The sequence below is a fragment of the Equus asinus genome, chromosome 7, assembly GCF_041296235.1.
Source record: "Equus asinus isolate D_3611 breed Donkey chromosome 7, EquAss-T2T_v2, whole genome shotgun sequence".
Classification (NCBI taxonomy): domain Eukaryota; kingdom Metazoa; phylum Chordata; class Mammalia; order Perissodactyla; family Equidae; genus Equus; species Equus asinus.
In genome coordinates, this window is record NC_091796.1 from 97,479,651 (window position 1) to 97,534,143 (window position 54,493).

The window sequence follows — 54,493 nt, forward strand, 5'->3', positions numbered from 1 at the left end:
AAAACCTGAGGTAGCAGTTTCTTTATGAATTATAGTAGCATGGAAGTAAAATTAATTCATCTGTTTTTCTGCCAGAAAACAGAAATACATTCCTGTATAAAGGTATTTAATGCTAGAATGAAGTGCTGTAATTTTTGAGGGATCACATTTTTCAGGCTGTATTGTGAGTTATTCTTTCAGAAATGAAGAAAATGCATCCCTTTCATCATTCCTGTGGAAAGTGTCTATTGAATCTACATAGGAAGTATATCTACCCATCTACATCTAACCACTATCTATGTTCTTGTGCTGACAGCTGTGCAAAGAGAACCCCATAAATCGGGGCCTGTTTTCTGGGAACTCACAATCCGGGAAATATACCAAAATGTCAAAGTTTAAAAGTATGAGATTTAATAAAGTAAACATCAACCCAATAGATGAGTGGTCTGAGAATCCATAGCTCACGGCTAGGTCCAGCGTTAAAGGCAGTGGTCTGTACTTCAATGTGACCTATGACCAAAAGAGCAGGAGAGTCAAGGAGTTGGAGGCGCTGCAGCCGGGCATGAATAGACCAGGGAAGCTGAATTAAATAGAATTTTAGGAGTTGTTGAAATGACTCAAGATAGGGTAATTCTATGAACCGAAAATACCCCATTCATATTACTAACCTGAGGCTCAGAGGTACAAAGGACAGGACAGAGGTCTGGAGTCCTCCATTTATATTCACAAAGAGGGAATTTTATGGCCCAGAGTCAAACTCTTGACTTTATAAGGGTCTCAGCTAAAAGATTTTCCTAGTCTGTATACTGTGTGCACATCACTCAGTCTTTCCTTCCTTCATCCAGTAACATTGTGGAGATCCATCTGTGGGCTAGGTAGCACGCTAGATACTGGGGATACAAAGATGAAAAGGATATAACCCCTTCCTTTAAGGAAGGAAGTGTCAGGGGGACACTTCTGAATGTTAAAAGATGAATGAGTTCGTCAGCAGACAAGGCAGGAAGAAGAGCATTCAGAGGCGCATGACAGGTTAAGGCAGGCTTTTAGGGCACGGCCTGACTGGGTCAGGGACATACAAGGAATGTAGTGCCCAAGATGGAACCCTAGCGAATGCCAGCACTGAAGGAGGAAAGAAGGGAGCTGTCAGAAGATAGAAAGGTCAGAAATGGTAAAGCACATGATGTTACAGAAGCCAACAGAAAGTTGTCAAGACAGTGGATAGTAGCAAATGCTGCCTAAGTGTTGAGTAATGTAAGGATGGAAAAGGGTCCATTGAATTTGCAGGTAGGATGTGACCTATACCAGGGTAGTTTCTTTGGAATGGTGGGAATAGAAAGAAGTTAAACAAAAACCCATTTAGCATGATGTTGAAGAAATCACTATGACCTATGAGTCCACGGAAGAACTCGCCTAGGAGAGCAAAAAGGTCAAGGAAAGTTGTCTCTCCAACCAGAGCTATTTTAAGGACTAAGATATCTGATTCCAGTAGCTAAGACATTTATCCATCTGAAGAGAGGCTCTCTAGAGTTTCCTTCTAGAATTATCATTTTAAAGAGCCAAGATGAAGCATTAAGGCCAAAGAGAGAAAAATCAAACTGATTTAGCATTGGGTATCACAACATACCGATTGCCCAATTTCCTCATGTTGTCTCAGTGTCCCAGTATGACACACAGTAATCCATCATATAAAATTTGTTTTTATAATCCACTTGGTCAGAATGGATGTTGTGGCAGAAAAAGTTAGTATTAACCTGTTGTAGCTAAGAATTTAAGGTCCTAAATTTTCATCCAAAAGGGATTTTGACAACACTGTTTAATGGTAAACACTGTTTGTGGTAAAAACTAGTCTGTTCGCAACCTGAAAAGTTTTCCACTTAAAGAAATCTTCCTTAAACTCCTTGCTGTTCTAATCTTGGAAACTTTACAAAGACCACTACTAAATCAATTAAGAACAAAAACAGAAGGAATGTCCCTGCTCCATGCCTCCCCTTTATTTCCAAATTCACAAAAAGTTGACTTGCAAATGGGAGTTGTGGAGAAAATCATGTGCTGGATCTGAGTAGTCAGGCAGGGAAAACTGTTAGGCTTCAGTCTAGCAAAAAAATGCCAGAGTAGGGGCCAGCTCAGTGGCGCAGCGGTTAAGTTCGTGACCTCTGCTTCAGAGGCCTGGGGTTCACCAGTTCGGATCCCAGGTGCAAACCTACGCACCATTTGTCAAGCCATGCTGTGGCAGGCATCCCACACATAAAGTAGAGGAAGATGGGCATGGATGTTCAGGGCCAGTCTTCCTCAGCAAAAAGAGGAGGATTAGTGGCGGATGTTAGCTCAGCGCTAATCTTCCTCAAAAAAAAAAAAAAAAAAAAAAAAAAGCCAGAGTAGCATTTCTGGACAAGACAGGATGTCAAGATGTTTCCTGCAGTAATTCTGTCCTTCCCAGAAATTGCTGGGTAATCACTATGGGAAGTGAAATTTATTTTTCATTTAAAACATTGCAAAATAAGCAAAAGGAGCAATAGGTATTATTAAAATGGAAAATAATTTATAACTATTCACATCAGTTATCAGGTAGTGTCTGTGCTTAAGAGCATGGACTTTTGAGTCAGATGGAACTGTGTCAATTCAAGTGGTGTATTTCTTCTAGTAATTTATTGCTAACAGTCCTCCTCCATGAAATGACAAGTTACTTCAGACCTCATTTCTCCCATTATAGCAACTTGTGTCAAGTTTCCGCTTCAGTAACGATAATCACTAATAACTAAGGAAATGCAACAGGCCATCAATGAAAGGGCATCTCTTAAAGATCAAAGGCCAATAGTTAACATCTTTTTTTTTCCCCCTATACTGGACCAGTTTACAAAGGAAAAGGATTCGTCTTCCCTCTCCCCAAGAACCCTCAGAATACCAAGACACATAAGTGTTCCCAGAGTCAGTCAAAAAGATCAGTTTAAACTGGATGTTTAAGGCACAAACATTTCACATGGGACCTTCTAGGTAACAGAGGGAGACAGAATTAACTTAGATCCGTTAAGCTTTTATTTGCAGGAACTTCAATAGTCAGAACTTCTGACTCAGAAGTAGCTCTACACTGTAGTGAAATCACTTAAACTCTCGTAGTTAATTATGTACCCAAAGTTTGTTAAAAAAATAACCAGCCAACACAATTCTCTTCATGGCTGTAGCAAGCTGTCGCTCTCTGTTTTTCTGCCACCTCTTCAACGTAACCTTGTTTTTGGTTCACAAGTTACATTTACTGAGGGTAAGAGAGCACACAGTGCTTGTTTGACACTCAAAGTATATGACACTTAAAATAGTATCCTTTCTTGGATATGAATTTGTATGCACATTTGTAAATACCTTCTTCATTAAGTTCTAAAATCTTAAGAAAAGTGAGGGTGTGTGGAATTAAGGTATTTATTTTCAACTCCTTAAAAGCTTAGCACACCTAAGGCAATAAAAAGAACCTATTTAAAAACACTGTTTTAATAAGGGATATCTGATGGTCCTCTGGCCGGGTATATTATTAGTGAACCACCACTTACAACTCCAACTTGTATTCCAAAGGGAGAAGTTAAAAAAAAAAAAAAACAAAACAGAAACATACAACTAATACAATTTCTCTTACTCTTCACTTTTCTTTTTATTATTCAAAAGTCAAATGTTATTTTTAAATCATCCATCCTCAATTTTGATTTAATGTACCGTCATTTTCCCAAGATATGAAATTTCAGAATCTCTTTGGAATACTAATTTCACGTTTCTAGGTTTAACAAAACTGTTGAAATTTTAAATTCCACCCTATTTCCCTGAATTCTCAAGACAGTTGCTGATGTAAATTTTAATATAAAATATTTAGTCACAAAATAGTATTGCTTTTGTATGCACATAGTTGTAAGATTACTTTGCTTTTGTCAATAAAAACTATACCATCTTTCATAAAACTCTAAACAAATTAAGAACTGTAATGGAGAACAAAAATTACACATGGTCAAACAGGTACCAGCACAACGTTAGGTTATATTACATCCAAAAAAGTTTTAATGGTCCCAAATATATATACGCAACAACTAAGCATACACTCAAGGGAGAAAAAAAATCAAAAACAAAATGAAACAAAAAAAAATTATGACACAAATGACCACATCTAGAATTCCACTCAATCTTTAATCAAGTAGGGACAAATCCCCACTTTAAAAAAAAAAACAACAAAACAAAAACAAAAACCTGCAGTTTGAAGGGCAAAGGGAACAGATAAAAAAGAGGAAACTTTATATTCGCCCCTCCCCCACAGAGGTTTTCCAAACCTGTTGTAGCTTGACTAAAATGTTTAGAATGTACGGTTTTAAAGGCAGGTCTCTTTATACAAAGAAACTGCTGGCATCCTTAACTAGTGAAGAATTATGGCAAAAAAAGCCTATTCTTCTGAGTCTCAAACATGGTCCGAGAAAGCATATTCTGATTGTAGCAACTGACCAGTCAATCCAGGTTCCACTTACAAAACCCCTGCCCTGTTGGCTTTTTGTTTCCATTTCCTTCCCTGAGAAAAGGGCAATGTGTGGTCCAGGCTGGAGAGCTCAAAGGCTTAAGTCTTTCCCCTAAATGTATAATATCCCCTCCTCCTGCTCCATTGAATTGGCACTTGATGAGCAGAAGTCAAGTGTGTGAGGCTGAGCTGTGTCAGTCATTCACGAGAGACCACTGCTTTGTTGTGGATTTTGTAGTGGGGAGGGGTAGAGAACCAGTTTTCAACAGGTACTGATCACTCGGAGGCAGTTGCCATCATTAGGACTCAAACTTTGCTTTCTTTGACAGTGGTAGCGTGTCTTCCTTGTCTTCATCCTCATCGTCATCTTCATCATCATCGGGATAATCTACCAGACCCACGAGGCCTCCCTGTTCAGAAATAAGGATCATTTAAAGAAAAGAAAACACTAGATTTCCAAATACACGTTTTCAGTCTGGGTAACAGATATAGACCCCCTGCCCTATACACTAACTCTGGTTATTTCTAGGTGATGAAACTGCATGAAATTGAAATTCATTATTTTTATTTCCTGAATTTTCCACGACAAAACAAAATTTTAAGTAGTTTATAATCCTAGCAAAATAACCCGAGATAGAAACATTAATTATTGAATTTTAAATGTTTAAGACTTAATGAGTTAAAATTTTTTTTAACATAAAGTCTAAACTATCAACATGAAAGCTACAGAAGATAAACACATCATTAGAAACGAGGGTAGGGGCCGGCCCCATGGCTGAGTGGTTAAGTTCGCAGACTCCGCTTCGGCGGCCCAGGGTCTCGCCAGTTCGGATCCAGGGCGTGGACATAGCACGGCTCATCAGACCATGCTGAGGCAGCATCCCACATGCCACAACTAGAAGGACCCAGAACTAAATATACAACTACGTACTGGGGGGATTTGGGGACAAAAAGCAGAAAAAAAAAAAGACTGGCAACAGTTGTTAGAAATGAGGGCAGACAGACTACCAGAGGTTAGGAAGGTGATTGTGCCCCGCCCCTTCCTCCTCATTTCATCTGGGCTTCCTTCATAGTTCTGTTCCTTCACCAGAAGCCACTGCAGCACGTTTAGACGGCCATGGAAAAATTCACCTGGCTCTGTGCTCAGCTTGCCCCTTCATTTCAGCTTTTCTCAGGTTCACTTAGCCCTTAAGGGTCTCCAGTTCATATCAGAGGAAAAGGGACAGTGGATGGGCATTACATTCCTGATTTAGATCAATGAATCCCAAATACCAGCCCGTTAACTGCTAGTCCAGGACAGCATAAGACAGCCAAAAGAACTGGTTTTTATTCTTAGATTGTCTTTCTTACATTTGGTGTTAAAATTTTGATCCTTTCCTAGATGAAATGTTAGTAATAGTAAATGGTTAATTCTTTTTTATAACCCTTGCTTGGCAAAATAAAGTCAGCATTATTTTCCCCCAAAGTCTTTATATAGGTATTAATTGGGAAAGTTGATAAAAAGAATAACCGAAAAACTTTAAAATTTCTGTACATGTTGTGACACATACAAATCTGAACCTGAGGATATGACAATAAGAACCTACTCAGACTTCTGTACTGGTCATAAAAACTTTCGGAAATCTCTCAACTTTAGGTATGTTCAGGTGGTGGTGGGAGAATTAGTCTCTAGGTCACGAATGTTCCAAGAGACAGTAACCGAAGTCAGTCTCAGCCACAATTACTGTCAAGGAAGATTAAACTAGGTAGGCCCAGGAGTCAAAAATGTACCTTGGTAGTAATAGCTGCCGTCTGAGATGTATTTTTAGGGACGGATCCAGGAGAGCCTGGAGACCCTGGGGATCCAGGGGATCCTGGAGACCCAGGCAGATTTGTTGCAGGTGACTGGCTGGTGAGGGTAGTCTTTGTTCCACTAGAGAGGGAAAGCTTGAAACTTGGGCTCTGCCGACCAGAAAGATTCGTTTTCAGAAGCACCTCCTTTTCCTCACTTTCTTTTACTAAAAATGAGAATATTGTCAATAGCTGTCACCCATACTCATCTTTTAAAAATCACCCCAAACGAGGTGGCACTAAAACACAATTAACTAGCTTTCCCCTTTGTAGGGAGAAACGCTGCTTAGCAAAATACTCATTATCCACGGGATTTTACTTCTGAGAAGGAATGAAACCTTAAGTATTATATTCAGTGTTCCTACCCTTCCTGAAATAATGGATTTTTCTTTACTTTCTCAAGTTGAATTAAGAAAACTTAGCCTATACTTTCACAACAGAGCTATTAACTCACATTCTATAAAGCACTAGAATCTTTAAAATCTATGTCATGACATACAGAAAGTAGATACTAATCGTTTTGTCAAGAAATAAAGAATAAACCTAGAGTGAGAAAGCCCTCATTTTCCCTTGCCCGTCTTTTCAACATACATTTCTTCCTTTCCATGAATTTACTTATTGGATCCATAATATCGTCGTCATTTTTAGTTTTGTCAGATGGAGACACCACAGCTTCTCCATCTTCCATGTCATCTTCATCTGTGTTAAACCACATCTCCTCTTCATCTTCTAGTGTTCTGGCATCTCTTCGATATCTATGATTCCTCAAAATGGAACGCATACTATAAGAGAAGAGAAGAAGGTAGACTCATAAAGACTTCTTTAGCCTTCAAGTAGTGCTCCAAATTAGATATGGTCTTAAAGTTTAATAACTGATTCATAATAGTACAGTTTTGATAACAGGAAGTAAAATTTGTTTTTTTGTCACCCTCTATTTGTATAATTCTGTTTATCCCATTAATCTATAACGTTGGGGCTAGTCATAATTTATGGATTTTAAAATATAACCGGAAGTATGTGAAATCAGGTCTTTAGAAAAATGTACAAGATTTCTTAAAATAATCTGTAACCTTAAAGTAATTCAAAGCAAATAAGATAATATTCTGATTTTACTTTCGACATGGGAAGAAGCCTCATTGCCACATAAGCGTTTTTTTCCTTTTTCATTATCTAGCTTGATACATGCCTGAGGAACAATCTACCAATCATACTAATAACCAGCTATACCCTTAGGAAGACACGGGCATTGACCATTACAAAAAACTACACACTGGCACTCGCTGTCTGCTTGCTTCCCCTTTCCCTGCTAAGCCAAATCATACCAACAGCAAACCAGAGACTCACCATACAACTTGCCAGTGAATGAAGAGATTCAAATATGTGGTCATTTACCTGTCAAGTTTGGGATTATCTTGCCTCTCTCTCTGTTGTTCAAATCTCAGTTTCAGTCCTTTAAATGTCTGTACATAATCTACATCTTCCAGTGCTTTCCAGTAATTTTCAATTACATGAGCAGTTAATGATTTTATATCTTCCTATAGGAAAAAAATAAATATGATAGGCAAAATACTTTTAGCAAGATATGAGGCTTAACTGTAGTGAATTCATAAACCTGCCCCAAATAGTTTAACTTCATAATATTCTCCAATCTTAGAGATAATCAAACAATGAACATGGGCCTAACATATACTGGCTACTTCAGTCTGATTTTCGGTGTACCTCAGAATTATCTATGGATCTTTCCAAATTAAGCGCCCAAGCCCCACCTTAGCTGATTCGTATTCAATTCACTCCATCTGGGCATGCACATTTTGAAATTACACTACAGAAAAGTGCTGGAGATACATGGTGGTGATGGCTACATAACAATGTGAATCCACTTAATGCCAATGAACTGTTCACTTAAAAATGGTTACAATGGCAAATTTTATGTATATTTTGCCATAATTTAAAAAAAGCATGCCACAGCTAATTCTGACACACACCAATCTTTGAGAAGCACTAGCTTACTATGTTATTACAGAATCAAGAGTTTGTTATGAAATTTATACACTATTTATACAATAGTAACTGCTCTTGTCAAGAAAAATTCAGAAAACTTCAGAGTTAAAAACAAAACACATCCAAATACTTATCTGTTAACTGTAATTTTACTTTCTTAAAAAGATTACCATGACAGTGTTAAATGAATTTTCAAACTGTCCTACAAAGGATTCATAGCTGCTGAGAGAGAAGATTATTTTGGTTTTTATTAGTTTGAATTGAATCTCTCACAAGCTTTTGGTAACACTGGTTTTCTTTTAAAATTTTTCTCTAAGTATTTAATCTCAAATAAGCCAAAATACCCATAAGGCATATTCAATTTTCTCAAACAAAACCAAAATTCTAACTAAAAAGGTACAGAACCTACCACTCTAATAAACTCAAACATCTCTATTATGGCAGAGTTCATCAGATTGTAGCGGGATCCATTGTTGAGAAATGCTTTGACTACTGGTTCAAACAAAAAACTTTTCATTATGTAGCGGTTGTAAAACTCATCTTTTAATCCAATAATCTTTCTCTTAAAACGAAGAGCACCTGAAACACAGAGGCATTGTTGTTCAAATTACATACCACACTTTCATATTTTAGACTTACAAAAACACCCAAAAAACCCGTAAATATAAATTCTTCATGCAGTGATACGTTACTGCTTCCAGAAGTATGAACCTGAAGATAAGGATCAGAAAGGGTTATCAGAAAAACGTATTCTAACCAGTAGTGTATGTCATCATAGAACACAAGTCTTGGAGAGCCAGAAGAATGCTAAACTAAGTTACGAATGACCAAAGTGTACTTTACATCTGAAATAAGAGCTAAAGTAGGGCTAATAAATTAATTAACCTATCAGACTACTTTAACATATCTTTTTATATAAACCTTCAAAACAACAGAAAAAAGCACTGTTTTATTAGGGCAATCCACTGTATAATTTCATCATTATTTTTGGACACTCTTATTTTTGCATCAGAGTTCATGGATTTACACTGGTTTATTTGTGGATGTGTTTGCAGAAATGCTATAAACCCACAAAAATCTGCATGACCCCAAATTTGCCTTCCCACAGTTTAGAATAAATTTAGAGGATGTTGTTTTCAAATTGTGGTCCTCTATGCTTACTGCAGCGAGTATGCTTTTTAATTTTTTTCCTAGTTTTCCTTTTTACAATTAATTAGGCTTTAACTTACAGATTAAAAGGTATATTTACATCTTGAGGTATGGGGAGCTACTTAAGTCACCATTCATCAAGATCCAAATATACTCAGACAGCTAGACTTCAACAAAGCCCTCTTCACCTAAATGGAATCATCAGTAAGTTAATGCCCCAGTTATTGTAAACAGTTCAAAAAAGCATACTCACTTCATGCAGTCACATCGTCTTCGGTTGGCAAGATTAAATATTGTGTTTGTATTTTGGTTTCTTTGGAGATCATGGAAGTGGCCCGTTAAATTGCCAATTTGTTATTAATCAAGTCCTTCATGAGCAGGTAGCCAGGCAACCATGCTGACACGGTTTCTGGGTGGGAAGGCAGAGGAGTAAAGCAGCTCAATTTTTCTTTAGTTGGCAGAAAAGAGGTCCACAAGTGAATGCCCAATTAGGTACAGTTGATTATAAACTGCCTTAACAATCCAACTTATTTACGAGTGTCTCTTTCTAAAGAGACACTCTGGGCAGGGAGGTTCAAAATAGTTTATAGAATAGTAATTGCATTTTATTTTTTAAACTACTGAATATTTTCAAATACATAAGCATGGTGAAATAAGACATTTTGAACAATAATAGGCATCTTTCTGTGTGATAAGTCAAAGGCTAACAAGGGTTTGGTTTCCCAAAACAATGATTTTAGAGGTTTTTTTAAACGTCACTTGTCAAAGGAACGTAGACAGTTCCATTTGTTAGAATAAAAATCAACACTTTAGAGCTCATGCTAATAGGCCACATTTTAAGCTTTTAGTAATTAAGGCAAGAGCTATTAAGAGCTACCACTCCAACTTTGCAGGCTGTGTGGAGACTTGTGTCATACTGTAACACACACTAGCTGAAGCCTGTGGTCCACATGCAGTGCCTAGGTAAGTGAGAACTCCCTTCCTAGAACTCACTAAGACTAGGGTCTGATGGGGATGGGCACCACTATCTAAGAGCAGTTCTATTCACAAAGTGCTGACGTCGACCCAAGGTGGTTTTGCTCATTTCCGTTTGGCCTCATTTAAATAAAAAACTGTGTTGTTTCCATTCAAACCCTTCCCCAAAAAGAAATTTGCATCAAAAATATCCAACCACTATTCTTTGCTATTGAATAAAAAGTTGCTTGGAAAAATTTACCAGTGCATTCTATGAAGTCAAGTTGCTCAAAAGAGATTAGGGAACACTTGTGGGATGGGTCAAATTGGCATAACCATAGGATTTTCCAGGTAAAGTGCACTCTGCATCCACTCACATCTCTAACTTTCATTAACATGCCAGGAATCTCTTGTGCTTAGTTTCAATCGTCTCTAAAACATAATTTGTCTTTACACAACATGAGATAATCACGTATTGAGATTTTTTGCCTCATGTAACTAATGATAGCTGAATAAAAGCATCTACAACAAAATTATTTTATTCCTCTTATAGATTTCCATATTTTAAACAAAAACAACCAACCAGACAACAAAAAAACATGAGCTAAAAGAATACAATGTAAGAGCCAAGAATCCTGAAAAGGCCAAGGAAATAAGACTGATAACACTAGTGTGTGTATACAGACACATACACACATCTATCTAACATATAAAGACTAAGTTTTGAAAGGAGTGCTAGTCTCACCTACAGACTTAATTAGTTGTCTTTAAATATGATAAAAGTATATGGTTAAGCAGCAGCACATGTAAAAAATTAAAAGTTCCGTAAGCCCCCAACTGTTTAAATTTAATCACTCATTATCTTTTCTCCTTACAAGTGGGCATCAAAATTTACTTATAAACTCTCCCTTAAACAACATTATACCTAATATTTTATTTCAATGTACTCTTTTCTCAGAAGACCAAAAATATCTTAAACCTCCTCAAATTTATACTTAGTTCTTTTAGAAAGTCTTGATAAAAACTCCTCCTGTACACTGTAAAGCCTGTCCTAGAGAGCTCATTCCTAATGACTGGCATCTTTTCAGAAGCTACTTGTATTCTCAATCCTGGGAAGAGAGCCACACTGGGAATCATTTGAGAAAAAATTAAATGATAACCTAACTTAGTTTGGAATATAGTAACAATAATAAAGCATAACTAAGATTTTGTAGGCATGCTTAATTTCCTACAACATAAACTTCATTAACTTGTAATGATTCTCTTCATAGTTCTCATTAAGTTATGAGAAATCTTCTTTGTAATACTACAAGCAAAATAATGAGATGAAGAACTGAAGGGAAGGCCTTTCCTTTCCTGCCACTCTCCCACTAGAGCACTTGGGTTCTCCCCATACCAAACCACCGCACACCACGCCTTTGCAATCTGCACGTGAACTGTCTGTCTAACCAAGCAAGTCACAATCTCCTGTGACCAAGACACAACTCAATTTACCTCTTTTGTGAAATTTTCCTCATGTGCCTCATTCATGTAGAATAAATTCTTGCCACTATACTTCCAAACATACCTCAATTAGTGCTTATGTTGTATTTTGACTTTTACAGACTATCTCCTCCTAATGCACTCTGATCTCCTTGAAAGCCAAGTCCAGGTCTTAATCATCATTATTTTCCTAGTACCAGGTATATACTGTACTTCATCAAATCTAAGATGCCACTGATTGCAAAAAACTTTATTGCATTTTTTCTACTACTAAGAAAACAAAAAGAGCTATCATTCATAATGACATGCCATTAACTACGAGACTCACCTTGATTTGAGAGATGATAAATGCATAAAAATGCATGTTGTAGAATCAATATGGTAGTAGGTGTTGAATAAATTTATTGAAATAAAATTGATTGTTTATTCGTTTATTCAGTTTTTCCATTCTGTCTCACCTGCTCATAAAACTCCCTTTCCCACACTTAAACAAAGCCTTCCATGTTGACATGAAAGAAAAATTTAAAGCATTTGTTATGAATTCCCTTTCAACTTGGCCTTGGGGCTCTCACTTTTGTTGTGATAGGTATATAAGGAAACTGAATATGAGTTTGAAAGTCCTTCTTTTGTATGTGCTAAGCACATGTAATAGTAAGGCAGACTGAAATAATGAATTTATTTTTTGTGGTCCTTAGCAGTCTAGGTTAATGCCACAGATGCTACCTGTTACTTTTGGCTGAAAAAGATTACTAAGGTAAAATCAAAGGTCCTGGGTAATCAGAAAGTAACTGTACTAAACATCTCAAGGTTGGAAAATGAAAATATACTCTGATCACATGTATTCTCAGTACATACTGCAGTGTGTACATTAGCCTGAGAAACTAACTGTAACAACTGACAGAAAAGTTTAATGAACTGATAACGTTTAATGAATTTTCTAAGAAAGAAACCTATTTCTAATACTGTTTTAAAGATAAAATGTTGACAGAATAAATCAACGAGACACATCCTTATAAACAATTTTTTTTTATAATTTAAGCATATTTAAAAAACCAATTATGCAAAGAATTTAAATGACGTAAAAGCAAAAATGGACGTGTATGTTCAGCCTCTAATTAGTGGATGATTATGATGCTTTTAAACAACAATAAAACAACCAAACTTACCTATAAAAGGCAAAAGTTAGTTACCAGCAGACATCTCTTACTGAGCCTCTAGGGTACCCCTAAAATTGGTCTGCTAACTTACCAAAGAAGGCTGGCTGCTACAAGAGCAATATGCTGGAGTAATTTATTTCCAATTCAAAAACATGTTTTACTTCAACAAACTAGGGTCTTAAGGATACAGTTAAAGTCAGCTTTTGAAAAAACATACGTAACTAAGAACAACTTTGTTAAAAGACTATCTGTTGCTCTAAAAGAGTTAGCCGCCTTTTCCCATAAAGGTCTACACAGTAACATTCTAGGCATTGTGGGCCACATATGATCTATTTTTTTTTAAACCACCCTTTAAAAACACAAAAGCCATTTTTCAGCTTGCAAGCTGTATAACAGACCAAGGGGTCCAAATCCATTTGGAGACAGCTGTAATCTGCCACTCTGGCTTTAAAATATCTGAGATTAACACAATGTTATATGTCAAATATTATCTCAAAGCTGGGAAAAAAATTTTGTGGAATTAAATGTATGGACCATCTGTAGACATTAGTGCTTGGCATTCTGTAACTTAGAATGTGTTTCGGGAACTCAGAGCTATTAGCTATAACTTTTCCAAATTACGAAAATATTCTTCATGATTTACTGTGAGACTCCAGTCTCATAAGAATGCCCAATTTGTAATTAGTAATGCTGTACTGAAGTAAAAAAAAAATAACAGAGGTAAAATGATCTAAGGTGGCTTTTCAATAATGGAATATAATACTTTATTTTGTAGAGGCACTCAAACACTACATATCAAGGAGAAGGGAGAGAGTCACGAAAATCATCTGCTCAAAATGTGCCAAATCTACATAATGAATGTCATTTGTTTAGTATTAGAACCTATGTCTCCTGACCTGAAATCAGTGATCTTTTCTTCTCAGACAGTAAGATCTAAAGATACCAACATGATAATATGCAGATCATAATAAATAATTCTACCAGAAGCAACACTTACATAATGCCAAGAAAGCATGCTTTGAGGCCATAAGAACTAGCACTCTCCGGAGGATGTCCTTATTAATGATGTAGTTCTTTATGTGGTAGGTATGGTGCTCCACACAAAATGTTAACAATTCCAATACAAGTGCCAACAACTGGGCAGTCTGAAAATCATCTAAAATAAACAAAACACAATTGTATTTAATGGCTAACATTCTCCTCCTCCCCAAATCTAAGAATCCAAATTGTAATCGAATAAAATCCCGTTATTAACCCAAATATTTTCAAGTTAAGGAAAAGGGAACTAACATTTACTGAAGGCCTACCATGTGCCAAGAATTGTGGTTTACATTTTTTCTTATTTAATTTACACAAGTCTATGAGGAATTGGTTTCAGAAGACCCAAGTCTGAAGAGTTAGTAAGGCAGAGATGGGATACCAATCTATTAGGTCTGCTTCAACCCAAAGCGCAAGAACGCTCTACCATATCCTAACACATTCTTCAGCACGGACACGCACAGCACAGGAGGTCCTGCCAGGCACCACCCGGTCTTTGTGGAATTACTCTCTCTGCTCCTATGACTCCCTGTCTTCTGTGCCTCCTTTACTACACCCAGGTCCACACGGAATTATGATTATTGGCTTATCTCCTTCACCAGGCAGCAAACCTCTGAAAGTGTTTCTCATTTCTCCTATTTAGCCCCTAAAGATTATATATGGTATAGTGCCTTCCATACAATGGGTTCTCAAGAACCCTCAAGCTTTACCTAATATGGATAAAGTAGATAGGAAAAATGAATATCACATTTCCAAGACTTGATTCCAGAGTCACCAAAAAAGGAAATTTAACATTTACTTTTTAAGTGGCGTTATAAGTTAAATATACTATATTGATAATTCATGACAAAACTTCAATAAGGGATTCCCAATGAAGACCCTAAAACTACTTTCTGAATTTCACACACACACAGATTAAGGCTAAAGGAATAAAATGCAGAAATAATAAATAATCCTAACATAGCAAGAATCCTCAGTGCAAATAAAAACAGCTGAATATTGAGCACAAGCTTTGCTCTGTCTACAGATCGGGAGTACAAATAACTTAAAAAGAGTTGTTTCATAGCTTTCTTCTATTTATTTCACTTATGTAAATACAAACTAAATACAAATATTGCTTTAACTTTTTTTTTTTTTTTTTTTTTGCTGAGGAAGACTGGCTTTGAGCTAAAATCCATTGCCAATCTTCCTCTTTTTGTATGTGAGTTGCCAGCAGGGGATGGCCACTGACAGACGAGTGGTGACTGGTGTAGGTCGCACCCAGGAACTGAACTAGGGCCGCTAAAGAGGAGTGCATCAAACTTAACCGCTAGGCCATCAGGGCTGGCCCAACAAAAAATTCTTTTAAAATGCCAAAACAAAAAATTATCTCATAGCTTCTTTTGCTTCTATTATCTGATCACAGCACTTGAACCCCTCTTTTGAAAATACATTATTAAACTTCTATGTTAACACCAACTCTGAGTTTCAGAATTTGAGAACAAAGAACTTAACTACCAACCTGAATTATCTTACCTTTGCTAGGTTTGTCTTCTGTTGTATTTGCCAATAAGGGAGCAGTGAGGACATGCATACAGTGCTTATAGAAGAAACCCAGAAATTCAGTCTTTTCTGTTTTCTAAGGGATCAAAAACACTTCCATGAACTTTAACTGCACTGGTTCCTACCAGTAATAGACAATATACTAGTATGAAAAAGAGAAAAATGCCCATGGCTTACATTGGCAGTAGCTAACATGTTCTCTGGGTCAACTAAAGTTCGAAGCAGGCCCATAAGTTGGACTGCTCCTCCAAGTTCTGGGTCTGTATCACAAATCATATGTTCTATAATGAGGTTGATGAGCAAAATATCCTGGTAAGAAAAATACACACAATAAGGATCACTTATTACACAAAAGAATGGAAAAAGCACATACTACGAACATATACTATAGCATTATACCTAGCCTAGCTATCTTGGTAACTGCAAACAAAATGAAATGATTGACTGACTAACTTCTTTAATAACATATATGGCAGTGTTTCCTTAAAGTGTGGTACAGGCACATTACACTAAATAGTACCGAAAAGAAGAAAGTTTCTTTCTCTTTCTACTATTTTTCAATCCCTCTGATTAAAGGAAAAACAAAGTTTCAGTTTGGTGCTACAGATCTTTACACCTCTTGATAACGAAATCTCCCTTCTAAAGAAAGCTAATGAGCCTTAGGTTCATAGCTTTAATAGTAAAAATATTTAGCTAGAATTTATAACACTGTTCTACTTTCACTGCATTTTATAGATTCCTTCTATTTATGGCAAATGGTATCTGTATCTGTTCTCCATTTATGGAAATGATACAAAGTTTCCATTTAAAATAAACTTAAAAAATTAGTTGGTACCTGAATGTCTGAAATTGGAGAAAACGAGATTATGGTATTTAGAGAGCACACAGGAGAAGAAATGCATTATACAGACCCCAAGTGTCACAGAAAATTGACTGCTAGTCTTCCTGAGGCTCTACTATGACTGGTGTTCCTGGCCCAATGAGTAAATAAAAACTGAGAGGAATTCAGTGAGAAAATCCCTGCTCTTGCCTATGTATGCAATGGTAGGATGGACAAAGAGAAAATGCAGAGAGTATATGGAAATAACGATAAAGATTGGGAATCAAGAGGCCTACTGGATGTGAGTGAAGTTCATCAATGTATGTTCAACTGGTGGGTTACAGGGTTAACGAGAATAACCTTTATTTTTAACAATACAGTTATTTTGGTTTTCAAGATAGGACTATTTTTATAAAAGAAAAGCATGGCATAATATTCAACAATTCAAACTGCACCTACCCCAATACTACAATTTAAAAAACCCCAAAAACCTTAAATATAGAAGTTACGAGGGATTCCACTTCATTTTGACATGACAACACATTAGGATCTCTTAAAAAAGTAAAAGTCTGCTTTCTCATTTTGTAAAAATTTGATAGAAAAACCAAAATCTATGCAGAATTCCTGCCTAAGAGGATCTCTTTTTCCTTCATCCCTTAAGAAGGAGTTGAGGGCAGAATATCCTGGTTTATTCTTAAGTAAAAAGTTACTTCCAAAGTTTTATGGGGGAAAGAGGAAAAAAAAATCAGAATCATTGGCTTAACTATCTGATAATAAAACAGAGCACACACATTTAGGGCTGTCGCATATGCCATGTACCACATACTCTGGAAGTGCCCTTCACATCACCAGGATGTATTCTCTTACTTTGAAATTGGTGTGTGTGTGTGTGTGTGAACAAGACAATAGCTTGTTGCTATGGCTAGGCAGAAAAGCAAGCACCCTAAATACTTTCCAAGGGACCGTGCTTAATTTCTTCATTCTTTATGATTGTGAAAATCTATCCCTACAAAGTCAGTGTTTTCCTCATAATTCCACATATAGAAGAACAATTTATTGACTACATGATTTAAATAAGACAATACAGCAAGTTAACTTCAGAATTGAGAAACTTGAACTCAAAAATTTAAAAAGAAATTTAAGTTGAGCATTAACAAATAACTGCTGTAAGACAATTTATCAACTGAGACCAGAGCCAGTTTAGGGGAAGAATAAGCCATTTGATATTATGGCTACATGTTTCCCAAACATAACTATTTAGATCTTAAAAAATGAATAATAAATACAGTTAGAGCTCCCCATGTATAAATACTTACTGTTAGTGCAAATAATATTTACCTTGTTGGTTATTTTTTGCTCTGTTAACTTCTTACTTACATCATCATTCTGTTGTGCCTCCTGCATGACAAACTCTCGTACCATGGATGGATTATATTCAACCAAGTATGAGAATATATCAGTAGCAGCACTTCGCACCTGTGTATCATCCATGCCCTACAGATAAAAAGTACTTATTTCTCCCATAACTATAAAAATATGAAACTTATAGCTATATAAGTCCAAAACCTAGCAAATTATAAAACACTGCAATAAAAGAGGGGTAAAAAATTCTGCTGCCATGTAAAATTCTTGTTCTATGGTTAAAGTTATACTTTCTTTTATTCCTGTTTACTTTTCTATTTTAACATTTCAACTAATAGGCTACCAATTAACAAATTATTAAAAATATGGAAAATACCTAAGCATTCTTTCCAGTACTGTGTAAGGTCTAATACTAGACTTGCATAGCCTTTAAAATTTATGTAATACACAGCTAACACTAAATATTGGCTATAATGAAATACTTGCATGATCCATAAAAAATATATTACTTTCGTGGATTAGAAATATAATGGTAATTAAATATAAGGAGAAACAAACTTACAAGGATGACTTCTAAAGCTGGTAAGATGCCCATGTTTGACAAAGTCTTGAAAAAAGCATCTCTGTTTTGAGGTTGTAGCGTTTGGGAAAACGCACAAAATTCTTTTAAAAAGTTAACCTGAAATTAGGAAAAAGGATAAATAATATAAAAAAGTCTGTTGTTTTCGCTTCATGCCCTTCCTAATATAAAATTTCTTACCAATTCCTGTCTTTTTTCTTCATCCGTTGCTTCATCTGTTAGTTGTGCAAACAAATCTGTCAGAAATTTTTCATCTTCCTGTGAAATGACAGGATAAATATAATGATGCTAATAGTAAGAGTTAATAAAATACAATTTCAAGGTGCTGTAATAGAAGATATAAATTGTAATAACTAGAAAAAGGAAAGACGGTATTGGCAATGCTGGGTTTTTAAAGATTGGCACCTGAGCCAACATCTGTTGCCAATCATCTTTTCTTCTTCTTTTTCTTCTTCCTCTCCCTAAAGCCCCCCAGTACATAGTTGTATATTCTAGTTGTGAGTGCCTCTGGTTGTGCTCTGCAGGATGCTGCCTCAGCATGGCCTGATGAGTGGTGCCATGTCCACACCCAAGATCCAAACTGGTGAAACCCTTTAGCAGAGAATGCAAACTTAGCCACTTGAACACAGGGCCAGCCTCAATGCTAGTTTTTTTTTCTTTTGGTCCTGAGATAAGATCTGTTGCCAATCTTCCTCTATATTGTATGTTGGACGCTGCCACAGCACGTCTTGACAAGCAGTGTGTAGGTCTGCACCGGGGATCCGAACCCTGGAAGCCCAGGCTACCAAAGCAGAGCGTGCAACTTAACCACTATACCACTGGGCCCGTCCTGGCAATGCTGTTTTTGACGAGAGAGAAGGAAAAACCAAACTATTAAAGGATAAATTAGGTATTTATAAAGATTATTCTTTATATTTTGGCAAGGTTGTATTTCCTAAGCCTTTTTAAAGGCCACACTGTAAAGGCTTTGTGGACCACATGGTCTCTACCACAACTACTTAACTCTTGTTATAGTAGGAAGCAACCATAGACAATAGGTAAATGAATGAATGTTCAAATCAAACTTTATTTACAAAAGCAGGTCCGGGCCATAGTTTGAAGACATCTCGTTTTCACAGGATTTCATAACCTTAACTTTAGAAGTTCTCTAACTTCAAAACTTCAAAAGGGTCTGCAACTTCTCAAATGAAAATAAAGCTTCCTTCACGTTTTAAAGACATAGAAAATGATTCAATTATTTTAAAAGCGAAATTCAGAGCTTTTAAAGAAACATTATTTGAAAATATGCATATACACACGACAATTTAATATACATTAAATTATTTTGAAAAGGATTCAAAAGATACTCTCATAGGTTATTAATCTGGGTAAATAAGTCAGAGTAGAGAATTTGGGAAAGAACATCAGATGTTATTTTATCTTACACCTCCTTATTTTATATTGAGACAGATTAAGAAACTTACCCAAAGCCCACACACAGCAGGTTGTAGAATTCGATTGCCTGTTCAATTTTTTCCATCACTATTTTTAATTAAGATTGCTAGATTTTAATTCCATATGACCTCAGCTAGAAGTAAATTCAACACCACTTCAGCCCTAGAGACATACCTAAGTCTCAATATATATACATATGCACGTATATATGTGTGTTTATGTAATCTCCCACTACACTATCAACTCCATATTCACTATTCTAAGTGCTCAAGAAACATTTTCTGTGATATTAAATTAGTTTTGTTATTCCCACCTTTTCTTTTTCTAAAATGTACAAGTGGCCATAACTCAAATGGCATCCAATTTCAAGATGCTTCCCAGATATAATCTAGTCCACCAACTGTAAATCAAATGATTAAAAAAGATTCTCTGAACTGCTGCATTTGGGGGTACAGAAGTCTAGAGAATAAGAATGTTTAATAGTATTACACAGAGGGCAATCCATGCTCATGGGTGTGATTGTGTACACAAAGTAGTTAAGAACCTGCTTTAAATTATACCTCAATAACTCCTCAAAAAATTTGTAAAATTCTTCTTCCTTGACACCAGCGCTCTGGATGTTTAAGTGCCCAGCATCAACAGAAACAGACAGAACTGCAGCATGGCAGCTAACATCTTACAAAGCACGTAGGGAAGCAAAGACTTAACAACTTGAAATCATATTTAATGAGTAAAACGGGCACTTGACAGGTATGAAGCCCAGGAAAATAGAGCAGCAACAACTCCCTGCATAACAAAATAAGAACCACGTGGAGATAAAGAAAAGGACCAGGAGCACTCAGGACTATAGAAGGAAACCAGGAAGCAACACTGGACCAGAACAGAGGCTTTACTAGGTAACTGGCAAAAACTAGTTCCTTATCAAAGAACAAATGAAAATTGATACTAAAATCCATCTCTATTATCAATCACAACACACTGTTTAGAGGATTACTATTATATTTATCAGACTGTACTGCCTATATTATGTGTTTACGTCTGTCTTAAATGAACAGAAAATATGTCAAATTAGTCAACATGGACTGGAATTATTACTAGCTCCAGGAAAGAAGTTTTCGTAATATTGACTTTTCTATTTGAATTCATACTTTCTTTTTTTTAAAAGGTGACAAAGGACACTGAAAATAAAGCAATTTTCTAAAAAAGAACAGACATGAAAATTAAACTTACTGCTTTATTTGTAACATGCAGCTCTTGCTTTCATTTGCCTCCTTTATTTAACAAATCCGGGTTTCAAATAATTATTTTACTTGTAGATTTGAGGTAAGGTCTTATAAGATAATATCTTTCAATTCATATTACCTGTTATTCTTACAATATCAAGGGCATCCAAGAAACCAAAAATATGGGATGTGTGCAACTCACAAATCTGTGCACCATGCGAACTTCTATTTCAGTTAGAATAGACTAATTCACACTATGGGATCATCCACTGAGAGGTTCTATGACTTTGTGGGTATTACAAATGCAGATTACAGGCCAACTCACGGAGATTTTGATTCTATGTTTTATGCAGAATCCAGGACACTGCACCCTAGGCAATTCTGATACAAGCACCCTAAGACACCAGACCTGAGAGACTAGGCATACTGTAAAAAGAAAATTTGGAGTTTAATAAGCAATTAATTAATTGCTTAATTAATTAATTAATTAGTGGGGCCGGTGCAGTGGTTAAGTGTGCATGTTCCACTTCGGCAGCCCGGGGTTCACCGGTTCGGACCCTGGGTGCGGACATGGCACCACTTGGCAAGCCATGCTGTGACAGGCGTCCCACATATAAAGTAGAGGAAGATGGGCACAGATGTTAGCTCAGGGCCAGTATTCCTCAGCAAAAAGAGGAGGATTGGCAGCAGATGTTAGCTCAGGGCTAATCTTCCTCAAAAAAAAAAAAAAAAAAAAGCAATTAGTAATAGATACTCAAAGAAATGCTCGAGTCTTGCATCACGTTCAATGCTTTACAGGAATGATCTTATTTAATCTTCACATGACCTTATAGGGTAATTACTACCATCACAATCCTTCAGATCAGGAAACTGAAGTTTTAACAGGTTAAGAAAGCTGCCCAAGTCACATAGCTATTAAGTGACAGGTGGAGCTGAAACTCCTATTTACATCTAACTTCTTCATATTCTCATCCATTACAGAAGCATGCTTTTTGGTAAGGAGACACACAACTATAATTTGCCAACATCTGTTATAGTCCTTTGACCTTAAAACTGGGCCTTTAATATATTATTACTTGGGAGTTCTATAAATCCTATAGAATTTATATTCTATATTTAATGAACTATTTCTTGGCTGCCTTGTTTCATTTTTCTTTCCTCTTCCAATATATTCTATGCATAACTGATAGACTAATGTCCCTAAAATTCTACATTCAATCATTTCATTAAGATCATTCCCCTATAATTTCTCCAAGCTGGACTTTTTCTTTTCTAATCACACTTACCTTCCCTAACCCAAACACAACCACCTTCTGGTCCCATAGTATATTATAATCTCTTGTAATAGCCCCAAAATACATACCTTTAGCCAAAAATTAAAACTCAATTTAGGTATTTAGAACGAACATAAAATTATTTCTGCTAAAGGCAATTAACAGCTTAAATGGTATCAATCAAGTAGGAAAAAAACGAATGATCTAACTCACCTGTAACATACCAACAATTTCTACTTTATTGAAAAAGATAAAAGAGTGAAGTGTTGATAACATATTTTCTTCAAAGACTGAAGGGGTAGGTAGAACCATATCTTGTATATACTGTACTCTGTATGTCTGATGAATTTTTTGTTTCAGCTCAGGATCTGATATGGGAATTACTTCTTTAAACTTGGCTGTTTTTGTTAGAAATTCCCTGTGTTTTCGTGGTTGTGATAAAGCAGGATCATATTCTAAGCATCCAATGACGTCCATTATACATTCCTCAGAGAACATAACTTCGAAAAGAGCAGTTCGATTCAAGAGGAAGATGCCTTTGATAATTTCATACAAGTGGTGCAGTCCTTCAATATTTTCCAAATCCTCACACACATGAAAAAGCTCTAAGAGCTTTTTAATATAACCCTCATTTTCCAGTGCTAGTGCAAGTTTTTCACGACGCAGGGGAGAAGGTAAAGATGATGCCACAAGTTCTGCAATTTCCTCAAGGCGACTTAATTCACAAGATGGCAATTCTAACCCTGGCGATGACATATCATCAAAACGCTCCTCTTCCGATTCATCTACAAGGTCCTGAGTGATGTCCACTGAAGGGTCCTTTCCTTGAACCTATTAAATAAGATTTATGATAGCTGACAAAATATAATCAAGCAAATCTAAATGATACTCTTAGATGAATACAAGAGATGTTACAAGAAAACTATAGTAATTTTCAAGTTCAGGACTCCTCCTTCCAACCTGACATAATCGCCTACTTTTCTAAGTTAATATTTCTACGAATTACATACACTTTCAACTTTAAGGAAAGAAGTTCAAAGTTCAGAGATGGAGTGAGCTTCCTCATAAGTGCAAGATTTACCAGCAAGAGAAGCATTCTAGGATATGCTAAACTAACTGTGACTGTGACCCACATTGTAGAGACCTGATGCTAAAACATCCACTTCACATCTTACATCCATGGCAAGTCACAGAAACATTCCTAGCACTATGCTCTATGATAGCCACCATGAAACTTCAAAGTTTAACTTTAAGTAAAATTCAAACAAATATCATAATGCTGTGACCATAGAAAATATATATGATTGTAAGCAACAAGGAAAATATATAATCTCAATCAAGTCTAGAAACCAAGGGCCAAAAAGCATGTACAAACTGGCTTGGGACCAAAGGGTGTCACTGATTTCCTAGAAATGCTGGTTGGCAGCCCAAAAATACTAAGAAAAACTGGGTGGGAAATAAGTGCACTCCTACAAAAACAAAACCACATTAAAAAGTAGCTGCAACCTATATGTGATAGAGCTATCCCCCAAGAATATCTGCTAAAAGTTAAATAACCAAACCATGGAAAAGTTTTCCTTTCTACACACCGAAACCTGTAGCTCTCATGATTGATGCCCCAGAAGCCCTAAAGTTTGCCATAAACCCCAACATTATGTTTGTGTAGGGGCTCTAATTATAAAAAGATAGTCTTCACAATTAAATATAGTTTATGGCAAAAGAATATTTTTACAAAACGTCAAGGACATATTATGAAATGAAACAAGTTTTGTTAGCTTGGCCCTATAATTTGAGACACTGCCACTAAAGCAGCTCAATAGGCCAAGCTGAATGGTAAAGGAATGGAAAAATTAGGCCTTATAGGAAATGGCCAAGAAACTTAAATTGTTTAGCATCATTAAGAGATACTGTTGATGGATACTGGAAGGTCTGGAATATGTCTTGAAATATGCTGCAAAGTGATATCGTCTTGGCCTTAACCCACTGGAAGGAGGCTAGGCACATTCACAGCTTGTACCTGACATGGTCTCCAGTTGGTTCTGGATTTGTTAATAAGCTCTCATTATAGCTTTATATTCCCAATACTCAAGCTATGGCTTTACCTATAGAAAAAACAGTAGCATTTGATTTAAAAAACATGAAAAGGGACGAGAGCCCTAATGTAATGAAAAAATGCTATCTTCTTGAATTAATTTGCAAATAGGAAGGCTAAGAAGGTAAACAAAAAGTCTTGTGTTTAGGAAACTCTTGGAATCTGATCTGCTCAGGGAATTCCAGGTGGAATTGTAATGATCTGACAAATGTTTCAGTCTCACTTTCAGAACAGGAGCAATGGAAGAATGAAAACAAAAGAAAGAGATGTAGACTAAGGAAGAGAGAGCCATCCATAAGAGAAAGGATAAATCTTAGCAGTCAATCTGGATAGACATGAAGAAAATGAGAATGTGAAGGCCATGAAAGACATAAAAAGGAAAAAGAGATTCAGCGAGACATCATAACAGCTATCAAAGAAGGTACTGGAAAATGGGGACATTTTTAGCTGTTTCTAGAGCAAAAAATGGTGAGTAGAGTTTAAGAAACAGAGCAAAATGTAATGAATTCCCTAGAACAAGCCAGAATCCAGAAATTGATTGAGAACTACAGACAGGATCATAAACGATTGAGAAATGACCCCTTGAACATACACTATGTAAACGTTGGAGGGGAAGATCAGAAAGGAACAAAAAACAGCATGTGATTCCTAGGAAAGTTACTGGAGAGAAAGCAAACAAGTACTACTACCTGTGTCCCAAGTGAAGATGACAGAAAAATTTATGGTATTATAGACTAAGGAAAAGTACAGTAAAGATCTGACAATATTAAAGGAGTGTCAGGCATGACAGTAAGAGAATGAGTCCAGGCCTGAGTTAAACTTTGGCCTAACAGAAGACCGTGGTCAGGGGGGGACTATTCAACTCAGAAAAGTGAAGGAGAACAAGATTTGTCTGAATACTGGTTGCTTTTAACATATTCCAGGCTCATTAATCTCATTTCTCTTTCTATGGGAGAACTCCACAGGAGAAAAATTTAGAGGAGTATGCTGTAAAAATAATTGTATGGGACAGAAAGCAAAGAAAAAGTATGGCGAAAGAAGGCATTCAGATATAATGTTAGTCTTTCACATGATAAGAGAAGAGACAGCTTAACAGCCAGGTTAATTTATGAAAAGCAGCTGAGTAGAGTATACAGCAAAAACAGATTCTACCAGTTAAGGAAACACTGTGCCTCAAGGACACTACAGCTCCTACTAAGGCAGTGGCTCTCAAACTTCAGGGTGCATCAGAGTCGCCTAAAGCCAGGCATGGTACTATTTTAACGTTTACCCCCTAAAGCAGGGGCTGACAAACTATAACCCAACCTGGCCCACCACCTGTTTTCGTAAATAAAGTCGTACTGAAATAAAATGACACCCATTTATTTGTTATACCTATGCTACTTTCGCACTACAACATCAGAACTGAAAAGCTGTTAAAATGTATGGCCCACAAAGCCTAAAATATTTATTATCTCGCCCTTGACAGACAAAATCTAACCTAAGGGGCTTCTTAATATGTAATTACTGGTACCTACTCACAGTTTCAGATTCAGTAGATCTGGGATGGGGAATCTCAGAATTTGCATTTCTATCAGTTCCCAGGTCATGCTCCTGCTGCTGGTCTGAGGACCACACTTTGAGAACCACTCAATTAAGGAATCTGCTGAGATTATTCTCCAGCTAAAGTAAATGTGGAGCTAGGGAAACTGTCCTTAGGATGCAATGGTCTAAATGAGTCCATAATAAGAGGCTCTAGCCACTAGAGTGCATAAAGAAATGCACATTCACGAAAGATTGTAGAGATTATGTCGTCAGACTGAGGTACAACAGTCACTGGGAAATTTCAGAACCAACTGAGAACACGCAAAGTGAGGTTGAAGAGAAAGTCAACAGCCACAAGAAGATACTGAACAGAGTGATATGATCAGGGTTGCATTTTAAAAAAGATTACTCTAGCTGTGGTATAGATTTGGGAAGACCAGGCAAGATGAAAGCAGTAAACCAGGCAAAAAATCATGGTGGCTTAGTAAACTGTGATAGCACTGAAAATGAAGGTAAGTGAATGGATTTAAGATTTATCATAATCGAGGGACTGAATGGATATAAGGGATGAAGGAAGGATAAACACGACCCACAAGTTTCTAGTTTCAGCAACTGGATGGCATTTACTGAGATGAGAGAATGAACAGATGTAGGTTGAGATTATGTTTGGTTTTGGACTATTAAGGTGAGATGCTAGTCAGCACTCACAGAGGAGCACTAACAGGCAGCTGGACATGTAACTCCGTGTTCAGCAGAGGTCTGGGCTGGATAGTTTGGTGTCAATAACTTTGTACTTTCCTGTAAGTCAAGATAAGTCACAGACTTCTAAGTCCTGTAAGTGACGGACAGCAGCGCACTTAAGAGATCTACATGAAATGCCTGTCTATTTAAAACCTTGGGCATGAGCTGAAAGCATAGCAAAAAACAAAATACTTAAAAAGAGCATGTTGATTTTCCAATTTTTAAAGTTACCTGACATATTTTCTCCCAAATTTCATCACATCCAGCTTTTTCTTGAAAGCTAAGGGCCAAGTCATAATTTTCTGCTTCAGACCACACAATCAAAGTGTCCTTGAGAGGAAAAAAAAAGATCTGAATGATTAATATACCATATCACAAACTACTTCAAAGTATAAAGCAAATAAACAAAGCAACAAGGAATCGAGAACAGTACTCATTTTTACTTTTTGCAACATTAATATTGGTCATTACCAATGCCTTTTTACACTTCACTTTATCCAATCTGTAAAATGAAAACAATGTTTTCCTTAAGAAGTTTAACCAATATATGAAGAGCACTACAAAATGAGCACACAATCTAAATGTACTAAAAGATACACACTAAACATGATATCAACCCTATGCTTGCACATTAAGTTACATTTTATGCTCTAGTCAAAATACCCAAAGAGGAAGTCAGAGCATTCACTAGCTGGGGCATGTTAGGAGGATGAGATTAATAAACAGAGCTCATTCTATTGTCAACATCAAGTGTTCTTTCCCTGGGGGGCATGAGGCCCATGAAGCCCTTGAAATTACTGGCTAAATTTGTAATATGTGAGCATTTATCTGGGCAGAGGTTTTTTAACTTTCACCAAAGTGCCGTGGTTCAAGAAGCAAGATGCTCCTACCACCTACCATCCTTTTACTTCCAGTCAAATTCTTATTTTTTTAATGACAGTAAGTTTAATAAACAGTTTAACCATTTTTATTAAGATGTAATTTCAGCAAGACACTACACTCAACAATACTGAGACCATTTTACATTCCCTGTAGTAAAAATAGTCTGCATTCTACAATATGCATGGTATAATAAAAATATTTCTAAGATCTAAGGTATCTTTTCAAACTTTCAAATCAACCATTTCAAAAAAGAGCCCTCTCGAGAGAAGTCTATGAATTGTCTTACATATGAAATGTTGAATGGCACTAGAGAGTTATGTTAAAAAAGAAGCCCAACATGACAACTATCAGGGAGCATTTTTTCAGGCTGGTCCAAACAGAAGAATTAAGAGTTAGATGGATTTGAGTACAATATAAAGAGAAAAATAGTTCATCCTGACTAAGAAGTAACTGTAAGGAGCCACACAAAGGCTGGCTTAGCATCTATGGGGATGATAAAGGTTCCTGAAGTGAGGAGGAAACATGACTAGATTATTTTTGAGATACCTTAAAGGATCTGTTTCTACTCCAACAGCTTCTAATACTTTTAACTACCAAGGACACCTCTTACTGTATACAAATGGATCCCATGTTTAAAAATTTGTCAGCTAAACTGTATATTAACTGTAGCCATTCAATCATATAACTGTTAATCATGAGACAAGTAGTCTCTCACTGAACTAAAGTGATGCCAGCCAGAAGTAAATTAATGATCATTTGATTAGGCTGTACAGCATTACTAACAGGATAAATCTACAGTTCTTATTCAGAATTTTAAAAAAGAGCTCAAAGACCCCTTTTACTATTTCCTTTTTTTTGAGGAAGATTAGCCCTGAGCTAACTACTGCCAGTCCTTTCTTTTTTTTTTGGCTGAGGAAGCCTGGCTCTGAGCTAATATCCATGCCCATCTTCCTCTACTTTATATGCAGGACACCTACCACAGCATGGCATGCCAAGCGGTGCCATGTCCGCACCCGGGATCTGAACTGGCAAACCCCGGGCCACTGAGAAGTGGAACGTGCGAATTTAACTGCTGGGCCACCAGGCCGACCCCCCCTTTTACTATTTTTAAGGACTTCTAGAGATCATAGATCTCAGGCAGGCAATCTGTTCCACAGTGAGTAGCTGTTCGAGCTCAAAATAATTTACATTAACACTGTAAAATCAACATGCCAGAAATTAGTCAGTTGGGTAACTTCCCTGAGCCTCAGTTTCTTTGTCTTTAAAATAAGTATAACACATACTGTTATGAAAACTGGTGATAATATAAGACTCACTGGATCAAGTCTAAAACCAGTATCACATTAGTAATAAGAAAGATTTAATACAACTGTAAGCCAACTGCTCTGCTACAACGTATATAGAGAATCATTTGGAAGCTCAAATCAGGGCATAGCTAGACATATGCTTTTAATTACCCATTTCACAAATTTACAAGTTTGAAATTTTTAGGAATTGCCCTTCTGTTTTCCTTGAAAAGCCTTATTTTCAACCAGATCATCTTGCTTATCATCCAAGAACCTACAGGTTAAGGCATATGGATTTGTTGATTTAGCCTCAAAATAGACTCGATCTTTTCTTTTTCTTAGGATTGCTTTTACTCTTCAGCAGTTTGAAACCTCAAAACATGAATTTATGTATTTGAGTACAAAACAGCAAGGCCAAATACTCTAGTCTCCAGCCATTCCAAGCAAACCTAAAAATTTTCTTAAGAACCCTAAATGCAACAAAGTATTAACAGACCATCAAACTATCAAGAAATGATTTCATATTACACCAATGTTTGCTGGACAAATAAATCACCATTAAATAAATTTAGGCATTACTATCAGCTTTTTTATGTACTACCTGTGTGACCGCCAGCAAGTCACAACCTTTAGGCATCATCTAATGGGCAAAATAAAGCCAATATTGACTTCCTTCTCATAATATTTTAATGATTAATGATGAAACAAAGCATTTACAATGTATTTATAAAGTAACATATATATATATATGACTGTTGGTAATATTCTTTATTTCAAATTATTTTATATCTGCACCTTCAGGGCAATGAGGGGACTAATAGTGATTTCACTGGCTTTGTAGAGCACTGTGTGTGTGTGTGTGTGTGTGTTCTGAATAAACACCATCTGATGATAATGCTAGTAGGTACTAAGTGAGAGAAAGATTTACTTTCAAATAATCTCCTGCACATCAGAAGGGTACAAGAAAGAGCGTGCACTCAAATTGAAAGTTGCCTTAAAAAACTAACATCATTCTAAGGTCCTATTCAGGCTGTGTAAGAAATCAGATTCTTATGTACACTGAGTTGCCGTACAGGGATACAAATGTTCCTTCGGCAGCAGCATCTACAACAGCAAAGGAAGGAGTTTCTACCATTTAGTTGTGTCACTGGCTGATTATTACACATCAGCGGTCACTTTTTTCTTTCTTTCAGTAGAAACAAGAAAACTGTGTTGTTTTAGTTTTAACTTTTGAGAATTTTAAGGCTCAGCTGCTAGACTATCTGGAAGATATACTTAGTTTAAGCAAGGTTTTTTTTTGTTTAAAATGATTGCTTTACACACCACAGAAATGGGAAGGAATCCTACTTTGGAATTAGACTGGCAAAGTATGTTGCAATCTGCTCTAAATTTTTCATTCTAAGGAGTCAGATGGTAAATTTTCATTTAATCACCAAACTGAGAGGATAATACGCAAGATAAAACACAGCTTCAAAATTTTACCTGTTGTTTCTGGTATGCAGTGTTAGGATTTATTTTGGACTCTAACAGTAGAGAACCTAGGAAACAGAAAAAGACATTCTATCATGTAATTGCAAAGCAGCAAAATTATATTCCCTTACATATACACATTACCTTTTCTGAACATTTGATGCGTATACAACTTCACTTAAGGAGATATTATTTTAAAAACAAGTTTAAATACAACAACTTGTAACCTAAGAAATGCTTGCTTTATACATGCTTACTTTTAACAAGACAGACATGATCATCTAAAGACTGAGGACCGGATGGTAACAGAAATCTAACAATTGATGAGCAGCACAAGGTAGTGAAACAGCATAGCATGAAGCCACGTGGTCTAGGTTTAAATCTCTGATATACAGCCTTACTTAGAGAAATACTTTAAAACACGCCAATTAAGCATTATAATAGAATCTGGTCTCTCTCTCAAGACTGAAAATGAGAATTCAAATGCAAAAGTCTGAAAACATCAAGGATATGATCTATTGCCCAAGCACATCCCCAAATTATGCTTCACCTTCAAAAAGTCTCATATTTCTGTTTCTTAATACAGGAAATACTACTCCATCTTCAAATAATCAGTTTATTTCTCACAGCAAGCTAAGCTGCACATTTGTTTTTTCCCTAATATAAGACTCATGCTTTGTGACAAAATAAAATTATATATATATATTTTTAAATAAAATGTTAAGACTAAACTTACACCTCTCCCCTCAACCAGTTCCAGTTTGTCCCCCAACGCGCTATCTAAAGACAAGTTCTGGCCCAAAATGCTCGAGGAGCAGTTTTCTCTGCAGCTGTCTCTCATCCAAAGCTTTCATTTCTTCTCATGTTACACTAACAGTTGGTTTACCCATTGCAAATAGTGGCTAGTCAGTTGAGAAAAGGGTGCTCTTAACAGTCCCAAATTTAATTAGTTTGCTTTTATATTAAAATTTCTTGACTAATTTTATGATAGTGTCCCCATGTTAGTGATTTACTGACCATTCACTACTATGTACTCATAACAGTGCTAAGTGATACTGAATATAGTAAGATATCAGCATTTACCAAGTTGTGATGACAATTTTCAAACATTCTGTGCATGTGAACAGCTTCCCACTTCACTTGAATCCTCTCACTACGTCTAGCATAGGTGAACTGCTCAACCCCAAATCTGTCTCTTATCCTTTCTGTACTTAAGGTAACTAAACAGTCTCCATCTTTTTCCCACCTATACCCCCAAAACCATTTCTTCAGGCTCTTTTCATTATTTTTCGCTCACTGAGGTCAGACAAATATTCTCACATTCTAGAGGAAACTGCTTAATGTTCGTCCTCTTTTTCCAACTTTTGCCAGAATAATCAAAATAAAATTTCCAGTACCCCTTCAATTTTCTTTATGCACAATTATTGGATTTTTATTTTGGTAATTACTAAGAGTTGTCTATTGATACATTCATAACAAGAAAAAACAGCAAGTGAATTAACTCAGTATCTAGAGTCCTTTAATAAAAGTCTCCAACTATCTTTATTATTTCTTCATTGTTTTAACTACTAGAACAAAAATTGCATTGTATTATTTCCCAATGAAACCAAAGAGTATGTCAGGTACATTATGGATTAAACTTACTTTTTAAAGACAAGTTGTAGCATATAATTATACTCAAAACATGCTTTCTATGAGAAAATACATTCCAAAAAACCTACTTTGAAATATATCATATCCTCAAAAACAAGCCATTTCTTGAAAACTACATAAATAAGATAGAGTGAAACAACTGGATTACTTTATATTTCAGAAGATGCAAGAGGTCTAGTGCCATAGAATCAAACTGAGTAAGAATGCCTCTTTAAAAAAGTTAAAGGGGACAAAAGCACAACCTACCCAAAAGAAAAAAAACTGGCTATCATTGATAAATGACAACTGGACATAATCAAAATTAAAAACTTCTGTGCTACAAATAATACCATCAAGAATGTGAAAAGACAACCCACAAAACAGGAGAAATTATTTGGAAATCATATATCTGATAAGCAACTTATATCCAGAACTCTTACAACTCAATATAACAAGACAACGCAATTTAAAAATGGGTAATGGATATGAATAGACATTTCTCCAAAGAAGATATACAAATAGACAATAAATATATGAAAAGATGTTCAATGTCATTAGTCAATAAGAAAATGCAAATCAAAACTACAAATAAGAAACCATTTCACACTAGCTAGGATGCCTATAATCAAAGACAGACAATAACAAGTGTTGGTAACCACGTGGAGAAATGGGAACCCTCATATTTTGCTTGTGGGCATATAAAAAGGCATCCACTTTGGAAAAACAGTTTGGCAGTTCCTCAAAGTTAGAGTTACCAGCAATTCCACTCCTAGGTATATACCCAAGAGAAATGAAAACATATGCTCATACACAGCAGCATTATTCATAATAGCAAAATGTGGAAATGATCCAGATGTCCAAAAGCTGATGAATGGATAAATAAAATGAATTATTAAGCTATAAAAAGAAATGAAGTTCTGATACATGCTATAACATGGATAAACCTTGAAAACATTATAAGCAAAAGAAACCAGTCACAAAAGACCACATACTGTATGACTGCATTTATATGAAACGTCCAGAACATGCAAATCTACAGAAAGATTTGTAGATTAGTGGTTGTTTTGGGCTAGGAGGTAGGGGAAGTGAATGGGTAGTGACTGCTAACGGGTACATGATTTCTTTTAGAAAGGGCAAAATATTCTAAAATTAGATTGCAGTAATGGTTGCATAACCCTGTCAATATACTAAAATACACTGAATTATACACTTTGGATGAATTATATGGCATGTGAATGCTACTAAAAAAAGTTAAAGTGTAAATATGCATACAACAGAATACCATATAGCAATGCTAATGACTGAACCAAACATTTGTGAATGCAACGACATTTATGAATCATACAAACATGAACGAAAGCCTCAGACAAAAGTATATACCATATAATTCCATTTATATAAATTCAAAAGGTGGGAAAAAATCTATGGTGCTACTGGTTAAGTTAGCAGTTGTGGGAGTGGGGAGGGGAGTGGGAGAAGGGAAGATAATGACTGAAAAGGGACAAGGAGGAGGAGTCCAGGGTGGTGGTTACATTGTTTCTTCATCTGTGTGCTGGTTATTCTGTGAAAACTCACCAAGCTGAATATTTGTGTACTTTTTTGATGTATTGTACTGCACAAGTTTTTTAAAAAGTTTAAGAGAAAGGGTAAACAACACATGGCACAGGGGGGCTGGAGTTATCACTTCAAGTTGTGCTTTCAAGAAACAGACCTGACCTGGTAGCTGCTAAAACAAAACAAAAAACCCACAATGGTCTAACTATTATTTTTCGAGTACCAGACCCTTCTGCATTGCTTCAAAACTTTCTCAGTGGTGTTACATGGTCAGGGTAATTAGAAAGGAAAAATAACAAGGTGAAAGTCTGAAATGTTCCCTCCCCAAACTCTGACTAAGGCAAGAATTAGGCACATGCTGGAGGCTTCTGGTGTTGGGAAGTTTTTCTTTTTTTCTGGGCCATTCAAGATGTTAGGGGGAAGTATCTCTCCTGAAACCCATTTCAGCCATATCCCATGGCTTTGGTCTAAGATGCCACTTTAGGAAGTCCAGCTCTGGTCCTCAAATACCATGTTCCCTAAGAGAGATCAGTAGGCTGTAGAAGCTGGAAGATGGGAAACAGTCTTTCAGTTTGGGACTTAAGTGAGATAATAATGAAAAGATACATTTCCGGTTTATTTCTACTCCATCTATTAGGTTCCCCACCCCATCTCTTAGGTTCTATTAGATCAAGCTATGAGGACTACTCCAATCAACTGAAAAAGATCCAGCTGAATGTCAATATGTATTAACACAATCCTTCCCCCCAAGTTTATTTGTATCAGTTGCTATAGTTACAGTACCGGGAACAGTAATTCCATCCTAGTAATATGTGGGTATAAATGGGGCTGTAGAGTTCAAGTGTAGGTGAGAGGCATTTATCATGGTAGCAGTCAACAGGGGAGAAATGAAGATGACAATCCTTCGTAGGAGATCTTAAGCAACATCAGGGGAGGCAGAGAAGGTTCTCATTAAAGGGAACACATGCTTTTGATAAGAGGAAGGTGGAGTATATCTTAATAACTGAAGCACATATGCAAGACAGCCTCCCGCCCCAACTTATCTGAGAAACATATTCATCCTCTCCAATGAAATAGACACCCTTATCCCCCAAGAATTATTCACTCTCACCCTCCCCATGACACCTCCTTCTCACACATGTGAAAAGACACTGTGTCACACAGACCAGAGAAAGATAAGCCTACACAGCAAACCCCAATATCAAGACTTGAGAAAGGTCTTACCACTTCCACCCTGAACAACTGAGAAGGAAACATGGAGACACAAAGAAAAATCAAGAGTGATCAAGCTAAGGAGAATGCATCAATACATGCAATTAAATTTGTCATCGCAGAATCTATCATTCAAACCACTAAGCAAAATCAACCATCCTCAGTGGAATGAAAGAGCACTGTAAGTGCACAGTAAATGCTCTTCAGAGTCCCTTCCAAGGAAGTTCTGATAGGTCTACAAGTCCATATTTGCACATACACTTCTTCAAAAAATAGAGTTTTTAATTCTCAGTTACTATCTATCACCAAGACTGAAAATCAGCACAACTTTTTTGGAGGGTCATTTATCTTTACCTACACCAAGCTTTTAAACACATAGTACTCTTTGGTCCAACAATTCTTCTTCTAGGAAATTATCTTACATCCTCACATAGGTGCCAAATACATGAATAAAGACATCAGTGGCAGTTTTTTAATGGTAAAAAAAACTAGAAACAGTCTCTATGCCAGCTGTTCTCAAAGTGTGGGAAGCTCCAGGGGTATGGAAAATCAAAACTGTTTTCATAATATTACTAAGAGGTTATTTGCCTTTTCACTCTTATTTCTCTCACAATGTCTACACTGACATTGCAACAGATTGAATGCAGAAGCCGATGAGAATCCTACTTTATTAAAAAATTAAACCAGACATTAAGAAGATTTATAAAAATCTAAAACAATGACACTCTTCTCACTAAATTCCTGTTTTAGAAAAGCCTTTTAAAGTCTTTGTTGTAATTTCTAATATACTAATTATCAATAGGTACAACCCACATAAACAAAAGTTTTGGGGATCCTCAATCTTAAGAAGATAAAGGTATCCTAGGAAAAAAGTTTGAGAAATAACTACTCTATGCCACCAACAGTCTAGAGTGAATTAAATATATACAGTGAATAGTATGCCACTTTTAAATGAGATAGATCTGTGTACCCTGACACAAATAGATACCCCAAATATACTGATAAAAAGGAGGTCTGTACACTCAGGAAATAGGGAAACAACGGTATGGGAGAGGAGATGCCACTCAGAACATCACAAGAGAACTGCAGGTAGAAGCTATCAAACACTGATAGCAAGAAAAAGTGATAATAAAATAGTACAATTACGAGTATAAATAATTAGGTCATTAAAAATATTCCCTCCCTGCTGCATGACATCTTGATTCTTCCTGTAAAATGAAACGTGAGGGCTCTTCTTGTATCCTGCTGCCAATCCCCAACACACCTCTATCAAAACCAAAACCCCTCCAGGGAGGGAGGTGAGGGTTGTCGGTGGTGCAGTGAAGTTATCGTTAGAAGAGAGTTTAAATCAGAGGAGTCAAAATTAGTGCCTGCAGCCTAGATACATGGGTGAGAAATGGGCATCAGATTTTGATTCCTAGTCTAACAAACATATTCATACACTGAATTCATGCAAATACTTTAAAATGGAAAGACTTTACATTTAAGAAAATCTAGATTTCTGGCTGGATACATGAAAAAAGACCACAAAAACTAAACTATCCATTCAAAGAATCAATACACCAAGACTTATGGTTAGAAAAAATATCATCTCATAGGGTTGCTGTAAGTATTAACTGAAAATTTATATTAAAATGCCTACCCAGTATCTGCACATAACCAGCACTCAATATTTCTTTTTTTAGGTCATGATCAGAATATCATTTAACTAGCATCACTGTACTGTTGAATAGCAGGAAAATTAGTATTGATGATGATGATCCAGACCAACATTACAAATGAAAGGTTAACCAACACAGGTTCATTACACTGCTTAAAAAACATTCTAGTATATAATATTTAGGAAACAGTCCATGAAAATTGTCGAGATTTTTACTCTTCTGGTACACAGTTTTATTTAATTGGAAAATTCACTTGTTTAGATATCATTTCCTTTCACTGGAGAAATGAGATATAGAAAGTTTCTGTAACTTTTATGGCTCTATTTTCAATATCAACCAACCAACCAACCAGATTCAGGTAGTATGGGAGTATCTGGTTCCGGGTTAAGAAACAGGTCAAGGACTTAGTTCACATTTGGATAATACTTAAAGATTTCAGAAAGAATAGCTCCAGCTCTGTCACTCTCGACAGTTTAACCTCTAGGTTGAAGGCTCAAGGCTAGGGGCAGGGGCTTAGGTGCACGCTTCATTAGTAGGAAGAAAATGCCATCAAAAATGAGAAAACGGGAGTCCAAAATCTCATCCGGATAGGAGACTGGAGTATGCTTTCAAACAAGAGCAGTTCTGTGTTCCAAGTCTCTTCCAATTTTGTGGCCCAGAGATTACACATGGCATTTAAAAACTCAAATGAAGACTCATGGGGAAAAAATTACATTAAAAGGTTCCACACCTGTGGTCAAGCTTTCAGTACACTCCAGCCCCATCAGCTATACCCAATGTAGCCGATGGCCCTAAAAATTCAGAAGTAATCACATGCAACAGATGATAAATAAGGGTCCAGTTACCTTAGGCCCATTAATTTTCTACAAAGTAGGTCTACACAAAAAACAAAGTGTTTAAATCCACTTTTCAAAGTGAAATGTTTCTCCCAGTACTGACACTGAGCTCTTTTTGCTGGCTAAATCTGGAAAGCTTACTGTATGCAAGATTCTATACTACTTACTGATTTATAAGAATAGCAATAATAAAACAGCTAATGCCATCTCTACTCATTTCTCTCACCACAGCCGCCAAAAGAAAACAAAACAGACCTCCCCACCGGAAGCGTTCAGACCTCCTTTTGTAACTACAGCAGGGGTAGAGGCAGATCTACCTACAACCAAGTTCTACCAAGAGGCAGAAGCCCAGCATTCCAGTTCTTACCACCAGCTAGCAGTGCTACCTTGATCAAAACATGTCCCCACGCCTCATTTTCTTCATGCCTCCAATAACAGTGAGAACTTAACTTCCTAACTCTCAAACAGGCAACTCAGATAACAGATAAAACTATTCCGAAATGTAAAAAACACTTTATAAAACTTATGTTAAAAACCAAATAGAACACTATTCTTGATACCTGGCAAGTAATCAAGAATAGAGTATGGATATGATTTTTATGTTCAAAGACAGTCATCAGTGTGCAGAGAAATTCTAATTTCTTTACTTGATCAATCCTAAAATTGGCAGGTGGAGGTGGTAAAACCCACAATGGAGAAAAGCAGTAGAACAACTTGAACATAAAGTGAGAGCATGTAAGGGATGTCATTATCATCCTAACTTCAGCACGTTAACAGGTACAGCATAAGCTGAAAGGAGAAAAAATAATACTAAGTAATCTTTATCGGAAGATGGAAGTTTGCAGGTACACAGCTACAATCAAATGTGAGAAATGAGATAATCTATTTTCATTAAAGAAAAGGCTATGTTCCTACACATTTTACCAGTAGGAACCTATCAAATAAGGATGCAATGCAGAAAATGGGCTCAGTAGCTCGGTGGGATATCTCTCTCTTCCAAGGCAAGCTAGGCTACAGATGTGCCAGGCCCCAGCTTCAGAGGGGAAGGGCGTACTTACCCAGACAGACGTGCCCTCTAACAGGGCAGCCACAAGTACTTCCATTCAGAAATTGCCTTCCTGATTTTCAGGTAAGTGTGTAAGTTCCCCTAACAAGATACATGACTCATTTTATGGAAAATCAAAAATACCTTCCATTTTGCTTATCCCAATAAAAAGGCAATTCTCAATTATCCTATAAAGGAGAATAGAGGATGCACACAATAATGGATAACCCAAACTAGCAGTCAATACAAAAGCTCCCATGTGTGGCTTGGAGATAAACTATACTTTTAAATATCTTTAGCCTAAAAATTGTTTTCATTTTCTTTGAAATAAACCTTCAGTCTAAGTATAAAGCAGCAAATGCCAGTAGACAGCAATATGGGAGTTTAAAACACACTGTAAACACAATCATAATAATTAAATAACTGACAGTCCTAGTTCCAAGCCAGGCTAGATATCTCACTCAAATCCAGACACCCTTCCCCCACCCCAGCCTGAACAATTACCGTGCTTCGTAACCTAGCTGTGTGATCTTCAGTTACTTAGCTCTCTGGGCCTCAGTTTCCCCCATCGTAAAATACAGCTAATAATAGTGCCTACACCACCAGATGCAACTAAACAGTCTCTGGCACATGGTAGGGACTCAGTAACTATTTGACTATTATTTCTAATAGGAGTTTTTCTGTTAGAAAAAACATTAATCATCAAACTAAAGATTATCTACAACAATATTTCAGAAGTATCCTGGAATTTCCTAAGCCCACTCTTTGGATTTAGTTTTCCTTACAACTTAAATTTAACAAGGGCACACAGTTAATTTATTCAGCTCTTTCATTACATAAAAATTAAAGCCATTTTGCTTTAACCATTGGGGCTATTTCCAAAGTGGTAAAAAATAAAAATGGGAAAGAAACATTCCTATATTACTATTTTAGAAGAGTATGATTCCCTGTGATAGTATGACATTAAGACGTAATGCTTAAAACTCTAAATAAAGGACTTTGTATAGTAAGTTCAATTAAACACATGATGTGAAGGTTTACATGTTTTAATTATGAGACTTCAAAGAACTGATCTCAAGTCTACCTGCTTTCATTTCAAAAGAAGTTAAATGAACCTACACACAAAGCCTACACTTTCCAACTCACTATGTAAAAAGTTTCCCAAACATACAGAGAGGTACAGATTACTCGGTTACTATTTGATAGTCGTATACACAAACCCACTAACACTTGACATTCAAACTTGTAATTTAAGAGTCAAATAATATGCCTCAGAAAAATGTACCCAATGTATTCAAACCCTTTAAGTGCCTCCAAAAGGAAATAATTTTTCTCCAGGTTTAAGTTATTTTGGGAGGCCTTATAGAGATAACCTGTGGGCAATATACCTCAATTACCATTTTTCAACTCAAACTGAAAATCAACATCCCTAGAGTCTTCAATTACACAAGAGTGAATCTTGTTTGTTTTTCATGGAACTGGACTTCTGCGTAGAGTCCAATTAAAATTCACTGAGTGAGTCTGTGATAATTCAGATACAGAACTACAATCATCATAAACTAAAATAACTACTGTTAAATTACAGACTAATGTAACAAGACAGGTCTTCAAACACAGAAAAAACAATCTGAAAGTAGTTTTACCCGACGTGAACTTTTTAAGTGAAATTCAGGGTATGCCACGGAGAGAAGTGGCAATCCCATAAATCTTTAAAAACGTGAAACACCTATTTTTAAAACAACTCGATCTTTGAACCTTGAGGGCTCTTTCGAAATATATGAATCGTCCCCACTGTTAACTGAACCAAATTATGAATATACGTTCAAACAATCAAAAAGCTCGCATACAATGATTCCCAACTTACAACAAGTTTACACAGTGAAACTACACACAAAATCCTGCATTACAGTGAAAAAGACAACCGACACTGGGAAACAACACGGATCTATGTTCTCTGCCGAGCGTGGAGTTGCCAGATCCGTGAACCAGTGCTGCCAACCTGCAACAGGATCAGAAAGATGTAGCAAAGAAGAGGTTTTTTTTAAAAAAAGAAGAAAAAGCACCGCAAAACGTTCTCCGAAGGGCGACCCAGCCAGGAACTTTCTAAGCTCCGAGAAAAGTTTCGTGCCTGCTTTCCAGATGGGTGAACTAAGGCCGGAGATCGGGTTAATCAGTGCCTTTCTCAAGGTCACTCTAGTGCGAAGGCACACTCGCGGTCCCGGGTCCCCGGCCTCGCCACGCTCCCCGGCGGCACAGCTCGGACCCGAATGAGACCCGGCGCTCGCAAACAGGAAGCCTTTCAAGCGCTCCCCGCGCAGCTCCGGGGGGACCGGGTGCCGGCGGCCCGCCCTCCCCCGAGGCGGCAGCCGCCCCCTCCGTCCTTCGGGAGGGGTCCCCCAAGAACCAGGGAGGCGACCCGGAGCCGTGGGGGAGCGGGGGTCCCGCCGCGAGGGGCCCCACTCACCGTCGCTCTCGGCCCTGACAAGCAGGGACATGCCCTTCAGCCGCTCCACGTAGCCGGACGACACATGCCCGGTGCCCCGGTCGTCCCACTGCCGGTCCTCGTTGAGCGTGTAGACCTTCACCCGCCGCCGGGTGTCGGTCATCGTGCCGCCCGGGGCCGGGGCGCAGGCCCCGCCGAGTCGCCCGCGAAGGGAGTCCGGGGCGAGCGGGCGGCCGAGCGCCGCGACGGGAGGACGCCTGCAAGCGGGGAGCCCCTGGCCTCACTGCCGCCGCTGGCCGCGGGGCCGCGCCGCCGCCCGCATGGCCCGCTCCGGGCCCGAGCCCTGGGCCGCCGCCTCGCCGCGCCGCCGCTCCTCGGCGCTATTGTCCGCGCCCGCCGAGCCCGGCCGCCGACGGGGCCGCACAGCGCTTCGCGGCCGCCCGCGCCGCCGCGGGAGGAAGTCGGGGCGCCGGTCACTGCTCCGCTCCCGCCTCCGCCATGACCGCCGCGAAGCCGCTTCCCGCGCCGCCGCCGCCTCCTCAGGCCGCCGCCGCCATGTTTTCCTCCCTTCTACCTGGCCCTGCAGCCGCAGCCCGCGGCTCCGCTTCGCTCCCCCGCTTCCAACGGCCGAGGCCGACGGGCGCCTGCGCCTGCTGCCGCTGCCACCACTGCACGGGAGACTCCGAGAGCCCCCGGCGCCCGAGCGCTCCGGGCTCCTGGACGTGCCTTTCCCTTCGGCGCTGCCGCCGCCTCTTCCGTCTTCCTCACAGAGCCAAAGCCGCCGCCATCTTGGCTCGCCCTCAATAGCGGCGCGCGGGGCCACCCAGGCAGCAGCTGCAGGGGCGGCCCGTTGGCCCCACCATTTAAAGAGACAGGAACGAGGCCGGGAGCCTAGCTGCGGCGGAGGCCTCGGACGGAGGCGGGAGGCGGGCGCCGAGCTGCCGAGGTGGCGGGAACGCAGGGAGCGGAGGAGGCGGAACGCTGGTCGCGCCGGTGACGGCCCGGGGCTCCCTCGCGCTCCCTCCACGCACCGTCGTGCGAGCGCGGGGCGGCGTGTGCGTCCGTCGCGCCCTGTGTTCGTCATCACCCCCGCTCGGGGATTCGGAAGGGGCGTGGAGCCCGCTTCCGAGGCCGGCCGGCCGGCTGTCTGGCCGCCGGGCGCTGGCGTGTGGGGCTTGGAGTCCGGCCGCCGCTGCCGCTGCCCTGCAGGCGCCGGGCCGCTTCGGCCTGGGCTCCCCCGCCTCCGGGAGGGTCCTCTCCGGGCCGCCTTTGGGGCTGGACTGGCCTCCGGAGCCTCGCGGACTTCAGGCGGTTCTCCTTTGGGTGAAATTGCAAAGCTTACGGGAAAGGCCACCGGTTTGGGCCGCGAGGTCAGCCTCAGGTCTTGGGAGGTGCCATGGGGCATGGATGCGGCGAGTCTAGAAACTTGGGACAGTTTTCGTTTTCTGGACCTGGGACCAAGCCCAGAAAGTGACAAGTCTGAAACCTCACCGTACAGTCCAGCAGCTACCTCCATTCTTTCATCAGAACTATTATTTTTCTAGCCCTCAATGTTCCAGAAAGAACTTGAGGGGCTTACAAGAACAGATCCGATACTGTATAATCCGGATGAGTAATTCTCAACGTTAGATGTTGAACGCTGCTAGACCTCACCAAGGAATAACATTCTCATTCCCATCATGCAAATAATAGCCACCATTTTGGGGGCTTTTACTATTTGCCAGGCTGTCTAGGTCATTGCTGTCCACTACAAATAAAATGTGAGCCATACAGTAGTTTTAAATTTTATAATAGCCATTTTTTTAAAGTACGAAGAAACTGCTTAAATTTAACGATGTGCTTTATTGGATGTAGTATCTTTGAAAGGTTAATAATATAAAATTATTAGTGGGATTTTACTTTCCTTTTTTTCTTACTAAGTTCGAAATGCGGTGTGTATTTTACTCACTCTTTCCTTTTGGATGCTAAATTTTCATTGAAAATACCTGATCTGTGTTTAGATTTACTAAATTTACAACTGAAAAAGTAGATTGAAGTACTCAAGTTCTTTCAAACATACCTAAAATTTTTCCAGAAACGAAACAAGTATCAATTTTTAAATTTAAAATTAAGTTTAAAAATCAGTTCCTCAGTCGCACTAGCCAGATTTCACGTGCTCAGTGGCCACACGTGGCTAGTGGCAACCGTTTTGGCAGGTTCGGTGCTTAATTTAACATTACCAGGAATCTCACCGCAAACCTGCAGTGTAGTCTGAGTTATACCCGCCCTGACAGCATGACCAGGGCTGAGTGGCTTCCCAGAATGTGGGACTTTCAGTTTTAAAATTAGAAGTTGGGGCCTTCCCCACCACGTGAATACAAAGAGGTGCTTGCAAAGAACAGCCTGACACTTTATCATTTACAAACAAAACTGAAAAATTATAAAAACAAAGCAATTATTTTTTCCCTTTTTTGAGGAAGATTAGCCCTGAGCTAATTGCTGCCAATCCTCTTTTTGCTGAGGCAGACTGGCACTGAGCTAACATCCGTGCCCATCTTCCTCTACTTTCTATGTGGAACGCCTACCACAGCATGGCTTGACAAGCGGTGCCATGTCCGCACCCAGGATCTGACCCTGCGAACCCCGGGCTCCCAAAGCAGAACGTGCACACTTAACCGCTGTGCCACTGGGCCGGCCCCGCAATTATTTTTTCCAAAAAGTAAAATGCAGTAATTTCAAGCATTAGAGCGTGACCACAATTTTGTCCACTTTTGATACAGTAAGACATCATTAAATTTATTTACATGTTATTACTTATTTCATCCCCAAGCCAAACATGAAATAATTTATGTGGGAAGAAAAATCATACTTTTTCTTATAATATCTTTTTACAATAAGTTAAACAGCAGGAATTATTTATTAAATGGAAAGAAGATTTAAAATTACATAGATGTTACAAGTAACATTAGCGATTATGTTTAAATGAACTTTTCAATATAATCTTAAATAACAGTTGAGTTGTATCAGTCAGGGTTCTGCCAGAGAAACAACCAGTAGGATGCATCTACACAGAGATTTCAAGGAATTTGTCTATATGATAATGGGGTCTGGCTAGGCAAGTCTGAAATACGTAGGGCAGGTCAGCAGCAGGCTAGAAACTCTTGGGCAGGACCTGACACTGCAGTTCACAGACAGAATTTCTTCTTCCTCAGGGAAACCTCAGTTTTGGTTTTAAGGCCTTTCCACTGATTGGATGAGCCCCACCCAGATTACTGAGGGTGATCCCTTTTACTTAAAGTTACGTCTACAAAATACCCTCACAGCAACACCTAGATTAGTGTTTGATTGAATACCTGGGTACTATAGCCTAGCCAAACTGTCCTAAACTAACCATCGTAGAAAACAAATAATTTATAATCACTTAATCATATGCCATGCACAAACAGTAGTATAATTTAAGAAAATTCCTTGGGGCTGCCCCGGTGGCGCAGCGATTAAGTGCGCATGTTCCTCTTTGGCGGCCCGGGGTTCGCTGGTTCGGATCCGGGGTGCAGACATGGTACCACTTGGCAAGCCATACTGTGGTAGGTGTCCCATGTATAAAGTAGAAGAAGATAGGCACAGATGTTAGCTCAGGGTCAGTCTTCCTCAGCAAAAAGAAGAGGATTGGCAGCAGATGTTAGCTCAGGGCTAATCTCCCTCAAAAAAAAAAAATTCCTAATGGAGTTCAATAAGGCAGGTTACAAATCACAAAAGGTTGAGATACATTATCTTAGTGGTCAAGAGTGCGGATGTTGGATTGTAAACCCTGGTCCTGCCTCTTAATAGCTGTGTGATATTTGCAAGTTTCTTAACCTCTCTGTGCCTCAGTTTCCTCACCTGTAAGATAGGAATAATACTAACTTCAAAGGTCATTGTAAGGACTAAGTAAGATACTGATTCCTCCTGTGCTCTAAACATAGAGCTTTTCCCCTGTACCTTCACCTACATGCGTAACATAAACTTGTAAAATTTGCAGTCGAGCCAACTCATTATGCGATACTTATACCTACACTGTGTTACTTAACTTTATCCATGTTGCGGTCATCATTTCATAATGTTGCCTGCCTTAAACTAAAAACCCAGGAGGGAACACAGATGAAGATGCTGGACTGTGCACTGCCCAACTCCAGAATGTTCCATCCACATAGGTGACTTCCAGTTTGACCGGGAAGATAATGGTATCTCTGTGGGGGGAAGGGCATAGCACCGAATGTTAGAAGAGTTGGGCCCTAATTTTGGTCCAGCCACTAAATTGGTGGTCTAGGATAAGACACTTAACTTCTTTGGGCCACAGTTTTTAATCCCGATGAGATGATTTTGAAGACACTTCTGGCTTTCACATTCCATAAGTGTGCAGCAATGATGGTAAGAAGAATAGAAATCATTAAATTCTCCCCATAAAGGCAGATGCCAGTAGACCATACATGAGCATTTTCATGACATTCATAAGCTTTTTATTACATAGCACCATGTAATATAAATAGGTGAAAATAAAAAAATACTCAGCAGAAAGATATTCTAGCAATCATCCCTTTTTGTTTTAAACTATTTTCATAAGTTATGTAAATATTTAATTTGGTATGTAGTCCTTGTGAAAGAAAATGTTAGTTTCTCTTATGCTACACTTAATATAATGTAAATATGAACAAATTGGAAAAGGAAGGTAATTTTAGTTAAAAGTTGGAGCAAAAACAAACTTTTACCAGCTTAGAACTCACTACTACCCACAACTCATTTCTTTGAATATAAAAACTCTCACAAAACGCTGACTAGCAACTCTTCAGGTGTTAACTATAAGTACAACAAGTGGCAAATATATTTACAAAGAACAAATTGAATTGAAAAGAAATTCCGTAAGTCTGTCATTCAACTAGCATGCTTGGGAATTTTTAGACACTTATAGGGAATGGAAAGCACAAGTGGAATTGCTGTGATTTGTTCTCTGTTCTTTTCATCGTGCAGGTTTCTGTTAAAAAAAAACTTAAGAGAGGAAGGTAGTTTGTCCTTTCTCTTGAGTATCTTTTTACATGGATTCAACATGTGTTTAACATTTCTTTGCATCAAAAATGCGTTAAATGCAAGCTCTCCTAAAAGGGCAGCTTGTACAGTTGTAGTAGCGATAAGCATTCCTACTGGAAACCCAATTGGTACTTCATCAATATAGACCTATAATAAAAGGAGCAAAAGCTATGATCTTGCTTGACTTTTATTAACTAACCAAGAGCTTTACTCATGTTCAACTGTCATAATAAATCTATCACCATAGTCTTAGAAATAGTCATTTGTGTGTGTGTCCCAGTGAATAATGATATTGACAAATAAAAACAGCAAGCAATAGGATATATTGGAGTATATGAGGAAGCCATTTTGTGTAAACCTAATTCGGCCTGAGCTCGTCTTTCCAAAAGGGGCTGACTGTGGCTGTTGAGCATGCATTGTATATCTGCTTTAGATATTCCCTATGGCAAGAGCAAAGGCCCTTGAGATAAAGGTGCAGCTTCCCACCCCCTCCCAACGTTGGCATTCCCTTAAGGATTAAGCATCTTTCCTTAGGCTAGGAATTGATTGCTGAGCTCACCTGTGACCACCCAGCTCGAGACAATAGACTTGCCTCCTGCTACGCCCACCAAGATAGCTGACCCACTACCTGCTGTGTCCATCAAGTGCTGTGCCGACAGGGCAATCTTGTGACTATTGTGGGAGGGACATTTCAATCATATGTGAAACAGCCTGTTTGGGGGTATATAACGACTCTGTATACCTCACTTCCTTGGTGTCCTTTCTTCCTTTGGGAGGAAAGGCCCCAGGCCATGGTCCTCAGGTTTCAGCTCAGAATAGACTCTCCCAAATTTTCATTTATAGATTGGTTATGGATTATTTTCATCGGCAATATAAGCAGGATAAATAGTCGTTATTTTACTAATGATGTATATTAAAAGGAATAGGTGGGCAGCTTAAATATTTGGGTAATTATTTGTTTAAACACTTCTTCACTCCAATCCAGGGAATGCTCTCCTATCAGAATTGTTTTTGAAATATGTATCCCTATGAACAGTGATGTGCAGTAGATGCTACAAACCCTTCAACAGATTCCCATTTTACCTAAAGATCAAAAGCCAAAACAGTCAGCCTCTACCTTATAATCTATTACTTGCCCCTTGGATTTTACACTCCAGGGATGTTGACTGCTTCTAGTTCTCCAAACATTAGTTTTTGTTTTGTGTCTCCAAGTTTAGTGCCTCTGTCTGGAATGTCCTTTACATCTTGTATCCTTTAAAATCCTGCATAGGCAGCATCTACTGTGCTTGGCCTTCCCTGACAGCTCCCATCCTAAACAACCTTAGTCATCCCCTCTTTTATAACACTCCCATGTCCTTTCAATACTTATACTATCACCTGTACACTATTGGTTTATTTACATGCCTAATTGTTCTACTAGCTTATGAAGCTCCTTGAAGGTAAGACTTGCTCTTATTCTTGTGTGTACTCAATGTCGTGTATTGCCTGGCATTTGGTTAGTGTTCAGTAGATATTTGTTGAACTGAATGCTAAACTGTCTAATTAGGAAGGTGACCCCGTAATTGACCACGGATTAAGCTGCAACAAAATAAGTGTTAAGCTGAGGCAAAAGTCATGCTGAATGAACACAGAAGTTGTGATGAAAATGATGATTGCAGGGATCAGAGAAGAGTTTTGCAGAAGAGGCAGCATTGGGATGAGACTTGAAGAGTTTGATGTCAAGGGAATGGGGAAAAGGCATTTGAGGCTGCAGGATTAAGAGAAAGAAATAGCAAGGAGATATGAACATGTATGGAAATTTAGGAAACCATAAGCAGATCAGCGTGGCTGGAGACTACAGACTGAAGAAAAGTAGGAAATTAGGCAGAAAAAGGAGTTTGAGGCAAGATTGTGAAAACCTGAAATATCATTCTAAAGTGTTTGGATATTATTCTGAAAATGAATGGAGAGATATGTAAGGCTTCTGGGGCAGAAAAGTGACACAATAAAAATCTGCACATCAAGAAAACAATTCCATTTATAGTATCATCAAAAAGACTGAAATAGGAGTAATCTTAGCCAAGGAGAAGATATACTTGTACACTGAAAACTACAAAATGTTGCTGAATTTTAAAAGACATAAATAAATGGAAAGACGTCCCATGTTCATGGATTGGAACACAATATTGTTAAGGTGACAGTACGATCCAAAACAATCTACAGAGGCCGGTTCTGTGGCCGAGTGGTTAAGTTCACGTGCTCCGCTGCGGGGGCCCAGGGTTTGGATCCTGGGCGCGGACATGGCACAACTTGTTAGGCCATGTTGAGGCGGCATCCCACATCCCACAACTAGAAAAGGACCTGCAACTAAGATATACAACTATGTACGGGGTGGGGGGGGGGCGGTTTGGGGAGATAAAGCAGGAGGAAAAAAAAAAAAAAAGATTGGCAACAGTTGTTAGCCCAGGTGCCAATCTTTAAAAAAAAAAAAGTCTACAGATCCAATGCAACTCCTATCAAAATCCCAATGCCTTTTTTGCATAAATTGAAAAATCCATCCTAAAATGCATGCTAAGCTCAAGGGACTTCAAATAGCCAAAACAGTCTTCAGAAAGAATAAAGTTGGAAGACTCACCTTTCCTTATTTGAAAACTTACTACAAAGCTACAGTAATCAAAACAGTGTGGTAGTGACATAAAGAGAGACATCTAGACCAATGGAATAGAAGAGAGAGCGTAGAAATAAACTCTTGCATATATGATCAAGTAATTTTCAACAAGAATGCCAAGACCATTCAGTGGGGGAAAAGGACAGTTTTTTCAACAAATAGTGCTAGAAAACTGGATATCCACATGTAAAAAGTATGAAGTTGATCCCTTACCATACATCTATGCAAAAGTTAACTCAAAATGGATCAAAGACTAAGCACAAGAACTAAAACTATAAAACTCTTAGAAGAAAACATAGGAGAAAATCTTCATGGCATTAGATTTGACAGTGATTTCTTGGATATGACACGAAAAGCACAGGAAACAAAAGAAAAAATAGATCCATTGGACTTCATGAAATTTAAAAACTTTTGTGCATCAAGGGATACTATCAAGAGGGTGAAAAGGCAACCCACAGAATGGAAGAGAATATTTGCAAATCATGTATCTGATAAGGGATTAATATCCAGATTATAGGAAGAACTCCTCAGACTCAAGAACAAAAACCAAACAACCCAATTTAAAAATGGGCAAAGGACTTAAATAGACATCTCTTCAAAGAAGATATGAAAATGGCCAATAAAGACATGAAAAGATGCTAAACATCACTAATCATTAGGGAAATGTAAATCAAAACCACAATGAAATACCACTTCACATCCAGATTTGTCCAAAAAACAGAAAATAGCAAATGTTGGCCAGGATGTGAAGAAACTGGAACACTTGTTGTGCATTGCTGTTGGAAATATAAAATGGTCCAGCTGCTATGGAAAACAGAATGTCGATTCCTTGAAAAGTTAAACATACAACTACTATATGATCCAGCAATTCTACTTCTAGGTATATACCCAAAAGAATTGAAAGCAGGGATTTGAACAGATATTTATGCACCCATGTTCACAGCAGCATTATTCACAATAGGCAAAAGGTAGAAACAACCCAAAAGTTTGTTGATAGATGAATGGATCTTCTCTTTGTTCCTCGTGTTCTGAAATTTCCCAATGATGAGCTACAGGTCTGTTTTCATCTATTTTTATGGGCCCTGTGAGATCCTTTATATTTGGAAACTCACATCCTCTAGTTCTGATCATTTTTCTTGAATTATTTCATTAATGATTTCCTTTTTTCCATTTTGTCTATTCTCTCTTTCAGTGATATTATTATTCAGATTTTGGACTTCCCGAACCACTTCTCTAATATTCTTATCTTTTCTCTCCTATTTTCTTTCTTTCTTTTTTTTTTTTTTTGAGGAAGATTAGCCCTGAGCTAACATCTGCTGCCAATCCTCCTCTTTTTGCTGAGGAAGACTGGTGCTGAGCTAACATCCGTGCCCAACTTCCTCTACTTTATATATGGGATGCCTACCACAGCATGGCTTGCCGAGCAGTGCCATGTCCACACCCGGGATCCAAACAGGTGAACCCCTGGCTGCCAAAGCAGAACAAGCGAACTTAACTGCTGTGCCACCGGGCTGGCCCCTCTCCTATTTTATTTTTCTTTGTTTTTCCAGGAAGTTTCCTCTCCTTTTTCTTCCAGCTCATCTATTGGATTTTTCACTACTGCTTACATGTTTTTAGTTTCTCAGAGCTCTTTTTTATCGTTGTCTTGTTCTCTGCATATTCTTTTTTATAGCATCGAATTCTTGTTTCACGGATACAATATCTTCTCTTCTGAGGACATAAATGAGAATTTAAAAAATTTGTCTTCTCTCTGCATAGTCTCCGTATCCTCCAAGGTCCTGTTTTCTATTTGTTTGTTTGGACTGTATATTCTATAGTAGAGACCCTGCTAAGATCTTTCATTTTTATGCTCACAGTTTAGAGTGGCAAGTTAATTGATTAGTGGGCTAGAAGGACAATCAGTGAAGAGGTATCTTGATAACAACAACAACAGCAATAACAATAACTATAATGGTAGTAATCTTTATCAAGCCTGTATTCCCGTAGCCCTAGGCCCCAAGACTCTCCCTTCCATCCTTCTGTAGCCAACTCCTTCCACAGGGACTAGAGCTTCCTCATCCAACAAAGACTTGACTCCCATAAACCCAGCTGGACTCTGAGTGACTCCCTTTCTCTCATTCCATCCATAAGATTAACTGTCCACATCCACTATGTGACACTTCCGTATTAGGATTATTCTTGCTCACCACTCAAGATGTTAGCCTTCCTGTTATCTATTCTTCTGCATACTCTCAGCTCCATATAGGTTTCTCTTCCCTGACTCAGTCTCCCATAACCCCCAACTCTCCTTGCCCTTTCCACTGTGTCTCTTTGTAAATAATAACACAATTCTACTCTTCGACTTCCTGTTTACTGATGCTTTACTTTCATTGGAACTGCACAGAAGATACCACTGACCTGCAGCCCTCCCAAGTAGGTGTTGCTTTTCCTAGAATGCCTTAACCATGTCAGGTTCTGCCCATGGGTAAAGACTCTTGCTCTTCCAAGGTTCGTGCCATCCAATAATACCACCTTCATTTCATGGTAATCATGATTACACCTCTCCTTCCCCCATTCATTGAAAAATTTGGAACTTTGCTCAAAATCTTTTCTACCTCAAGATCTTGGGTATCTCCCATGTCCTTTTAGATAACATTCCAATATAGGTATTTGAGTTTCTTGTCCTTGACCTCTATATCTCCAACAACCTTATCCTTTACCCCAGCCACTTACTGCCTTGGCTACATCCTGGAACTTGTCAATCTCTTTAAGTAATCTGCCTCTGAAATAACAAACCCAGTCACCGTACTTTCTCTGAATGCAACCACCTACCCTTCCAGCTTTCTCATTCAATTAACCTTAAAACATCAGCTCTGAGAACCCATTGAAATTCCCTGTATGTTTTCCCTATCTGCCAGACCCCTACTGTCTTCGCATTTTTGCTCTTCTAACTTAAATTCCTGAACCTGTTGCTTTACTTTTTCTGATATCTTCAACTTCATCACCCTATTGTCTTTTTGTCTCATCCAACTTGAAAAAAATCTCAATCTTAGTTTATTCCAACTGTCCCCCTTTTCTGTGCTTGCACCCAGGCAGCATTGCCGGAGATAATCCCCAAATTGTGAACATTTACTTTAATATATATATATATATTTTAACACTTATAAAGTAAGTAAGACTTTATAGCTGGTCTCACTGCCCTCACTCTCACCTCCCTTCTGAAACACTCTCTACCTTACAGCTTGTGGTACTTTGGTACTAGTAAATACAATCTAGCCAGGCAAAATGTTTTTATCTCTACTATTTGCATTTTCCCCACTCTAAAGCAAGAGAAAGAATTTGCGCCATTGAATGAAACCCCCCACCCTTCGGAAAGGACCAGTGAAAACCAGACCTTGCTGTGATGGCAGGTGTTGGTAGGAAGGAAACCGTAGGGTGGAACACTATAAGACCGGTGTCTACTCAGGAGGCAGGTGCTGTGGTTGCCTACATCATGCTGCTTTGGTGGATGCCTCCATGCCCAAGCCAACTTCCTAGGTAAGAACAGGCCAAGCACCTAAAAATGGAGGTCTAGAATGAATTAAATCATGGTCTGAAATGGGCGATTAACATCCTGTCTCTCTTGAAAAAGGGCCATGCACATCCATGTTGAAAAAGAAGACCCAGTTCCTGAGAGCGCTTTGGGTTAGGGGAGGGAAATTGGGGGTAAGAGTGACTAATGCTAATATATCCTTGCCTTTTTCCCTACCACGTCTGATAAATAAGTGTCCTCTCTCACGCTGTTTTAGAGATTGGTGTTAAAGAGTGCTTTCTTTGGTTAAGATGCACAGGTGAGTAATGAAGATTCGAAACAAGGTTTCTGTAAAACAAGTTAGTCCATAGCCATTTTCGAACTCTTCTCCAACTAAGTTACAAAAGGTGACTCAGAAACTGTTGATACTCTGAAATGGCATTGCTCAGAGGCCTGTGAAAAAACACTCATAGTCGCTAGCAGAAAGTAGCAGCATTTATGACATCAGCATTTATATTATTTACAGGACAAAGAAGAACCCAGAGACTTCTTTCAATCCGCATGCTGCAAAGAGAGTTTCCCATCCCCCAAACTCTCATGTACTACATTCCAAGCACCCAGAAGTAAGAGCAAGGATTCTTGAGAACTAGCTAAAAGGAAGTCATTATAGCAATGGGGAGAAAGAGGAGATGGGCACTGGAATTATTCAGGGAATGTCAATGTACACGTTTTCTTAGTTTTGTCCATTTCCCTGTCTGCTTCCCCTTGCTAGGTGTTCAAATAGCTCTAGTCCTCCATATTACTCAGCTGATGGCAAATGTGGCAGTCAGACAACATGCCTCACAGACCTCCTTTTACAGAACATAATTCACCAAAGACCCCATCTGCTGTGCTCTGAGACCGTCACTGTGCTTATGTACAGCATACCTCCCTAGGCTGCATCCTGCCGATGACTGCATTCAGCTGGATACTAAGCCAGACATCTTCCTGGGAGACAGGCTCCTCTGTAGGCTGACTTTGGCTCAAGGACTCCCCACTGGCTTTGTTAAACCTTCCTTAGAGTGTGCTACAGTCTAGGATGTGTCTCCCCGACCGTCTCTCGCCCTTTCCTGCACTCAGAGTTGGACTGATGCCTCTCCCAGCCATTCTGGCTATTTCCTTTCACACAGGTGTTTCATCTAATACAATCTTTACTTGTTTAATCCCCTCTTAGTGTGTGCTTTTTGGAGGATTCAGACTAACACAGCAGAGTCGGGCTAAATTCAGCTCTTAGATGCAGTCAGTCTTTAAATATAAAGAGATAAATCTTGATTTAGCTATAATATAAGATTTTAACTAAAAATAAGAGAAAACTGAAATTCACTCACAGTTATGCTTATGCTGAGGCCAGCAGGATTATATACTGAAAGTTGATATTTATGATCTTAATGTTTTTGATTTTGATTGTTTCCTAGAACTCTTCTATAGAATGAAAAGAATAATATTTCTAATAGAACTTAGACTGTTCTTTCTCAGATTTTTTCTTAAGAATTCTGATTTCTGGGGCTAGCCCAGTGGCATAATGGTTGAGTTTGTGCACTCTGCTTTGGTCGCCTGGGGTTCACCAGTTCGGATCCTGTGTGAGGACCCAGCACTGCTTGTCAGGCCACACTGTGGTGGCATCCCACATAAAATAGAGGAAGATTGGCACAGACGTTAGTTGAGTGACAATCTTCCTCAGGCAAAAAGAGCAAGATTGGCAACAGATGTTAGCTCAGGGCCAATCTTCCTCAAAAAAAAAAAAAAAAGAAAAGAAGAGAATTCTGATTTGTAATACCAAAAGTTTGTGATACAAAAAGAGATTCTCTCTTTTCAAATTTACATTTGCTTGAGTTTTGAGAAGAGCTTCAGGTCAAAATCTCCTATGCATCCTCCTTGTCCCCATCTGAGTAGATAAGATCCCTTTCAGGTCGTGTCAAACCTGGATTTTCTTTTCAATGTCTGGCATCCTATTAACCCCCAAACCTGAGTTGTATTTGGCTTCATATCTTTGGTGTCCAGATCACAATGGCTTCTTATTTTCAAGGAGTGCTTTGTGATAGATCATTTTTTCAGATTATTGGCAAAGAGGAAATAATATAAGTATATTCCGAATGTAAAAATGCATCCAGGCATTCATTATTCTCAATTTCTTTTTCCACCTTGTAATAAGCAATAAGATGGTACAGGTGGCCAAGGATGATGGCGTCAATACGAAAGTACCAAATTTGTTTATTTATTTAGCTCTATTTAAATCAGAAATCAAATGTTTGATTGTGACTTAGTATCTGTCATTCCAAATATTCTTTCTAACTCTGCATTTGAGAATTATATGGTTATACTTAAACGAAGCAAAAATGCTGTACCTTACCCCCAGACCACAGTGGTGAGGTTAGTACTTGACAGAACTCAGGACAATCAAAATATGACCTGGATTTTTCAGACTATCATTGGGTGAGAAATGTTCTCACCTCCTGAACATCACAGTTAGAAAGGTGTTGGATTGGGCTACCTTCACACATGTGCTCCCTGCCTCCCCACCTCCACCCCCAATGTGGGCAAATATGTCTACATCAGAGAGAACAAAGCAGAACATTCTGTGGGGAGTCCAGTTA

The 54,493-nt window shown here is 38.3% G+C and overlaps 1 protein-coding gene across 3 annotated transcripts; it reads right to left on the reverse strand.

The window, feature by feature from the left end:
• Positions 1-3,591: 3,591 nt before the first annotated feature.
• PPP4R3A (protein phosphatase 4 regulatory subunit 3A) lies at positions 3,592-40,846 on the reverse strand. 3 transcript variants are annotated; one of them, XM_014832083.3, is made up of 15 exons: positions 40,705-40,846; positions 30,313-30,368; positions 26,894-26,992; positions 22,519-23,136; positions 18,555-18,632; positions 18,357-18,473; positions 17,810-17,926; positions 15,790-15,921; positions 15,586-15,688; positions 14,030-14,188; positions 8,700-8,869; positions 7,682-7,824; positions 6,881-7,071; positions 6,230-6,456; positions 3,592-4,869 (listed from the first exon to the last, which is right to left on the reverse strand). In XM_014832083.3, the coding sequence occupies exons 1-15, from the start codon at positions 40,844-40,846 to the stop codon at positions 4,759-4,761; spliced, it is 2,463 nt and encodes an 820-aa protein (XP_014687569.1). In that variant the 3' UTR covers positions 3,592-4,758. The 3 variants fall into 3 exon arrangements, with proteins under 3 accessions (XP_014687569.1, XP_014687568.1, XP_070370308.1); XM_014832082.3 differs by having other exon boundaries at positions 17,771-17,926; XM_070514207.1 differs by lacking the exon at positions 22,519-23,136 and having other exon boundaries at positions 17,771-17,926.
• Positions 40,847-54,493: the final 13,647 nt, after the last annotated feature.

Bases quoted from the DNA above. Each gene is read 5' to 3' on its own strand.
- PPP4R3A (XM_014832082.3), bottom strand. From the start codon at position 40,846: ATGACCGACACCCGGCGGCGGGTGAAGGTCTACACGCTCAACGAGGAC. The intron at 30,369-40,704 runs GTGAGTGGGGCC...TCTGTTTCCTAG, and splicing joins TGTCAGGGCCGAGAGCGACG to GTTCTCTACTGTTAGAGTCC. The intron at 6,457-6,880 runs GTATGTTGAAAA...TCTCATTTTTAG, and splicing joins ATTCATGGAAAGGAAGAAAT to TAAAAGAAAGTGAGGAAAAG.